The sequence below is a fragment of the Pavona decussata genome, unplaced genomic scaffold (assembly GCF_977016875.1).
Source record: "Pavona decussata unplaced genomic scaffold, jaPavDecu1.1 SCAFFOLD_180, whole genome shotgun sequence".
NCBI classification, from domain to species: Eukaryota; Metazoa; Cnidaria; class Anthozoa; order Scleractinia; family Agariciidae; genus Pavona; species Pavona decussata.
In genome coordinates this window covers 573,350-645,438 of record NW_028145590.1, presented here as the reverse complement: position 1 = coordinate 645,438, position 72,089 = coordinate 573,350, and the positions used below count along the sequence as shown (strand labels likewise).

Below are 72,089 nucleotides of genomic sequence, written 5' to 3'. Positions count from 1 at the left end.
TTAGACTCTATTGATGCCCTGAGCTGCTTACTAAAAATGAAATAAATTGTTTAAATTCCTTAGCTGAATCATGACACACTGTATGTCCTACAGATCATGTTCGTTGTCATTTTGTGCTAATAAAATTTACATGTAGCTATTATTGTCATAACAAAAGACATTGCACCTTTATTAACTTTGCCACATGAAAATGCAGATAGTATTACGTAAAAAATAGTAATGTTTCCTAGCTACAAGTTACAAATACTGGGCAATGAGTAAAAAATAATGACATGCATCATTAAAAATCATATTTTCCAGTCACATCTTGACTAACAAGATTACTCAATATAATGTGGTCCTACACATAACTTTCCAGGCCGTGGATAAAACCCTGAACAGTGTAAGTGCTTCATTGTAGTGCTATTTGTTACACTTTTCGTGCACAACGTGGCTCTAGCCACTGAAGCATGCAGGTGAAATTCTAAAGTGTTACCATTCAAATGAAACCTACTGAGCAGTAGGTTCCTGTGTTGCTGCTTATTATGGTGTACAAGGTGGTTCTTTGAAGCATACAGATGTTTACATGTAGGTGCTTTCAAATGAAAGCTATTTACATTGGGTAGAAGCTCCCTGTAAAACTGTTAACCATTATTCTTGGAATTTATAGGTAGCCTCAGTGACCATATTGAAACTAGCTGGCCTCAGGATAGGAAAGTGAAGATTCCACGTCTATCCAACGCTTATTTTGCATTGTGCAATTTACTCATGTGTACTACAATAATTTGATGTAGCATCCTCCACCCAAAAGTACTCTTCTTGGTAATAACCATGCAACAATGTCAAGTCAAGTTTTGAAAATCATGGGTTACTGGTTGGAGTGACTCAGAGTTACATGGTCATCCTATTAACGCCATCAAATCATTGTTTCAGCCCCCTATTTTCAACCCAATCAAAACCATTTGCAGGCATTTTCTTCTGTAAAAAACCTTGTTAATTCAACCAAGCTGGATAGGACCAAATTTGCATGGCCCAAGAGTGGTTATATAAATTAACCTGGTCCTTCATTCTTCTGTGTACAAAACCCCTCTGTTCAAAGAGGATGGCTATAACCTAGTTGGTTTTCTTTCAGGTCCTCTGTGTTTTTATTGAGCTAGTAATTTCACATGAGAGGAAAACCAGAGAAGGGTTGAAAAAAACCCTCAGAGCAAAGTTACCATCGTAAAGGACAAACTTAATTTGCTAAAAAAATCCCTGATTTTGCACTTTTATTCTTCCAAAAGTTTTTAATGATAACAATTACACTCAAAACAGTGAATGGGAACAAATGCTGAAGCACTGAGTGAGCCCCCATCCCCCCCCCCCCCCCCACTATCAGTTCACCCTACTACTTCTGAATTCTCCTTACATACCAGGTTGAAAAAGCATAAATAAGGTAATGAGAAATTTGGTCTTGACCATACTCACTCAGATCCAGCCGTCATGGGCTTGGTAATGCCTAGAGGTGCTGTTTCTATCAGAAGGTTGACACTCATTACTTTTTAACTGCATGTTTCATCAGGAGATGGAAGCTTAACCACCACTACATATGAGGCCATGATCCACAATCCTGCTCGACAAACAAAGCAAACCTTGGAGAAAAAAATAACAAAATTATAGATGGTGCCTACTTTTGTTACCGTGCATACGTTCTGCGCATCTCGAGATACTCGGGTTTCCAATGGGTGGTTCGGAGATATTTTTGCGTGGTTTAAAACTATGCGGGGAAAGCAGAACTTAACAAGTGCCATTGGTGTCCAAAAAGAAAATTTGGGGTAACCATGCATTTTTCAGAGAAATGAAGGCTTCAATTTGAAGAAAAACGCCATACATTGTTTGTATTTTACTACTTTTTAGAATAATTGTTGCTTAATTATCTCACAAAATATGTGGTTACCCCTACTTTTCTTTACGGATTTCAATAGCCCTTAGCTTGCTAAGATCTTCTTTTCCTGCATAGTAATAAACTACCTCTCTATTAGTAGGCACTGTCCTTAATTCAGAGTAAAGAGTGAGAATATTGAAGGGGAAAGCATACATGTACAAAACGCCTTTCCCCCTCTTGTCGCTCAATTCTCAAAATCATGTTTTGTTTACTATACTGAAAATAGAGACTCAATATGAAAGCACTAAAATAAAAGAAGTTGACCATAAGGTCCCTTTGCTATTCCTTATTAGGTTGTAAGTAGATTAAATCCCTTTGGCATCTATCTATCAGAGAAGGAAACAAGTTAAGCAAAACAAGGGTGAAATAAAAAAGTCTAATCAACACACAAATAAGCTTATTAATTTCCTGTGGCACTGTCAATAAAGATGTCCACAGATTGAATTTCTAACATTTCAACTCCTGGATAAAATCTAAATTTTCACTATTCAAATGACAGCTCCTTGCTGTACTGGTGTTTCTGACTTTTGAGTCAGTACGCATATGGATAATAACATTCTCAAGTGGCACACTATTTAAATGAAAGCTACTGTGCAATCCTTCAAGTGGTAATCTTTATCATGGCGAACACTGCGTTGTAACTTTTGAGTCTATTGATAAAATCCTGCAGCATGACCATTGAAAGCAGCAGTTTTTGGTTGCATGGTTTGTGTTTTTTAATTTTTCAAAGCAAAAATTAAAACAAATTGATCAAATTGTAACTCTGAACTCCTAGCTAGTAGGCAAAGAGTTAAGAAACATCTGGCATAGAACATATTGTCCTAGATGTAGATGAAGTGTGTCTGAATAATAGATTTGGCTTTGAATCACAGGGCATTATGATGGTGATATTTCATTCAAACTGTTAACATTACTTGTCAAGTGATTAAGGCTTAAAAATAAATGATATAAGACTTTATACTAATGTATTTCTGGGAATGTTTCAACGACAATGGTCATCTTGATAAAAAAATATGTTGAAAGAGCAAGCAGAGCAGGCTAGTTCAACACAACAAAGTGTGTTATCAGGGACTCTACATCTAGCTTGCTCTATCTACCACAAGTTAATATTGATCCTCACACAATACAGAACTTGTGTGATGAGAACTTGAAAGCAAGAATACATCAAAACCAAGATTGTTACTGATAAAACCTTGTGAAAATAATACATTATATTGATGCCACATGGCCAAGAAGCTATACAATTACAGGGTACAAATAGATGGAGATTGATCTATGCACTTGTAACTATTACTGCCGTTCAAAGCCTCAGGCCGGCAAAAAGAAAGGAAATCTGGATAAGGGCTCAAACAAATATCACAGAGGGGAATAAATTGAGTTTTGTTTCATAAATATGAAATGAGACAACAAGCTCACAATTTTGATAATGAAGCAAATGGAAATTCACAAGATTACAGGAGACTACATCAACTAATATAGGGTCTTGCAAAGTTGCTAGGGAAAAGCAGATTTCATACAAGCAAATACAATTCAAAAGCTGGAAATTTGTGTTCTTTACACAAAGTGGGTTAATGGCAGGTCCATGGACTATATGCAGATTTATTTGCATTTGGGGTGACACAATGGCTGTCAACAAAATAAGGATAAAATATTCTGGCTATTTAAACATCACATGTTCAATAAACAGAATAAGTTTGCAATGATTGTATGAGTCAGCCAAAAAAACACAGCCAAATTGTGATTAACGGTGCTTTATGCCCGGGAAACCACTACAGCTTTTAAAAAATTAACACAGTCTGCCTTTGAAAGCTTTTATTAACTTACATCTATCAAAAGCAACTCATAATACTAAAAAAATTGTACAATACAAACTACAGGAAGAAATACTTCGTTAAGATTCATGCCATCTAATAATAAATGACAATTTTTTTTTTCCAGAAACCTCAAGATTATAAACCCGACTGTTCGTTCTGAAACGGACGTTCGTGCTATAACGTCCTCAGAATGAAACCATAATACATGTTTTTATTAATGAAAAACAGCCCTTCGACAGAAACATTCTGGAATTAGAAATTCAGAACAAATGGGTTGTGATCGAAGGACAGCCTAGATCTAAACAACATTTGACAATAACTGTGAAAAACAGATCGGGTTTGGATAATAAAAATCCACATATTTCACATCAAACGATGGAGCAAAAATAAAAATTCTACATCTTTAGAGTGAACTCTGCCCCTGGCGAGACAACACCGGAACTGGCCTTCAGAACTAAAGCCTTGAGACGAGAAAGGTTGTCTCTCGCTTTCTCGACACACAACCAAACACAAAGCGGACAACACGTCATGAAAAATACATGCAAATTGCGACAAAAATTGAAGCGGAACGTACAATATTCGCGGCAAAACGAACAAGCTCTCTTTGGCGTTCTCTTCGAAATAGGTGAAACTACTACAATACAACTAAACAGCCAAAACATTGCGAAAAGAAATCTCTTGGGAAGAAGTAATCCAGGCGTTGTAGAAATAAGGTTTGAACAACGACAGACATGCATAAAAAATAGCATTCAAAAGCAAAGCAATGAACCGAGCAGATGGTAGTCGTTCGCAGTAACACGTTTTCCTCAGACGCGGTTCATTTCACTCTAACCACAATTTTACAGCATTTCAGACGGTTACCAATAACAAACGAGCGCTTTTTTGAGCCCAAAACACGACGCAAAATTCAATTAAAACGAAAGGAGAGAATCGAAGTTATGGTAAACACCGCAATCGAAAGAAAGGTTCGATTCGGCGAAACGAATTCAGAAACGATAAATATTTGAACACTGGAGAAGAGTGAAAGCTGTGAGACACACCTTTTCGAATGCACGTATTGGAAAAGCAGAAATGAATTTTATGCCCTCGTCTAAGCGACAAATAGCATTCCCTGAAAGAATGTTTTTCCAATGATTTGTCAAGACCACCTTCCCGCCTAGAATTGGAGCTCGCCCAAAACAGTGACGAAGTAAAATGAATGTCAATGCGCCAACAACCTCAGAATTTAAGTGTTTTCATCAAAATAAAGGTATTAAAGCTAACTGGGCAAGCCCCAAATACTATTTCCATCCATTCGATCGCCAGACATTCTTTAAATAACCTGAGAAAAAGTAATGTTTCTCAATATTTCTATTTCAGTCTCGCCGTATAAAACAAAACACAAGCTCAAACAAAATGGCGGACGAGAGCACATGTTTACGCGATCTACATTGAAAGGTTCGCGTATCAAAACGTACTGGAAAACTTTACATCGCGAAATGTTATCAAAATGTAGAGCAATTTACGGGTTATAGAAGTAAAAGCACATTTTAGAAGCTAGCTTTTCCAAAGTGGGAGTGATTGGCAGATTTTGAAGACATAGCTATGATTGGAACAAGTTCGCTTGTAATACTACAATTTTGAACACATAACTGAATATCCGAGTGAAATCGGTCCGTTCGGGCGATTTACAACGAACGAGTGTGGATTTTCTTTCCTCTGTAGCTGTAGTTTTACTGAGGATAGCACAACTTGATGGGTAAGGTCAAATTACGATTATTCGACGTTCAGAGCTGGCTCGATCGGATCGATCTACTCTCGTAACTCGCATGAGGGCAGCGCGGAGACAAGTGTTTTTGATAAAAAAAAATAACCGTTGCCACAACCAAGAAAGACAAAACTAAGGCACAATTGAATGCAATCTTCACCACTATTGAAGCAAATCTGTTCTGCTGTCAAGGAGAACGGAAAGTAGGCGTAGATCTGAATTATAACCATCCCTTCTGAAAGCAGCCATATTTGTAGCAATAACCGATATCTAGTTTCACTTTAGCACGAAATAGCACGACGCTTGCCGGTAAACAGCAACTCCATAGCTTAAACTGAAGCATAAAGCTAAATTCGTAGCAAGGAAAAGCCATTTAATATCGACATGAAACAGCTCTCAATGTACGTAAGCTAAAGCTTAGTTATAAGCTAATACATACAAACACCGTCGTTATACGACTGAAATAGGTGGCAGTTTATCCCTCAAAATTACTCTTTAGTTTTACTTTATTGATCCACCGTGTTTCAGTGAAACGGTAGTGTAAAAGAGAGGCAAAAACATGACGTATTCAGCTTACCTAACAACGGCCGTTGAGGGTTGGTCGAGCAAGACAACAGTCATCTAACTCGTGCACTCTATACTTCGGTAAAACAAGTACAAATTTCCACGACCAAAATGTCACTGAAGCTCACACCAACAAACTGACGACACCCCAAACTTCTGAAAGGGCGTCTGCTCTTTCAAAAAGTCCAGATATAATACGGTTTGACGAAGTATTTTCACAAAAAATACAACTCACTCAACGCCATTTGCAGTTTACTTGCTGCTTACGAAAGGTAGACGAATTTGATGCTCTCGCGCATGCGTTTTCACCTGTCGTCACGTGACGCTTTTAGTGACGTAACACAGGAAACAACAAAAATGTGGCATGAGGTCCAAAAGGTGGTTCGATTATTTTCCGCTCAAAACACCAGGCTTGAAATCAGGAAATGTTATCTCAAACAAATACCATCGCCGGTCTTTTTAAAAGATAAATACTTTTTAACTTCAATCGATAGCTGATCTGGACATTCAGAGGGTCAAACTTGAGTATCTTCGAAGGTTCATCCAAGGGTTTCACTGATGTGGAAAATTCACGATTACGACATTGTTAATATTCGGTTGAATGGAAGTTTTTAATTGAAAATGTATGTAAGAAGTGGATTTACTCAAAACAATGGATTCCAAGTTTCTCGTATGCAAATTTGGCGCAGGGCAAACAATGTTCTATGAAAATCAATGGTATAATTGTTTCGAAGATTATTGTTTACGCTTTAAAAAGTCAACCATTTGGCGCAGATCAAACTGGTCTGCAAACAAAAGGACTCTGGAAGATGTCGAAATGCATTAAAAATTGAGAGAGTGCTTTCATTGTGGCACTATTTTCGATTTTCTGGTGTATACCAAGGGCGTCTAAAAGATTCATATACTTTGGTGACGACACAGGCCGTCAACAAGCGAGACGACAAAGCAACTTGTTTCAACAACGTGGTCGGCGTTGAATAGGCGAAGGCTTAAAGACCTTAAATCAAGGATGGAGCTATTGTGTTTCCTTTCTTCGCAGTTTTATGCCTTTACTTCAATTGCGAAGGGCTTGTGTTGGGATAATTCTGGCTGCCTAAAGCTGTGTTGACGATTGAGTGTTAAAATTCTCGCCATTGGAATTAAGGGTTGTAAATCGCCCCAGGAGATTTTGAAGGTTTCGATGTCGCTGTTTATAAATGTGTGGCTTTGGAAGATTACGGAAGTTTTATTGCGATTCTTATAGTCTCAGTGGCATGTAAAGGGTGCTGTTATTTCAAGAAAAGGAATTCAAAATATTGTTCTCATGAGGGATACAAAAGAAAGCGAAGGGTCATCGCAAACGACACGACGATTCGAAGGCGCTGTCTGGAATGTTTATACCTTCGTATTGCCAGTTCGCAAAAGGAAAATAAAAGAGAAGAGGGGGTATTGCGAGTGGACGTTTTGCATGTTTGATGGACTCAAATGTTAGAGCCACCCTATACAGCATTTTATCAGCAGGTAACACATACAAGAACGTACCGCTCCGTAGCTTTTCTACGTGTAAGATCTCATCCATGGACTCTTGAACAAAATTACATACCAACCATAATCGTCATCAGTACCACAGTGAAATATTGCTTTAACAGAAGCCTCCGTTTGTAAACCGACTCTAAATTTAAAAAAAATATAAGTAGCTATTACACAAACCGTCGCTCTTTCAATTCTGTTTTCGCTAATTCAATTGAATCTTAAAGAGTTTCTGCGCAATTTATTACATTTTTTTTTGTACAAAAATTGAAAATAAAAACACCTTTTATATGGCACTAAAATGGCTTTTCCTTACTTAAAGAAGCTTTAAAACCCGTTGACTGCATACATCTCTTATTACCGTCATACACAAAATAAAAACACCGTTACAAGGAGTGGAATCCGCGTTGGAGAAAGAGATCAGCATAAAGGGCACTAAAAACTTTCATCATCCTTTCAAGCTGAGACACCAATTTTTAAAGGTATTGCTGCAGAATTTTTTTCTTCAGCCGCGTGTTGCGCAGTCGAAGGGTTTTCCTTCGAGTACTGAACAATTAATTATTATAATGATTTTTCTGTCTCAGTCTGTAGCTGTTCCGCTGGTTAGTATTTTGAGGTTGATGGTTTGTGTATTTCGATTGCATCTATAAACTTTATTATATCTATCTTTCCTCGTTTCTCGTTCATTTTCGTTTCGTTTATTGATGTGATATATATCACATTTCGGTAGTTTTGAATACAGCCAAGCCACAGCATAAAAACAGGAAAAATGCCAATTAATTAGCCAAAGAAAACTTAACCACAAACAACGAGTAATACACTTAACTTTGAGAGAGAAATTTTATGTTCTAAAAGTCAGGGAATAGAGTGACTCTTATCTGCAACGTGAATTGTATTTTAATAGGACGCGGTCTGGAAAACCTTACTTAAATATTTTGCTGTCCTAAAAGTTAGAAAACATTACAGGCGATTTTATTATTATTTTAAAACAGGTTATTGAGTCTTAACACTGTGAAACTAAAAACGAGCAAAGCAGCACTAGAATTTTCATTTACAACATATGTTCTCAGTACTCAGGACAAGCTAGCTAGAATCCAGCTGCTTCGCAAATATGGTGATTTAGGGAGCATGTTGGTTATGAATGACAAAAGCGCCTTCGAAATGTTCGTGGTTGTTAATTTTGTAATAAAAATGCAAATTTAGCTGGTGCAAAAACGATTTTAAAACCTGCTAGATTCTAAAAATAACCGTGACAAGTCCGGCCTTAGTAAACAGTTATGAGAAGTGGACCGTACAGGCTTTCTCACTTTAAACACAGTCGCTCTTACGGCGCGATGTGTCTTCGTGCAATTTAAATTAGGAGTATTCGATAAAGGCCTTGTAGCAGTGCTTTCCTGTGGTGTTGTTGATTAATTATGCTATACAAGGTGGTTCCGAAATCCTTAAATTGTAACGATTAATAAAAGTTCACCAACAGCATGACTCCCATCGGTTTGGTTTCTTTTCAGTATCTGGCAAAATCTGAGAATTATTTTTCTTTTAACTTGTGTGTTATAGGAATTAAAAGTTTAACTGAACTTGAAGTTACTCATCTTTGCCTACGTACGTAATACACAGACAAAGCCTGAATTTTTTCTCGATGGCTTTTTGTATCTATTGATTCATTTTTGTTTACTTTTGTAACTAGCACATCTTTAATTGTAATTTCTCGCGGCTTTGGCCGTACTCTGTAATTCAAAATTATGTACTTCAAGTTGATAATAATAAAAATAATAACTGATGCAAATATGAAACAAATTTTATGAGTTTTTCACTGGCTAACGCACACCCAACATCGTGAATTTTAAGTGAATTTATGCTCTACTATCTTACTGTTTCTGCGGTTTTTTAACAGGCAGATTCCGCTTTGATATGCTTAAAAATACATTCTGTAAATAAATGCGATTTGATATCAAAGTGGTAAAAAGGTTTTCTGGTAAAAAGATGAAAAACAGTATGGCGGTCGATCGATGTCCCCCAGCTGTTCAATTGACGTGGCTTAGCAACGGCGAGCGTATAAATAAACAAACTTAAAGCTTCTTCTTGCTTTCAAAAATAACTTGGCATTAACGATGCACTTTAACCCTCATCATAGATTTGTCTTTGAAAAACAACTTGTCACATACGAGGTGAATCTCGTGAAAGTTTCAATTTTGTTTTTCAAAAGCCTTCAATGTTGGTTTCAGTAACCAAGGGCGCGGGCGCGAGTTCGCCTCTCGTGGGCCAGCCTCGCGCGGTGATCTCGCCAAATTTCCAACAGCATCCTTCAGATTGAGGGCCTTGACTTGTGCCAAGTCTGTCGCGCGGTTTATAAATGGAATATATACGTACTGAGATCGTATCACTAAAGACAGTGGAGAAGTATAAAATCGACTCCGCTACGAGAATCGATGCAAAAGTGTAGCATATATGAGATAACGCAAAAATCTTACAGAAATACGCCTGATTCCCAAATAACAGAGGATTGGTGAAGTTTGCTACACATAACGATCATAAAATTAAACCACATTTTTGGCAGCAAACTTGTTGAACCGGGCTCGCGTGCAGTTGAATTTACTTCTGCTCTTAATAACACAGAGGTATCAATATTAATTTCCTTCCGGAATGAGTCAGCATTGCCCTGAGGCTGCAGGCGTTAGCAACCTACGCAAGCACAAAACAGTGAGTACCGTGAGATTTTTCTGGTGTGGCTGACGTGTGGCTCTATTCCCCCGACCGCTGGTCATGCGAACGGAGGGCTCTGTTCAAACAAGACTGAGATCTGACATTATACGTAGGCTTACATGAAGAATTGACCTAGAACCCCGTCCCCGGCCTTTACTCTACGATGCGACCTCCTCGCGTCAAGGCAACCGCTTTTTCGGAGCTCGAACAAAACCTCAGTCATTTTCTTCTCTGAAATCCCCATCAGCAAATCTTACTACTAGACTCGCGAAAATAAAACTCGGAACAATGTTTTCGCGATGGACAAACACCACGCGTCGCCGGCACACGAAAGCAAGTATGAAATTAATGATATTTGCGCGCGGAAGTTCGTCTTCCGTAACGTACTACGGTCAAACTGAAGATTTTCATGCGCGATTAAGTAGAAAGATTTGGGATTACGTAAACCCAAACGGCAGAAATGGCCACGTGACCATTCTTATCCTATATTAGCCGCTCGCTGTTTTCAGTTTCTCCGGTGAAAGTGAGTAGTTTTGGGTTAGCATCAAAGGCCAGAACAATTCTGCATTATTCTTATCTATCTACTTATAAACGGGGCCAGGGTGTGACAGCCGAGTGGACACACCCGTCCGAAAATTTTGGGTGAAGTTCTTCACCCCCCCCCCCCCCCCCGCCCCCTTAACTTCCCGGATACGTTTCAACTTTTGTAAGCCCAACCCAGTTTTATTTTATTCATAATCGCCTTTTAGCTTCAATGCAAATTCAAGTATAGCAATCTCCCTAGTCTGCACATAGTCACTAAATTTTCGCAGGGAGGCCGATCGCGTACCGCATTTGTTTCTGGTTTTCGGGTCGGAAATATTTTTGAGACGAAAAAAAAAAATACTCTGCCCTCTTGAAATTTGTAAAATCTACTTACTATGCAGTGCGCGCTTTAATTTCATTTTTTGTTCTCTCTTTGCCGTCTGGCAATAAAGACCCGGGATGCTCGAAGCATGATTTTTGCTAGGCAGGTAACCGATTAACTACCATAAGTAAAAACCAGTGATAAACTGTGTTTGCAAGGACCACAGTGACAAAATAAAAGTACCGGATCCTGTAGTGAAGGATCTAATCAGCAAAAAAATAGTAAAGCAAATAATCTAAAAAAAGAGCAAGGCTGATTTCACGGTCAGGGAAGTATATTTTCCAATATTTCGAAAGGCACGGCCTTTCTTCTTCAGGGTATGTTTGAGACTGACCCTGTGGCAAGATACGTTACAATTTAAACAGTTACAATAGATACCTGACTACCATAACACTAAACTAAACTGCATGATTTTAGGCCAGGCTGACACTACGACCGAAGGGCCAATATTTTAACTATTGCCACTAGCCGTCCTCAGAGCCTGAGCTACAATGAGAGAAAATACATCTCTAAAAATTTAAATTCGAACGTAAAACCTTAAAGGTTTACAGTACCATGGCAGTTCAAGATCCAGGATTCATTAGTGCCAATGTGGCCTCGAACAACTCGATCGGTCCTGGGGCCAGTTTCTCGAAAGTCCCGGTAACTTACCGGGCCCGATAAGTATATTTTTAAATGTTTTTTCCCTGATTACATAGTGATTTCAGACATGGTACTTGGTCAATGTTTTCATAGAAGTGAAAGGTTTTAAAATTTAGTATTCAAAGCTAACAGCTACTTGACTTCTGTAAAGAAACATTTGTCACCAAAGACACTTATCGGGCCCGGTAAGTTACCGGGACTTTCGAGAAACGGACCCCTGCTACTGATCATCGACTGTTTGGATCCAAGTCGTCCGAATTGAGTCTCGATATTTTTCAAATTGTAACGTTTGTCAGTTACGTTTTGACGGTGTGTTGTTAGCAGCATCCCTTGCTTATGTTATTCTATTTCCCCTTTATTGAAGGGGCTGGACCAGTGGAAAATTGCAGGGTAAGGCTCCGGTGCAGTGTTTCCGTCCGTTTTATGCGTATTTCGCTTTTCGACGGCGCGAAAGTTGGAACGAAAGTGAAATATGGGAGAAAAGGGTGTATATAAGAGGAGAAATTTTGCACGACATTAAGCGGAGCTCATTATCATCATCATCCTCGTCCTCTTCCTCCGTCTCATTATCATCATCATCATCATCATCATCATCATCATTATCATCATCGTCATCGCAGTTGAACTCTTCTGCGTGGCTGTGACTTACTATGTATGAAATCTTCATGATCTTACCTAAATTCGTAAGTTTCCCCGCTATCAAGACCAAGATAACGATGGTCGTTGGGGTCCTTGTTGTGGCGGCTCTCAGGTTATGCCAGGAACGCTCTCCCAGAGAAACTGAGGGCCATAAACTGTATGCACACATGCAAGAGACGTCTCAAGACCCATTTTTATTAAGCTAGCGCATTATGAACTTTAATCTGCAATATTCGCATGGTATTTAATTTGTTGTTATAAATTTCAAAATGAAATTTTTTAGGTGTACTTTATTGTGCTGTGATTGCACATACTATTATGAGCATTTGATCATTTCCTTCCTTGAATTAATGGAACGCGCGCAAAGTAAGTTAATTATCATCATCCTCCTCATTATGCAAAGTAAGTTGATTATCATCATCATCTTCATCATGGTTGTTATTTAAAGTAGTCTCTCATCAACCAACGTGATAATACGTTAAACATCAGCATCATTTGATATGATCACTTCCTTACTTGAATGAAAAGTGCGCCATATAGCCTTGTTTACACGAACGACGCAAGCATAAGCATAAGCATAAGCACAAGGATGTTTACAAGTGCGATAAGCACAAGCATAAGGTGACATACACAAGCGCAGAAGCATAAAAATGGGGCAGGATGGCGCGGCTAGACTGCCTTTTGGTGCGAGATTTGATTCCAACATGGCGGACTAAAATGTACGCTGACAACTTGTCATTATTTTTCAGTTTCCTTTCCTTGCGCTTGTGCTTGCGTCGTCCCGGTTTACACGTACGACGCAACGACACAAGCACAAGCACAAGCACAAGAGAATGGAAATCGTTTCTTTCTCTTGTGCTTGTGCTTGACTTGCGTCGTTGCGTCCTACGTATAAAATGGGCCGACGCAAGCACAAACATAAGCGCAAGCACAAGGCGCTTATGCTTGCGTCGCACCAGTTTACACGTAGGTTTCTTGTGCTTCTGCTTGTGCTTCTGCGTATGCTTGCGTCGTACGTGTAAAACAGGCTTATAGCCGCAACGACGAAAGCATAAGCACAAGCACAAGAGGATGGAACGATCAGTTCCATCCCCTTGTGCTTGTGCTTGTGCTTGCGTCGTTGCGTCGTACGTGTAAACTGGGACGACGCACGCATAAGCACAAGCGCAAGGAAAGGAAACCGAAAAACAGTGACAAGTTGTCAGCGTACATTCTAGTCCGCTATGTTGGAATCAAATCTCGCGCCAAAAGGCAGTCCGGCCGCGCGAGTGTGTCTCATTATTATGCTTCTGCGCTTGGTTAACAAAACTCGCGCCACTTTCTAAACCAACGGGAATTCAAACCAAAACCATGCAGTCGTGTTTTGGCTGCACGCGTTTTCCCGCGCTTGGCGTCAGTTACATGTATTTGCTTCGAATTCTGGTTGGCTCGTTGTGTTGTTTACACTTGTTGCGATTGGCCAGAGTAGTTACTTTGGTTTCGGTTTTACGACACACAATTGGAAACAGCTCTAAAAGTGACGTTTGATAGGGAAAGCCAGTCTCCATACTTGGTACATGTAGGCTCAAGCACATTTCAAAGCGTACCATTGGCTCCGAGGCTAATTTCGCCGGAGAAGGGGGAAACTCCTCGGGTTTTTTGGTAGGGTAGGGCGCGGCTCGGTTCTCCAAACCATGATCCTGTTTCAGATTAAAAAAGCCAAAATATTTAATTTTCTGGTATTCTTTTTCAGACCTGGCTTCTGAAATTCATTCCCATTTTCAAACTTGGTTTTTACAGAGGCTGCGGAGCGTTTTGAAATGTGGGGAAGGGGGCTCATCTTTCACCCAGCCATGCGCATGCCCCTACTCAAATTGTCCAAAATGCCCTTTGCGTTGTTCGTTGGCACAAGCAAACCACTTTGCAATCTTTACAGTGTCTAGTGTGTCCGTAATCGATTTGCGACAATGCATCAGGAGGCAGTTGTTCAGACGGTCCTGCTTCATGGTGCTTCTTAGGTAGTTCTTGAGTCGTCTGAGGGTAGAAAATGTGCGCTCTGAAGTTGCGGATGCTACCGGTAATGTCAAATACATCCGTAAGAATTTGTGTACCTCTCCTAACAGTGTTTTGGTGACAGGAGTTTTGTTGAAAGCTTCGCACATGGTCCGTATATTTGTAACCTGACGTACTTCGGGTAGCTCAGTTCTCACTGCATCAAACGTTTTACAACATGTTATTTCGCCAAGCGCGATGCTAGTAAAACGATTTATGAAAAGATTACGAGATTGAATATTTTTCCAATTTTTATGCTGCGCTAGCGATATTTTCGGCACCAAAGCATGTTTTTTTTTTTTGGGGGGGGGGGGGGGGGGAGGGGGGCTGTACGCACCACATTTTTGTTGTAGCCCCCCTGCCTCCCGGGCTCCGCCGCCTATGTATTTAGAATAGATACCCGTTTCTGTAAAGTCCATACCCTTTTTCACACTTTCAGGCCAAAATGGTTAAAATCTCCATATTATTTGTTATATAAGCGTATGTTCCAATGCAAATTCTCATTGTACCTGAAGAAGGCTGGTTTGGCCAGCCGAAATATAGTAACCTCTAAAACGTAATTCTACGTTGTATCGGTCTCTGCTCTTTTGTCATATTTGTATTTGTTAAGCCGATCAGATCAACAATTGATCCAACGTATACCAGCAGGATTATCGTCCAGGGTTGTTGGATCGACCACTGTTGTTAGATCACGGTTGTTAGATCGACCACTGTATTCCTCTGCGTCTGATGCGTTAACTACACTGAAGTGGTTAACACTAGAAAAAAGGCGCTTCCAGCGCCGATGCGTACATGTATATAAATGTCTTAATGGTCTCACGCATCACGAATTAACATTAGTCACTCAGCAAGAACAGCATAGTTACAACACAAGAAATAAAGCAAACCTCAAAATTCCATCCATTAAAAGAAACTGGGGTAAACAAAGAACTGGCTATCATGCTGTACGTGATTTTAACTCGCTGGACAAAACTATACGAGCCTCTGATAATGTAAATATTTTGAAGCGTCAGATTTTTAATTCATTGATTTAAGTTTTGTATTACACATAAGATACATTAGTTTTTAGTAGCATCTTTTAGCATTTTTATTCATTGTAAATTTTTAATTTTTAATTTTCGAGGTCCTTTTTGTAAACCACTTTTTAGTGAAAAAGTTTTCTCATTAAAGATTGTCATTATTATTATTATATTGCTTAGACTTTACTTAAAATCTAGACCCTTTTTTAGACAAAAATGACTCAAAAGCCATACCCTTTGGCGCCGAACATACCTATATAGATTATACAAGGGAGTACCCCCCCCCCCCCCCCCGCCCCTGCACTTCTCCATTGTAGCAACAAGGAATTGGAAAATGCCTATTACGGGGCATTAAAAATTAAGTGTAGTACACCATTCAACTTCTTAATTTTGCTTGCAATATTGAAATAATTTCGAAGAAATCTTTGAAGCCCTGTTTTTTGTGTCAGCAGATCAACCGCTACACTGAACTTTCGTCACGGTACGTCAATGTCTGACTTCTATCAAATCTCAGAAGCAAGGAATTATCGCTAAGCTCAATATAATTGCAGCAAATTTAACATATCCTTAGTAAACTATAACAAGATCTGCAGATATTCTTTCTCTTTAGTGAATAAACACATTTGATCTGTTGAAGTTGTTGAAAACAAAGTGCGCAGGTTTAGTTTTCAAAAAGGGACCCTCCCCATGGAACCGGGAAGTACTGCACAAAGGACGTTAAAACGTGGAAAGAGGAAGGAAGTAAGCTAAGAGCCACAGGCGAGTAGCGTAACTGATAACAATAATAATAGTCTTTATTCAATCAAAGGATAAAAATACATATCCTAAGTTACAGTGAAAAAGTAAAAATACACGATAAAATACAACAATAATACAGGATTCAAAAATACTATACTAAATTATATATGTTCTTACCACGTTTTGACGTTCTCTGTGCGTTTTCAGTCAGTGCACTGGCACATCTATAAGGGACCGGTCATAAATTAGAGGGGGGGGGGGGAGGGCTGGTGCATACATGGGAAGGGCCATTGTTTTTCATGCAAGCAAAAAAGGGAGGGTCAAACAATTTGGTGCATGTCATTAAGGGGGGGGGGGGGGGGGCATTATTTTTTATGCAAAGTTGCTGGGGTCAAGGAGTCATTCTAGAATTCCTCTGTAGTCACCGTCATTCTTCTGTAAATATAATATGGAACATCATGACTGTTGAATATAAACATGGGTTTTTAATGACACTTCTTGGTCCTAGGTCTAGATCCTCTCCTGACTTGAACAAACAGTATATTGTCAAAATAGAATGTAAAATATATCTTTTTAACGATTAATAACGGCTGGGTTTTTGAAATGATGTAAACAAATTACTTTACAGCTTGATAATGATGATTGCTCTAGATCGGATTCACTTTCATTTCTAGTACTTTCACTTTGATGGTCTTCTGTGACAGAAAGTTGCCCATTTTCTTCCAAAAGACCTGGAATGTACTCTTTTATGGTAGAAAGTGCTCTCTCAGAAATTTTCCCTTTTTTGCCATTTCTTTGAGGTATCTTATTTGATCACGCGTGAGAGATACAACACCTTCAACATTTACAGTGATTGGCTGTGAGGTATCAGCAGATATTTGCTCAGTAATCTCTTTAAATTTCTTCTCTGCCTTTTGCTCCTTTCTTTTCTTGTTTTTTTTTTTTTCTGTTTTGTTTCTGGGACCTTTTGACATATTTGTTTCTAAACAAAATTCCTTTAAACATATCTGCACACATGTCCTCTTTCTTTTTTAGAAACTCTAAATAATATGTTCTTCACCCTTTCCTCTTGTTCTATCAACTGAGTTATCATTTGCTCATCAAAACTCTTGGCACAATCTTGTCCTTGTTTCACATTTCCATTCTTGGCATACATGTGTAAAGGCTGTTTAGACGTTCTTTAGTATCCATGTGTTCCTGTTGTATATTCTTTTAAAGATCAACCATGGTTTTGATGTTAGACCTTATAATGATTTGATCAGATTTTACAATGACATAATTGTCATCATAAAATTTACCAGCTGCAACTGGATTACTGCTGCTCATGATACTTTTTATTCGAGATTCAAAGTGAAAATGTTTTGCTGAGAATCATACTGCCTTCTACCTTCTTGATAAAACAGTTTGACAAACTCGCGTGCATTCTGTTAGTTTAAGGTCAGCGTCATACAATTAGGGCAATGCTGCAATACAGGTAGCCGTAGTGTGGGAGGAGGGGTGGGGGGGGGGGGGGGCGGTCATGATAAATTATGCAAACTATTTTGGAGGGTCAACATTTTTCCTGCACCTGGAATGGGGAGGGTTTCCCCAAAACTGGTAGGCCAAAATAAAAATGCACCAGCCCTCCCCCCCTCTAATTTATGGCAGGTGCCTAAATGGAAACTACTTGTTTTATGAATTTTTTTGACATCGGTTAAACCGCACCAAATTAGCAATGTTTTTAAATATCATGGCAGTGGTGATTTGCGCAGAGATCGAGATTAACGTCACTTGAAAATATAACTTTATATCATTTGTGCTACTTCGCGATTATTTTAACTTCGGTTCAAACTTCTACACAAACGACAAACTACCCAGAAACCAAATTGGTAGGAGAGGCGCTCAAGTTAAAGAGCCGAGAATAAAAAATTCATCGTCTTTTGTTCACGTTCTCCACACTGAACCTTGAATTTGGTCGTTTCACTTTGTTGTTTTGCAGAAGACGGCAAAGAAATGTACCGAAACATAAAATGTACGTGCAGAGCGATTGTTTTTGCTCATTCAACCCTTTGTTTTGTGGCGTTGTCGTTGCTGTCGCCGTCGTGTTTTTAAGAGGGAGTTTTAGCAGCGACACGGCGACGGCTGCGAAAACGTCGCTTTTAAAATGAATTCGCGTTTTTTGAAACATCCTCGCGATTATATACAAATTCTCTCTAAATATCAAATGTAAGTGAAATTTCCTGGAGTTGAATTCTTGGAGACCGCACCCAAGTTTAGAAAGAGAAAGAAAAATTAGTCGTCGTGTGTTTACGTCGTCCATAAAACATCCCGACGGCAAAGAAATGTACCAAAAAGTGCAATGCACGTGCAGAGTTCGTCGCAGTCGGTTCCCTGAACGCGCGTTCACGTGGAATAATTGTTATGAAGTTACCTATGTTTTTTGTAGTGTTTGAATGAAATTAGTCGGGAGGCTGTGAAAAGATTGTGCCAGTTCTTCAAAATGATACTTTTGACTGCATGGTTATGCTGATGAAAGGTAACTGTTAATGGAATACTCTCATTCTTGCCGTTCTGTGACGTTTGTAGTGTGGACTGTCGGTCAATTTGTTGAGTGCCTTGTCGGTTTGTGTTGAGAGTATAGTGAGGATAGCAACGTGTTTTGACAATTTTTTTCTTTCTCTTTTTAAATTTGGAATCAGGCTATGAGGGTCCTACTGCAGAAGAATTTCTTTTTTCTGTGCCTCGCAAGGGGACATATTTGTGTGGCTTTCGACAACGCGCGAACACTGAATTTGTTATAAACTAAGGACATTTATATTGCTATCAATGAGCGGACGTCTTAAAAAATAACTAGTCCATTTTTGTTTTGGACTGTTTTATATTGCTAAGGAAGGGTGAGCTATTCGCACTTTGACTGGATTGTTCAACTTTCAGTTCATGTTCAACTTCGAGATGAGTTGCTAGTCTGTTTGTGTTTTCGTTTCGTTTTACACATTTATAATTTATTACAATTTAATGGCATAGAATTAAAGGTAAGTGATAAAAGAAAGGCATTGCCATAAGGACGGTCTGTAAAAGAGTCAAGAACCCCATACAAGACAGACCACCTACTAAAAAAATATTAATATCATAAAAACTAAGATTATATAAGACAAACAATTAAAACTGTAAAAATGCATATGGAGATATGTGCGAAAAAAAAAAAAACAATAAAAAATTATCAGTTAAACAAAAAGAAAAACCTCACACATTTCCAGCTAAAAACTCCCTTATTTCCTGACGAACAGGCAATGGTAAAGTGTTCCACACGTCCACGATCCTATTGAAAAAACTAAACTTAAATGTATGAGTTCTAGCGTAAGAAAGATGAGCAGTTTGTACTTTGGCTGTGCCATTTTTTAATTGTCTTTGTTACTATTAAAACAAGATGCCCCTCTAATGGCATTACACGGAATGCTTAATGTAGCCCAAATTATTCCCCATTGTATGTTTCGCAGATATTTAAAAAATATCCTCCCTTGGCCATTGAAATAATTATCTGAATGGTTTTATTCAGATATATTGCGTGATACTTATCGTTGTGTTACTAGGAATCATACCAGAAATAACTATGCAATAACGTCATGACCCCGCTGAACTGGTCTGGCCTACTCTAGCTCTAATCCTTCGCGTTGATCATTCGATCTGTTTTTTAAAGCAGATTTTCTTTGCTGTGAACTCTCCCAATTTCCGCCGTTTCAACTGTCGAGTACTACCTAGAAGTTATTATTTCGATTTACTGCTTGAAAAAGGTTGGTTTTCTCTCTGAAAACGGCAGATCCGGAGTCTTAAATTCAGACATGTGGCCGCCATTGAACGAAAACAACTTTTCCAAATGATGATTTGCTTTGACGTCACACAAGTAGAGATGAGTGGGTCCCCTCCCTCGTGATATACGCGCAGATAATGGAGTTTGATTGGGCCGCTTTTGTTCAAGACAATCAAAACAATAGATCCCTTCTGGGAGAGGGAAGAATTTAATCTAGTTTTAATGAATAAATCAAATGATGATTTGACGTCACACAGAAGTGATGAGTGGGTCCCCTCTCTCGTGATATGTGCCTGAAAAATAGATTTTGATTGGGCCGCTTCTGTTGAAGACAAACAGAACAATATATCCTTACTAGGGGAGGACAGAGTTTAATGCATAAATTAATGTGCACATTTATGACACCGATGAAGAAAAAGATACCCGACCGAAACCTAGACACGTCATGCCCTGCGGGCATTCCGTGTAATGAAGTTCATCAATCCATTTATCACGAGAAAGTGCTCCCTGACGCTCTGCGCACGATTCAAAGGGCGCTAGGAAAGATGGGAAAGATTTCCCATCAGCCCCACTCGTTCGGCGCGTAAAATGGTGTAATCAAGGTATGAAATTGACCGGAATTTGGTATGTAATTGTCGTTTTAATGGGCAGCGAAGGTAAGAATGATGATCCACAAGCTACATTTGCTTATTACCCCTCTGAACTGGTTCATTTTATAGTAAGATCGATTGCATAATGCGTTACTGCAAGTTGCTAACAAAAAAAAAAATACGCTCATTTGCTGACAAATTGACGTTCCAGCTTCTGCAAAATTAATTCTTGCCTTTTGCATTGTCATTGGAAATCTGGAAATCTAGTCGAACTGTATAAAACTATGAGAGCTTCTGAATTTTACGTGGTTTGACACAGTTTGAGGTATTAGGCCTGGTTTCAGTGTTGAAATATATAGAAACTATATAATTATATATACAAGAAGCTACTGTATACTTTTTGGCATCACAGAATTATGCTTCATCAACATTATCATCATCATCATCGTCATCATTTTAAGCTTGTCATGACAGATCAGAGTTATAAATATTTTAAAGCTTCATTCGCCTGAAAAAAAAAAAATTAGCTTTATAATTATTGAAAGCTTTTATAATGATCAGTAAGTGATCATTTAGCTTATAACAAGTCTACTTGACTGCATGCAGTGGCCAAATTTTTTCCAGGCATCCAAAAAATCTTCACTTGTAAGTTTGTGTGCGGTTAATAATTAGAAGGTTATTTGGAGCTTATCAGGCAAAATCTGGCGGTGCTAGATCTCAAAGCGTCTTAACAGGCCTTGTGCATAGGGACTTTTAAGATATTTTGACTACTAGTAGAGATTGAGTACAAGAAGAAATTTTCAAATCCAGTATGCATGGTTCAGATAACCGCTTGTCGCACTGGCCTTGTTTAGAACTAGGGTCTCCTTATCTGCTGATAAACAACAGGATGCAGCGAGAGTTCTGGGGATGTGACTGATTTGAAATTTGAAAGTTGTACTTGTACTCAATCTAATTCTTGTCCTTTTACTCTGATCTGAAGGTCCTTCATGTCAGCTAGAGTGTGCATAGATGACTAAGATAATTTGTCAGGGTAATAGCTTGCATTAATGTAACAAATAGAAATGTTATAATTGTTCTTGTACTCACAGATCCAGCATAAATACCAACATAGGGGGAAATGAGAAACTAAAAGATATGATTTCAAACTGGTCTCAGAAATAGCACAACTATTTCCCAGAAATTTTCTTTTGATAGGTGCGCAGAGATCTTTGTCACCAAGCTCCAATTTCACCATTGCCTAGTGCTGTGACATGTACAGTATGTCAAAAATCAGATTAAATTAAATTAATCACTGTCAAAAATCTTCTGTTAAGTAAGTAGTTCTCCTCAAAATTAAAAAAAATTCTGGGTCAATGAGTGATTGATACTATTCAGACACCCTCCAGCACGTGTGCCAAGCATATGAAAAGTTCTTTTGATTGACTTTCACTTCATTTATTATCATAAATTGTAATTATTGTAAGGTGGCTTTCTTTGCATTGAGAAGCTGGCTGTCTTTTTCTTTTAGCAACTAAAACAGATCAAGAACCTTACAAGGTTACATTTACTGAGGAAGAGCTGAGGGAGAGACTCACTCGACAGGAGTATCACGTTACTCAGGAGAAGGGGACAGAGAGGTTTGTTGTACACTGTAACACAATGAGGGATAATAATAATGCACTAGGAAGTGGAAAGCCCCGCACCCCAATGCCCGGGCAATGCGGGGCATTAGCAGGGGATTTCAGCAGTTTTAGACTCACTTTTGCCACGGTATATGTGGGGTTTTCGACAACATTAGATGCAAGTATAGGCAAGCGGGATCTTAAGTGGGGCTTGGACAGGAATTCGCTGCGATTTTAATGGTTTTGAAACCAAGGAAGCTGGAATTTACTATTGCCATTTTTCAGAGCTTTACATGCTAAACCCTGTGATTAAGTTATTACAGTTACTGCTTTTGGAGAGATTATAGATTTTGGAATGCCAATTCTGTAACTTGAGATAGATTATTGTTCAACTTACAATTTTGGCTGTATGAGAAATGGACAGCATTGTTGATTTTCGTATTTTTCAAAGTTTAGTTTGAGGCAAAAATTTTTTGGCAACATTGTGCATTTGTGATTTTTAAGTACTGTATTGCTGGGGGAAGGGGGGGGGGGGGACAAAAGTTTGCTTTTGATGTACGAAATTGCCCCGCATACACAGGGAACAGAGGAGTTCAGTTAGAGCGAGACAATAAAAATGTCTTACCTCTTTTCTGATTTCGATCGTTTTGTTGCGAGCGCCATTGTTTTGAAATGTAGCAACTGCTGACTAATGCGACCGTAGTCTCCAAAGTAGCTTAAGGTGAGTGATGGTAATAAAGAGAGACATTTTCTTTTTCTTTCCTCGTTCTGATTGACAGTCTAAAACTGCTGAAATATTTCCTCGTTCGTTCTTGCCTCGTTCGGAAAGCTTGGCTTTCCGAAGACAACCCATTGGCCAAAGGCCAACGGAATAGCACATTCACATTAGTCAGCGGTAGCTACATTTCAAAATAATGGCGCTCGCAACAAAACGATCGAAAACAGAACTATAGCATTGGGTTTAAAAGCAATGAACTGTCACTATTAAAAGGTAAAGCGTTTTTTATTGTCTCGCTCTAACTGAACTCCTTTGCTCCCTGTGCGCATAGTGGGGAATTTGCTTCATTTAGAAGGCAGGCTTGGTCTAATGCCCTGCTATTTCCCGGGTATGGGGGTGCAGGGCTCTTCACTGACTAGTGCATAACCTGTTAGGGAGGCAAGGTTGGCGCAGTGGTGAGAGCACTCGCCTCCCACCAATGTGATGTGGGTTGAGTTTGTTGTTGGTTCTCATCCTCGTCCCAGAGGTTTTACTCTGCGTACTCTGGTTTTCCCCTCTCCTCAAAAACCAGCATTTCCAAATTCTAATTTGTTCTGGAATCTGAGGGCCACAGATTTGTCAGACCTAACAGACTGTTAATTGTCACCCTCTCTACTAATTAATACCGAAGTATTTTTGCGTGGTTTATGACTGTGCGGGAAAAGCAGATCTTTGCAAGGGCTATTGAAATCCAAAAATATTTGGGGGTAACCATGCACTTTTTAGAAATTAAGCAATAATTATTCTATAAAGCTGTAAAATACAAAACAATATATGGCGTTTTTTTCCAAATTGAAGCTTTATTATCTCTGAAAAATGCATGGTTACCATGCTTACCACCATTTTGGATGTACCAAGAGCACTTGCTAAGTTCTGCCTTCTCTGCATGGTTTTAAACCGCGCAAAAATATCCCTGTATTAGTAGGCACCTCCCATAAGAATCCCGATTATCTCCAGATGTGCAGAACGTATGCGCAGTAACAAAAGTAGGCACTGTCCTTAAAAGATCCCAAAGGATCCTGCAATATCTCTAAACTAATTATTTTTTTCCTTCTTTTGAAAATCAGAGCGTTTACTGGTGATCTTTGGAATCACAAGAAAGAGGGTGTCTACAAATGTTCAGTTTGCGGTAAGGTTCTCTTCCTGTCTGATACCAAGTTTGACTCGGGTTCAGGATGGCCGTCATTTTGGGACACAAACGATGAAGGAAGTGTCAGGAGGATCACGGACAACTCGCATTTCATGACTAGAACGGAAGTAACTTGTGCTGATGTGAGTTAGTTTCGATTACTTTTTACGGTTTAAAACAGTACTTGATTGAGTGCAGCACTTGAGACAAATTCCTGTTGCCTGCTGGCTTTTGTACACAAAGTTCTCATTAAGTAGTGGTAGCCAGCCAAAAAAAAAAAACTCTAGCTACTTTGGATTTTACTTACTTTTTGGTGAAAAAAGATTGTGTGTTGAATACACTTGTGCCCTAACAGTTACGAGCATTGAAAGTGGCTATAATTCCTACTGCAGGTTAAGGACAGTGCTTACATTTGTTACTGTGGAAACATTCTTCCCATCTTGAGATACTCGGGTTTCCTATGGGTGCAGGTGCCTACTAATACAGGGATATTTTTGCCCAGTTTTAAACTATGCGGACAAAGCAGAACTTAGCCAAGATGTGCAAAACGTATTCACAGTAGCAAAAGTCGGCACTGTCCTTAATATCTTCAATGTTATTACTTGTATGATAATTACCCGGGGGGGGGGGGGGGAGGGGGTTCTCCCAATAAAATTGGATAGGGGTGTGCGGCCGGCTTCCCAAAACCCTTACCCTATTTATGACCAAAATCTGCGATTTTCCCTACCCTATTTATGACCTGACCAAAAATTTAATACCCTATTTATGACCTGATAGTGTCTGGTCAACTTCAGTTTGAAGACCCCTGGAGCCCAGCGCGTGACCGGAGCATGCGACAAGACGTTGCGGCACGTACGCAGTTGCTGTAAACATCATGATGAAGAAGTAGCTTCTTCTAAAAAAAACGAATTCAAGACTAGAGTGCAAAAATCGATACCTTATTACGCGGGATGCCCTGAAGGGGCATACCGTGTCTAAAAACGGGTCGATTTCTTTTTTGTTTTCTTCCTTGTAGCTACAAATGTGTACATTAATTACGCGGGATGCCCTGAGGGGGCATACCGTGTCTAAAAACGGGTCGATTTCTTTTTTTTTTTCTTCCTCGTAGCTACAAATCGGTACATTAATTTATTCATTAAACTCACCCCTCTCCTACTCGGGGTGTATTGTTCTGATTGTCTTCAACAGAAGCAGGCCAATCAAAATCCATTCTTGTCGCTTACATCGTGAGGGACGGGACCCACTCACCCCTACCTGTGTGACGTCAACGCATCATTTGATCTATTTATTAAAAACAGATTAAATTTGGCGCCATATTGTTAACATGTTCTGGACTCAAGTGTGCCGTTTTCAAACGGAAATTTCACCATTTTGAAGTGGCAAATCGAAAGAATAACTTCTAAGAAGCACCCAACATTTAAAACGGTGGAAATTGGTAAATTCCTGGCGAAGGAATCGTGCTTTGTTTGACAGTCTTAGACCACGACGCGAGACTGAAAAGAGGTCATTGAGAAGCTTACGTTATCGCAATGGAATTCCCGCAATTTCCCTTGAGACCCTGAGTAGCGTAACACAAGGGAAACAACGTAACGCGATCGTCGTGACTCAAACTATTCCATTAGCAAGGATTGTTTTATCAATCGGCGAAGCATACAGTTGGAATAAATGAATCAGCCCCAGCATCACGCGTAATGCCAGTATAGCAGGCATCTTGTTTATTCATTAAACTATCCCCTCTCCTACTCGGGATGTATTGTTCTGATTGTCTTCAACAGAAGCAGGCCAATCAAAATCCATTCTTGTCGCTTACATCGTGAGGGACGGGACCCACTCACCCCTACCTGTGTGACGTCAACGCATCATTTGATCTATTTATTAAAAACAGATTAAATTTGGCGCCATATTGTTAACATGTTCTGGACTCAAGTGTGCCGTTTTCAAACGGAAATTTCACCATTTTGAAGTGGCAAATCGAAAGAATAACTTCTAAGAAGCACCCAACATTTAAAACGGTGGAAATTGGTAAATTCCTGGCGAAGGAATCGTGCTTTGTTTGACAGTCTTAGACCACGACGCGAGACTGAAAAGAGGTCATTGAGAAGCTTACGTTATCGCAATGGAATTCCCGCAATTTCCCTTGAGACCCTGAGTAGCGTAACACAAGGGAAACAACGTAACGCGATCGTCGTGACTCAAACTATTCCATTAGCAAGGATTGTTTTATCAATCGGCGAAGCATACAGTTGGAATAAATGAATCAGCCCCAGCATCACGCGTAATGCCAGTATAGCAGGCATCTTGTTTATTCATTAAACTATCCCCTCTCCTACTCGGGATGTATTGTCCTGATTGTCTTCAACAAAAGAAGGCCAATCAAAATCCTTTTTGTCGCTTATATCGCGAGGGAGGGGACCCACTCACCCCTACCTGTGTGACGTCAAAGCATCATTTGATTTATTTCTCAAATCCGGATTAAATTTGGCGCCATATTGTTAACATGTTCTGGACTCAAGTGTGCCGTTTTCAAACGGAAATTTCACCATTTTGAAGCGGTGAATCGAAAGAATAACTTCTAAGAAGCACCCGACATTTAAAACGGTGGAAATTGGTGAGTTCCTGGCGAAGGAATCGTGCTTTGTTTGACAGTCTTAGACGACGACGCGAGACTGAAAAGAGGTCATTGAGAAGCTTGTGTTATCGTAATGGAATTTCAAAAATTTCCAGTGAAAGTCTGGGTCGCGTAATACAAGGGAAACAACGTAACGCGATCGTCGTGACTCAAACTATTCCATTAGCAAGGATAGATTTATCAATCGGCGAAGTATACAGTTGGAATAAATGAATCAGCCCCAGCATCACGCGTAATGCCAGTGTAGCAGGCATCTTGTTTATTACCAAAATGGTGGCAAAATGGCTAAAATCGATAGCCTATTTATGACCAAAGCGGCTGAAAAACCATACCCTTTGGCGCCGCACATACCTATATAGCCCATATAAGGGAGTACCCCCCCCCCCCCCCCCCCCGGATATTTATTGAACTAAATTTTAATCCCAGTATAAAACTATTGTCATGTTTGGTTTTCAGTGTGGAGCTCATTTGGGACATGTATTCGATGATGGACCCAGGCCGACAGGTCTGCGATACTGTATTAACTCAGCTTCGATAAAGTTTGACCCTTCAAAAGGCAAGTTTTGAATACATACATGTGGTGTCTTTTTCTGTGCTTCCTCAATTGCTCTATAATATCTAGAGATTTAGAATTATGTTATGACAAATGGCAAACGGCAGAAATGACGGCACGACTATGTTTATCCTGCATTTGCCGCACCCTGTTTTCAGTTTCTCAGTAAAATTGAGTTACTGTTAGTTTTCTGTAAGCATGAAAGTCCAGAACTGTTTTGCACTATTTACATCTATTTGCTTGCAATTTGCCGTTTGCCGTAAATACGATTGGTGAAACCTACTCTGCACCTTTCCATCATTAATATGTTTGCAAGAAACACTTGAAGGCAATAAGTTAATTGTGCTGTTTGTAGTTGTTGTGACCGAAAAAAAAAATCACCGTGAGCATTAATTTGTTTGGTGAGAGTGGTGTTTTGTTCAAACTAGCTGTGTCAAACATCGCCTTGCATAAGAGTGTGTTTTGAACAGGATCTAAGTAGTCTAGAGAGGACTAACCCAAGGGCCAGGCCTTTCCAAGGGGAGTGGGGAGGGAGAGGGAAGGGTCACTTAGGGGGAGGAGGAGAAGAGGCTTTTCCCCTTCCTATCTTCCCCCCTCCTCCCCCACACACTGAAAAGGCTGATACTCAGGTTATCTGAGAGCCAGTCAGGAATGGCAATTGCAACAATATTACATAATACTATTATTGTAATTAATTAATTTTTATTTTATTTTGTTTTAATGACAATCCAGGTAAAGTATTTTTTATAATAAATTTTAACTTTGTGATCAGGTGCTGTTAAAGGAAAGAAGAGTGAATTGTAGGAGAATATTAAGTTTCAAATCCTGGTGACAGTGACATGGCAACTATCTGTTGGGCTCACTTTTGCTTGAAGAGTGGCCTTAATTTATTGGAATTTATGAATCATGTGTTTTAAATGAGGATACAGCTGAAAATGTTCAGTAGTTTTATCAAGGTTGTGAGAAATAATTTGCTTCAAATAAACTACCCGTGTTGCCAAAATTATGTAATCTTGGCTGCATGGTCAGATTTAGCAATGTCCATCATCTTATCACATGTCAGAATTCATTTCCTTCACTGAAAAAATAAAATGTACACTTGTAGTACACTGTTTTGTGTCGATTAGGAAACTTGTTCTGTCCTTCTGGCCCACAATTCTGGCAGAATGTCTGTAAAATTGGAATGAAAAGTTGTGCCTACTTTGTACTTAACTACGCTACACAGGGTTTGTACTCTTTTGTGCTTTTAAAAATCCACGACTTTCCTTGATCTTTTCAAGTTTTCCATGACAACGTGTTCGCATTTTGCAGTGTCAAAATGCAGTGTTTATTTTGTACTAAGTGAAAATCTGTTTCTTGATTCCTTTTCTTTCTTTTTTTTAATTGTTCATCTTCTTCCTTTTTTATTCCCTAAAAGAATTCTTTCAGTTCTTAGTGATTTTTTGCTCATAAACATAATAATTTTCAATTACTTTCCATGACCCACAATTACATGTAAAATCTATGACCTTCCAGGTTTTCCATAACCCATACGAACCTTGCTACAGGTCTGTAATTATTTGTAAAGCAATAGCCATCATTATGAACCTTAGCAAAAAAGCTTCTCAGCACATATTGGTATTCTCTAATATTCTCTAATAAAATTATTTTAACCTTTACGATGACAGTGAAAATTCTGCACAATTTTTCAATTATTTTATTTTCAATGGTTTCAACATTATTAAATGGGGATATACAAATGTCCAAGTCTACTAGATAATGTAACAGTAAATAGCACCTGACTGACATCAACAAAACACATCTGTGTTTTTTTAATCAAATGCTTAATAGAAGCAGTAAATAATACTGTAAGTATTATTATTTTTAAAGTAAGCATTGCTAATTTACTTATTTTGACCATAATGAGGCCTACGGAACTTTTATGAAAAGTACATACTAGAAACAACACGTATGTTATCTTGTGAACAACGATACTTATACAAAGTGGTCATGCTGTTTGTCTGACTTGCTGCCCGTTCATTCACTTCTCCCATTGTGTGCATGTACATCTCCATGGCATACACTTTAATTCTTTCAATATATCCCTTGTCATTGCTATGGCAACAGATAGTACCCCTTTAATTTTTTATCTTTATGGTGCTGCTGAGCCTTACTTTAAAGTCAAACAGATGCAAGACAAAGGTCTATAGGACAAGTAATTCATGGTAAGGTACCATATAGTCACCCTAACCCTAACCCTCCATATAGTCGCCCTTACCTTACCATGAATTACATGCCATCTAAGGTGTCTTATTTTGTAGAATGATTAAAAATTAATTTTCACAAAAAGCCAAACCGAACTCTGGCCATTTGCAGTCAATCAAAACGCAAAGTAAATTATGCGTGGAATTTAGAAGCACCAGCCATGGGAAAACACGCATCAAATATGATATTGGGTTAGATTATACTTACAGCGGTTACCAACATGCGACCTATCGCCTTCAAAAGACATCTCGATAAAATTGCGTTTTGGTGGACGTCAATCAAACAGATCAAAGAAAAGCCGTTGAAATTGTTTTGAATTCTGAGAACATTTCGAGGCAACAGAACAAAGAAATTGACAGTTTTATCCACTGACGGATAGTAAACTTTACGAAAACATTTGAAATATCGCTACACCTGACAATGCAGTGAAAATCAAAATTTTTAATTCAAAAATAGTTTTTATTTGTGCTAGAGAATCAATTTAAATAAAGTTTACCTTCTCTTAGGGAGGTAAAATTCTTAGTTTCTTGCAGGGTTACCTAGGAATCTTGTCACAATTCAAAATAATTTCAACGGCTTTTCTTTGATTGACGTCCACCAAAACGCAACTTTATCCGACTCTTTTCAATGCTGTAGGTCGCGTGCCATTGGTAACCGCTGTAAGAAATGCTAACCCTTCAACCTGCTTTATTGAGTGAATGGATGCTAAACACAAGAGTTAGTATAAGAGTGTTGGCCAATGGCGACTCCAGCTTCTTAAGAGCTTTTCACGTGCATCGATAACTCAGTATGGCACATCTGTGGAATTACCTGTGACTTATGATGCTTAACCCTTCAAATTCCAATGGTGATCAGCATAAAATTTCTCCTAGTAACATCATTGCTTAAGCTATCAGAAAGGTTATGAGAATAAACAATATGATCACCCAACATGAATCCTCATGATAGTGTAAGGCTTTCTCCCTACTTCTACTAGTACAGTGTAGAAATGAATGGAGACAAAAAGGAGAATCAATTTGTATTTTGATATCGGGTTAACTATTAAAGGGTTAACATCTTTTCTGCCCATGGCATAAAGTGGACCTTTGTGTGATCTAAGATTTGGTAGCTTGTGCCAATAATTTGCATTATTTTCAGATCTTGTGCAACAATGATTAATTTAATTTACAAAAGTCATCAAACAACAAGAGATTGAATAGCTTCTAGCAATCAGATTGGGTCAGTACATTGAAATCTTTATTAGAAAAGATAAATATTAAGGAAAAATTAAGGAAAATTATAACATTTACTTGTAGAAAATAGGTGTTAAAGTTCAAGTGGAACATTCATTAAAAGATGTTAGTTATTAACAAGTTTCTGTGTTGATTGCGTACTCCTTGTCGTGTCTCATCAGCAAGCGCTCAAGCACTAAACAATTCTCCAAGCAAATAGCAAATGCTTAAAATAATAAATATGTTAGTAACATTAGTCAATTTTTGGTCAATTAGCACATGCTTTACCTACTTTTGTTATAATAATTTTGAAATGGTTAAATGTAAAATGAAAAATGTAAATGTAAAATGGCTAAACTGTTAAATGTATAATAAACTGAAATTAAAATAACAAGTGAAGTTTAGAAATAATTTGCATTTAATGCAAATTACTTCTAAATACCACTTGTTATCTTTGATCTAAAGGCGCAATGATTATTTGGCTCCAAATGCATGTATGACAATGCAATATATTGATCATTTTTGCTTTTCTCATAACCAGTACAATCTGACTGTTGTATGCAATGTGCAATTCCAAAACAATATCCATACACCACCCATGGAAGGTTGTTTGTTTTCACCCCCCTCCCCTCAGGAAATTCCAGTTTACCTTCATACTTTAAGACCTCCCTCCCCCTAGGAATTTCCGATGGCCTTCCTTGGGGTGGGTAGGGATTTTTTCTGGGACTGCACAGTAATTATTAATAGTTTACTACTGATGCCTTCAAAAGGGTACAAATGAAAGGAATAAATTATGACTAACATCCCTTCTTCCGGTAGTCAAACAAGAACAAAATTATGAAATGATCGACCATAACAGTATAGACTAGTCTTCACATAAGACAAAAACCACAAAGGTGACAATTGGTATGACCAAGGGTGGTGCCTTTAAACTAAAGATCCTACAGATGCATGACGAGAGTCTAACTTATTTAACAATGTTTGCACTTACAGTACTTGTACATCTGTATGCTTGTGTTGTAATAATATTATTATTGTATACACGGGGATGCAACAATGCAAACATAACACAACCTGGACTAAACACAAACAAACAAAACAAAACAAAAAAGAAAACAAGTAAAAAAAAAAACAAAAACAAAAAAAGAAACAAGAACAAAAAAAACAAAACAAACAAAACGAAACAAAAATAAAAACAGGAAAGATTTCCTTTTCTTGTGCTTTTAAATACTTGTGTGTATCTTGATATATGCTTGTATGTGTCAGACATACATGTATTAAAGCAGCCTAAATTAAGCACTGGGCCACATTTTCTACCAAGGTAAAATTCAGAGAAACTCTACGTGAAGTGTAAAGGCATAAGATCAACCCTACAATGTGAAAGCATGCATATTAATCAATTCAACTAATCATTTTAATTTGAAGGTTTATGTACATCAACACTAACAGTAGCCACAACAAACTGCCGAGTAAACAGCTTCTTTGCAGTGCAACTTCAATTATTTTGTTAAAACTAATTCACAACTTGACGACGTCAAACACACATGCAAATACAGATTCCCAAAGAATCCATTAATAAAGTGTCAACAGAGTATCGTTACCATCTACTATCATAAATTATCTTATTCTTAGCTTAGCAATTAATAATATTAGCCAGTGGAATACTTTCCAGTGCTTTTTGCTGCTCTATAGTATATTCCATTAATAAAATACTCTATACATTATTTATTGTGTTACATTATAAGCAGTGGTGTATTATTTGCAACTTAAGATCTATGCTTAAAATTGTATATTATATATTATGTGCATTGTTTATAATAATTATATTATTTGCGTATGCGAGGGAGACTACAAAGTCGTTTTATCTTACGTTCTTTTCTTTACATAACTTGCTGGATATATTTTAACCCATCTAATTTTCAATCCATCTAACTTTCGGTAAAATAGTTCAGTAACTTGTCAGTTGTTCCAATGAGGTAACAAGGGATTGTTGGAGTTAAGGCAACCCTTGCAATGAACAAAGTAAGGCAATATTGCACCTAAGGTTTCATTTCTTAATCAATCCACATCATCATTGTTAAATAAGTCATCTGGCGGAACCATATCAGTTGCAATTGGAGCACTGACTGCTGGTGTTGTATTGTTTGTTAACCCCGATTCAGCGGGGATGCCAACCATAGTTGGTAGCCCTAAATTAGTTGGATTTGCCTGCAAGAGAAATTGATGTAAGGTCGTGTCACTTTAATGTGCTGATCAATTCAAAACTTGAACAGTCCCCTCCCTTGGGCAACCCCTTTCCTCACCCCCTGGGGCAATTGAAATTTTGGAGATTTGCTTGACTGTTCAAATTTCTGCTTTGCAAACAGCGATATAATAATGAGACCTTCAAATTTAACTATTTTGAAGCCCGTTTTGAGTGAGCCATTTCATCACAAAGGCAAAATACTGTCCTTGAAAAACTCAACTCCAAAAACCAGCAATTGAATTCCACTAGACCAAAATGATGAATACAGTTCAAATTCCCCACTTCCTAGGGAAGGTACCATCAATTGAACAGAAGTATAAAAGTTGTAGTAATACTAGCATGTCATCGATACACTACTCAAATACTCTTTTGGGAGCTGAAAGCAATATCATAACGTTGCTCCAAACCCGGCAGTCTTAAAGTTACCCAAATCAGAGGACCTAGTAGTCTCGTGTCTACAGATGCACATGTATTTAATTTGGTTTGGTCTGCTGGCCCTAATTGTTCAAAGAGTGGATAACGTTATTAAGTAGATAAAATGTATTGGTTAGAGTACATTTTATCTGTTAGGTAATGATTTGTCCACTGGATTAAGTTATCTGCTCTTTGAACTACTGTAGCAGGGCCTGGTCTGCTAGTAGATAACAGTGATGCCAGTAGCACAATTGTTTTTAACTAATTTCAGAGGATTGTAGAGCAAATTGAACTCTGACTTTTACTTTGGTAAAAAAATAAAAAAAAAATAAAAAAAAATTATTAACACCCAAATTAACATAATTTAGGACTATTATGGCTGGCTTACATTTTTCCTTGGTCTCCCTCTGCTTCGTTTTGGGAGTGATGTGTCTGGGGGCGGCTGAAAACAGAGTAGAGAACATGTGAATGGATTTGAGTTTTAAAGGTCTTAGCCAACCAACAAGGCTAACTTAGGTTTGACCCAACCATGCAAAACCCTTAGAATTTTAACGTTTTGTTGAATTGTATTTCATACTCTGATTGACAGCAAAAGCTGTATATGTTGCGTTCCTGACCCGGATTGGCGATGGGATAGGTCAGGATACACCGTTCAACCAGTTGGCCAAGACTCTAAGAATCACTCAATTTATTAAATTATTGCATTAATGTGTTTATGTTGTTCCTGAGATTAAAGGTCGGCGCAGACAAGGAACACATCCCAAGGACTATGGTGCCAGGGACAAGTCCCTTGTAGTGTTTACACAAAGGGACTGATTATTTGCAAGGACCAATCCCATGAACATTTCATGCAAAGCCCCAAGTATCACTTTCATGGCAAAAGTCCACTTTGTTAAATTCAGACTTGTTTAAATAATTATTAGTGTATCACTTTGAGGGAACAAGTCCGCTTCCTTCAATAATTTATTCTGACCAGTGTAGATTAGTGGCACAAAATTAGTCTTCTGAAGTGTATTATGAGTAATTCACAATGGGACAAGTTTGCTGAACTAGCCCCTGCAACAGCTCCTGTCTAGGATTGGTATCCCTGTGTGTTGACCTTTACTATAGAGTCCTTAAGTGATGATGTCACAAAAACTATTTTTTAAAATTTTTGAAATTATGGGATTTGTTAGTATATTTAACAATTAGACGGCAAGCTCAAGGTTTCTATCGGCCAACTATCAAAAGGCGATAGAAATCGAGAGCGAGCCGTCTAATTGTTTTAGCATACCTCAGTGATCCATCTATGAAGCAAAAAAATCTTTTTATTTCATAAATTTTGATATATTTGTGCAATGATGAATGCTAAATCGCGCGCGCTCTGACAAACTGCCGTCTATCGATCGATAGACGGCACCTGTGTAGCCAATCAGATTGCGTGTTATGCGATAGTCGGTCACTGAAGTATGCTAATTGGAAATAGCATGATGAAAAATGCCTACTTGCCAAAAATCAGCATCTTCCATACAAATCCTTCTAATTTTGCCTCAGTTCCAAATGTTAAGAACTGAGGCAAAATTAGAAGGATTTGTATGGAGTCATCTCGAAATAACAGAGCTAACATCTTGCCCGCAAATTGCAATAAGATGCTGATTTTTGGCAAGTAGGCATTTTTCATCATGCTCTTTCCGAATATACTAACAAATCCCATATTTCAAAAATTCAAATATTTGTGACGTCACACTTTAGGACTCTATTAGTCTGATCCACACGCTGACTATAATGTGTTCCCCTAAAATTTATTTTCATTTCAAGCCATTTTATCACACTATCAAAATACACACTCGGAAAACATATTATTTATAATGAAATTCTATTGTGTCCAGTCCTACCCATTTTCTTGGTCTTCCTCGTGGCCTCTTTGGTCCAGTGGGAATTGGCTTGGGCTGATAGTTTCAATAAAATAACAAATGAATTAATTAATATGACAAAACAGGCTCTGCCGCAATAATTATTAAGGTGTCCATGTGAGAGATATTTCTATTATAAACGGGTGTTTGTCTTAGAAAGCTGTCCATCTGAAAAGGCTGTCCATTTAGAGAGGTTCCCCTTATTGTAAAGTGTCTTTCGTAATAGATGTGTCCGTCTTAGAAAGGTACCTTCTTAGAGAGACCTCTTTCTTAATTTTCTATCTTCGAGGTTTTGTATCGTAGTTGTCTGTCTTCGAGAAGAGGCTTTCTTAGCTGTACAGTTAGAGGTGTCCAGCTTAGAGAGCCGTGGATGTTTAGTGCATTTGACTCAGAGAAGTGTCTGCTCTATAGAGGTTTTTTTGAGCTGTTCTTCTTAGAAAGGTTAGCTGTTCATCTTAGAAAGGTGTCTGTATTAGAGTAGTTCACCTTTAAAAGTTGTGTCTTTACAGAGAGGTGACCATATTAGAGATGTTTTTTGTAGGTGTCTGTCGTAGAGCAGTGTCCATCTTAGAGAGGTGTCTGTCTTAGATAGGTGTGCATCTTAAAAAGGTGTCTGTCTTAGAAAGCTGTCCATCTTGGGGAGGTGTCCGTTTTAGAGGCGTGTTTGTGTTAGGTGTCTAAGAAAGGTTTTTTTCATGTGCAGATGTCTTAGAGAGGTGTCTGTCTGAGACAGGTGTCTATCTTAGTATCCATTTTAGGGATGTGTCTGTCCTAGGTGTCTGTCTTTAGAGAGGTGTCAATCTTAGAGGAGTCTGTCTTAGATAGGTGTCTATCTTAGTATCCATTTTAGAGATGCATCTGTCTTAGGTGACTGTCTTTAGAGAGGTGTCCATAGATCTTCAAAGCTATTCAGTTTAGCTGTCAATTTTTGTTGTGTTAAAAAGGTGCCTGTCTTTTAGATGCGTTGGTCTTAGAAAGCTGTCAACCCTTAAAGGGGCGTGCAGCTTGAGACATGTCTACTTTGTGTGTCTTTCTAAGAGATGGGCTAATCTTAGTGAAGTGCCCCATCTCACAGTGAATGACCCCACTAGGTGAGGTGTGTCCTTGAAGAAATGAGGATGGGTAACAAAATGAGATTGAAAACAGGACAAAAATGGCCTGCTGTGACACAACCCGATTACTATTGTGATATATGCTCACTTTTCCAGGGCACTAGAGGCATCCTTGAGAAGCTGGCATCAGATCTCAAATGTTCCAAGTATTTATCCATGTAAAACAGATTTGCTTCTTTGTAGTATTACTGTTGCTACAAAATTTGAAGTCCTTAAAAGTTTAGATTACCGGTTGGAAAAACCAAAAGCTTTTTATTTAAAATGAGCCATATTTTAACGTCCAAAACAACTTGTCCTTCCATTAAATTAGACTTATCATTAGCTTTTGATGAACCAATCTATATGCATTTTTCTGACTTTTTGGCCAAACAAAATTGATTTATGCCCATTTTGCAGAAAACTCTTCCAGTAGACCTGCTTCTTTGAAAAGCTCTGTTTTCACAGGACCCTAACAACCGGCAACTGTATTGTTTACTAGGGCTGGGAACATTGTTCTGTTGTTCGTTCTTTTGTCCTCTCGACCAACCATGTAAGACTTTGCAAACGGTGCAGGCCACCCCAACCCTTCATATGCAGAAACCACACCCTCTGAGTGTAAATTATTTACTTGGACAAAAAGCCGTTGCTCTATTTAATAACTGTATCGTTCTGAATAAGCTGCCATCTTTGTTACAATATGTTTACATTTGTCATCTATTCTCAAGGAAACCGATGTAATAGAACCTTAGATGTCTGGGGTTTTTCCCATTAAGGGTCCATACTGTGTTTACAAAGCATGCATGTGGTCGTTCTCAGTGCAGCTGTCATTGGATTAAAGGATTAATTCACCATGTATTAAACTTTCTTTTTCACTGCTGTGAGAAATAAAAGATTACACAGACACCAAAGACACTAATTTATTATGTCTTGCAACACAATGTGAAGATGCCATGGTCTATCAATCTAAGTCATGAACAATACTTGGGTTGAAATTAAAAAGAAAATTGAAATGTCATTTTGCAAAATGGTGAATGATCACTGAGAACAAAAAAGGTATTAAAACCACTTTGCACTGCGTTTTAAGAGGCATTTCAGAAAATCAAATGAATACTCTACAGCTCTCATTTAAAGGATTTCTTTCACTAGCTCAGAATTTGCGGCCATCTTCTACAGCATAATAAACAGCACTAAGCCATAGGAAAGAATTTAATGTTCTGTAGTTTCTAATGAATGATATAATCTGCAGACTTTAACATTAGAACCACCGTGGGCAGCTTAATAAACCAGACATCCTTGTGTTGCAAAGTCGACACAACCAAAATAGCTATTTTCTTTTTTGAGGTCTTTTCCTATGTCAGATGTCTTGATGTTATTGTAAAGAGATATTAAACTCTGATCACTGTTGAGATCAAAAAGTAACTTGCATAGTTAAAGGCCCATATGACTTGATGAAAATCGAAAATCTCCTTAGCTGACCATATAGGCGTGGATTGGTTCTTTTGTCTCCGTATCTCGACAATGTTTAGTCTTGACAAAAATTACCTTAAAACCTTTTGATTCACTACGTTTCCTCCTTCCTTATCAAATTTCTTTACAATAAAGTAAACTTTATGGATAGAAACCCGAATTATTAGATGAAAAGCTAGAGAACAGAAGAGAGTTTCTTAGACATTTGTGCACTCTTGTAGTAGTTTTGGAAAGTCTCCCAGATTTAATCCCACGACAAGCTTTTGTCCCTGTTGTAAGGGAAGCAAGTTTATTGTTTTGCAAGTAGAAATTTTGACTGCGTTCATCGGGCATAAAAGACTATTATTAGAGGCTTTTATGAACATGTGGTCGGGTCATTTTAAATTGCTTATAAACAATGTGAATTAGACCTTTCTTTCAGCCGATAAGATATTGATTTTTTTCTTTTGATTGCTATTAAGCCCCGCTGAAAAAAATTAAAAAGAAAAATCAGAACCAACAAGAATTGAACAAAGATTTTGCACTTTAAAATGTTTAATTTTTACATAGAGCTGGGCAATAATGTTATCAGTTCTAAATAATCACTGGGATATTAAAGGGAATTTGTTGGAGGCGACTTTGGCATTCCTAGCGGAAGATATATTTTCGCTAAACACGTATTAAATGTGATAATAACTTATAGCATTTGAGTGGCGTCCGAAAGTGTGATATTTCAATTGAAAGGCACGGAAAATTGCGTTATTGCCTTTTTATCCGTTTTTCAAACATTTTGAAAGTCGAATTTTAGAATTTTTAGAATTGTGGAAACGAGTTGGACAAATTGTTACGTTGTATAAATTGTCGATTTATGCAAATTCATTCGCCGGAGTTGAGTTTCTAATATGGAATGATTATGACAACTAGCGCCCACGGCAGAAGTCGACCAAGCCGTACTAGCTGAGAAATAAAAATAACGAACAAACTAAAACAGCTGCAGTATCGAAATCATTGAATGATAAGCTTAAAGGAAGTCTAAAAACTCGGCACCTGCACTATACATAACCTGACTGTGGGTTATTAAGTGATATCTGTGAATTGTTTTTAAAATTTTCTCGCTTATTAGCATTGTAAGTGGGCGAATGTGCTCGCACGATAAGATCTAAAGCTTGAACGCGCTGTCACCAACTGCCTGGTGAAACCACGAAAAAAAACTGAAGGCGGAATATCAGACAATCTACGTGGTTTTATCACGCGATAATAACGATATCCAGCAAAGCTACTACATAGAGACGTATTAAAAAGAAAACTGTGGTGTTCTCTTTGCGTTGTTTTGTTTTGCTAACGTTTCATTTGTTGTGACAAAGAGCACGGGCTATAAGCCACTCTTTGTGGTTTCCGGTTCTTTTGAAGCTTTCAGTTCTGAAAGAACTTTTGTGACAGTATATTTTGTTCAAATTTGAGCGTAAGCAAGTATTGCTCAGTACATGAGTTTTCGTTCAATGGAAGATTTCGCCCAGAATCGCCCGAACGTTTAATAGCCGGAACACGAGATCTTAACAACACAATATTTTGCAATTTTTATCACCATAATCCTTGCATCTTTTTATTGTTCTCAAGAAACAAAACTTACTTCTTCGCATTTTCAACTTAACGCCGCTAAAATAACAGGAACTCGAGGCGATGCAAGAAAAACTGTATTTGCAACGCCACATCGAAAGCACGTGGTCGCTAGCGGATCTATTGACTTTTGCCGCGGTTGCAGATTCTTGCACAAAAGTTACACAGATCTAAAAATATTTCAACGAGTGGGCTGAGCGAGCCTTCAAAATGTTTGACAACATTTTATGTAAAAGTCATTGTTTAAAAGCTCCACAATGGTGACTTCATATTCTCGAGTATAGTGTTTGCACTATTCGCAAGCGATCCCACGTGAAGAATAATCGCTAAAGAAGACGCCTTGTCAGCATTGAGCGAATTTTCATTGGCCACTATTGAAAGACAGGAAGATATAGCCCACAATTTCCGCGTAGGTTTTGCTAGTTCCCCATCGGCATAACCGATCACCTTTTCTTCTTTCAAAGTTTTCCATTTCCTTTCGATTTTCGTCGATAATTTTTGCCCCTCGCTTATTGGGCAATGTTCCAAGATTGGTCTAGTGTACTTTCTCAAAGTAGCTGTGTTTTCAGATTAAAGCTATTACACACACATTGTCCAGACGCGAAACAAAAACGCCTTCACAAAAACCGCGCACGTGGAGTCTTTTGATTACGTTGTCATTCCGCTAACATGGCGCTAATAATTTTTTTCCCGCGAAAACAACAGCCGCACCACGTGCTGCACGTAGGCTAAACACACGCATGCGCTGTTGCAAAACTCACGTGATTCTGGGTGTCTGCACGAAACTATGGCGAGAATTTCACGCTTCGGGAAGCACAGATTCACGAAAAGTTTTGCAAACGGGTTTTAAACGCCGGAAGTCGAATGAAACAGAAGCAAATGGTGGATAACAAACGCGCGAGGTTTTTTTCACAGCAGCTCGTGTGTTTTGAACGTTGCCGGCTTTGCGTGTACGTCGTAGGCGATGTATTATATCTTCCTTAGCCCGCATAACTAGTTATTATGCGGCAAAGTTGTAAACATTGATTGTACAAAGAGATGACCACTTGGTCTTTCTGCATTATTAACCCCCAAACAAAAAGCGTATTGAAGTGAAACTGTAATAGCTTTTTTAGGGTTCGACCACAGAAGGAAAAAATATCGCAATTTCTTTAGTTGATGGCGTAAAGCGCGCAATGGTTGTCGCAAAGCTAGGCTGTAGTTGATGTGTTCGTGATTTATACGTGCAGTGATATCGTCTTGTGTCTAATAGGATAATACAAAGCGTACATGTATTCCGCAGGTCATCCAAGGAACCAAACACATGCATAACACAGATTCTGTAGCAATACAATGACGACAAGCACGCTACTCCCGCGAGAGAGAACTTCGCGCAACTTAGCGCGCGCTATTTACAAACTTTACCACAATGATTTCCCAACTTACCTTAGGATTTTTGTTCTTCGATCCTTTCGGTCTCCCTCGTGGTCTTTTTACCACCGGAGCACTGTCATCCTGGGCCTTCTGCGGCGAGAAAAGTTAACAAACGATGATATTTCGTCGAGCTAAATTTAGCTCTTAAGAAGTGACCTCTGATAGTTGTCACCCCGCGCGAAGACGCAACGGACAAACCAGCGATTTGCATCACTGAAATATACCACTAACAAACGAGCTGTACATTTCTATCAAGGTACCTCTGGAAGGTTTTTTCTCGGGCGCCCTCTCTTTGCCTTCCCAGGCACTTCCGCTGGTGAGGGTTTTTCGTTTTGATCTCGTTCCTCAGCTCCTTCCTGTGTCGTTTCCGTTGCAGTATTTTCCTGGCGTTCTTCAACTCCTGCCAATTGAGGTTCGGTCATTGTACGCGCGCTTCAAAATTATTTCAGTGTAATAACGCGTGATAGCGTGAATGAGAAGTTTAGGCCGTGCGCTTTGAATTTTTACGACCCCGCCTTTCGATTTTGTAATCTCTTTGGAATTTTTTCCGATTTTGTCGATCAGGCGCGAAGCGTGGGTGTGGGACTCCTCTTCCTCGAAACGCCGACTCGAGGAGAGACCTCATTTAATCGCCCCTTGCAAGTTTACGCTGTTGTTGACGACTACACAAATCATTCGCAAATTTACTATCGAGTGCCTGTACGCTAATTGTCTAATACAACTTTAGTGGCAGTGATCTGATTGGCTCACACGTGATCTATTGTCAAGTCGTCCCGCGTAGAGTAGCAGAGACCACCCTGCGTCTTTTGAAGATGCCGATTTGATTGACAGTCGATTGGACCGGCCGGAAATGAAATCAAATAAAAAAAATTCGCTAGGTTGCTATAGGTATTGATTTAAATGCATCTTGTATTCCGGCAGCTCATTTTTGCCGCGAAATGTAAAGGGTATCTATTTTTGCTGGTTTCGTAATTGAGCATTCATTCGTAGCGAAAAGGGATTATGCGGATAATGCTGTTGTGCTGTTTCGTGAATGCAACTTAACGCCGTGTGCAGACGAATATCGGAAAAGACAGCATCTATGGAACTTCCTTTTTGAAGTTCATTATCAGCTAACCTCAAACTGAGGAAAGATCTCGTAACTTCTCGAAACAGACCTCACATTGTTGGTCAGTTATCATAACAAACGCTTATATCCATATCCATGCCAAAGGAATTTAAAACTTGATCCATTTTAACAGGTAATAGTCCTTCGAAAGAAAAACAACCGTTTAAACGATTCATCTATTGATAACAGCTGACAGCAACCGTTTGAAGGTGCAACAATTTCTTCATGAGAATGGATAGGTGTTAAATTAAGTAAACAGGAATTGAAAAAAAATTGTGTGTTTGATCGCGTGCTTGCCTGAAAACGCTTAATTTTTCACTTCAAAGGAGTTTTTAAGCAAACACCTCTCGCACACAGAAGTATACAGCTTTTGTCCATACTAAGCCTGCCTTCACAGGTGACCAAATCCTAAATGTTGATGGCTAAATCGCGATAACTTCATCTTTGCCAGGGTAGAGCAAAGTGCCGGTTTATTGCATTCTTAAGCAACGTCAACTCGCAAAGCTATCGCTCCCCCAAACAACAGAAGAGTAAACATACTTTGTGGAAAATAATGCCGTCGACAAGTTGTAACAGCGGGATTCGGAAGCAAATAGACGAAGCTTTTCTGGAGTAAACAACACAAGCTCATTGAACGTTGTTACTCAGTATACAATTTTAAACAACGCTAATGTGTGACGTACTTAAACGTATATGAGCAGTTTTTGTTTGAAATTGTGCTCATGACGTTTTTGCTTGCGATGCAAAAATACCTAGCGTTCTTTTAATAACTTGCAATATACGTACGTTCGTCAAAACGTTCAGTGCTCATTTAGTCGCGAACAATGTTGGCTTATGGCCAACAACGCACATTGTTGCAGAGGCATTTATGTACAGAAAAAAAACCTGTTACATTGCTACATTGCCAAAAAGCATATGCATAAACAGAAAAATGTTATCATAACCAAGGAACGTGCTTGCAAAAGAACTGCAAACTAATTGGGTAAGATGCAAAATGGCGATCGAATTAATATATGTTTTGTCGAGTAATGGAAGGTGATACGATTCATTTTTGCATGGATAATAGTCGAGTAAGGTTCATTTTATGTCCAAAGCTGGAAAGACCGATTTACATTCAAATGATTCACTCCTATTTTAAATCTCACTAGGTCTTTTGATAAAGTGAAAATGCACGCGTCAGTTCGTATTTTTGGGTTGGAAATTTTTCAAGTGCTACCTGTCATGTTTAGCAGTTATTTGGCCTTCTTGCGAAATTACCTTCGAATTCTTTGCGAGCTTGTCTCGAAACGTTTGGCCCTTGCCCCGTTAAAGACGTCAGTCGATTACGAAAGAACTGAGCAATTTCTTCAGCTGTTGAAAATCGTGACTCAGTATTTTTATGTTCTTCTGAAGTACTGACACTCGTGGTGTTTGCATTTTGAAATCTGCTCGCGGAGTGACGGACACTGTTCACTGGGATATGGGTGTTGACGGGCCTGCAGTAGATTTGTGAGTGTGTAGATTCAGTTTTCTCTCATAATAGTAGACTACACAGCTACAAGACGATTGGTGAACGAATATCTTTTTGAATATTGTAAAACGAGGAACTGAAGAGCTTTTATTAGGGGGGCCCAACGAGAGCATTTAGGCAAAACAATGTTCGGTGCTCTAGATCATTTTGTGCCCTTTAAAGACACGTTTCTGTAAGCGAGTACAGATTGTTCTTTCTGGATGTTTTAGCTGAAAATTTAACTTGCAAAAAGTTTTGGGAAACGGAACTTTAATCCCCGAATTTACCTGAGCTTAATTGTTGGTTTTAAGAAAATGCTAGCCGACCTTTTATCGTATTTTTAACAACATATACGCCTCTTCGAAAACGAAAGTTTTCCAGTCGGTTACGAAATTTTGAGGTGATACTTAGTCGAAGAGAACAGTAGGTTCTCTTGACGACTAAATCCGAATGTCTGTGGCGATTTAGGCCACCCAAATAGTTATCTACCGAAATAAAACGTTGAGTGAGTGACTCTTCAGTATTTCGTCCACAGACAAAGCCTGTTTGACTCACGCCAGTGAAGCAAATAATCTAATTCGTAGAGTGACTTGCTTTATAAAATTCTTTTGTCTTTGAGTTCTCTAAAGTGCTGATAAGATTTCTAATAATCCTGCTTCGAGCAGATTTATAATGGAAGGGCAACATACTGGGTCGATCGCATGCAAGGAGGGAAGAATTAAGCTTTTATCAATCATGGAAGGTTTTATTTGAACCGATGCCCCCCGACACTGTAGATTGTTTTCGTCACTGATCTTAAAACTATAGCTACTTTGTACAGCATAACAAGGAGCTTTACAGAGACTTGCTGTTCAATAGCTTTCATCTGAATGGCCACACATTGAGATTTTCATCAGCATAATAAATAGCACCATAGCAAAATTACATCTTTAGGACTTCAAAAGTTTGAAACTCTGTCAGAGGATGGCACCAGAGGAACGTTATACACCTTCATGCATTTCATTGAATGATTATTGCACTGTAATAATTATTACAGTGAAGAATTGTATTTCGCAGCTTTATAAACAGCAGAACTGTTCAATAACTTCCATTTCAAGGCTCACACTTGGTGCAGGGTTTCATCGGAGGACTCTTAAAAGATTGAACGGCGAGTTGCGTGCATGCTAACTGTACACAGTATAAAAAGCTGCCCGCTCAGTAGTTTATAAATGGCTACTCGGTAAACACATATTTTATCCACCGATTCAAAACCCACAAGTACCTTACACGCTTCAGGAAATGTCTCACCCAAAGCTGAAGAAATCAGTTGAAACCGTTTTTACTAGCTGCGATAGCTGAGTCTAAGTTTTGAAGTAGTGGTTAGATCGGTCAAGTCGTTTGGTTTTAGAAGAGAAAGCTATGAGTTGGCTTTCTTTCTCGTTGCTCGTTTCTTTCCTAACATTTTCACGTCATGACCCAAATTCAATAACTAGAAGAGGTAATTTGTCTCACAGATAAGCATCGCAACCACTTGAGCTGCATTCATAGTACAAAGGAAGCCGTGTAGTTCAGAAACAAAATGGCTGAACAACAACACGGTCGTGTACTCAGTCGGACGACAAGCAAATGGCTTCCCTTCCCAGTTCACTGCGTTTGATAGCTTGCGGAAGATGTACGTGCAAATTTTCAGTTCCTCGGTGGAATTTTCTTTGCTTTATTGCGCACAGTTGGTGTACCTTCAAAGTTTATTTGTTGTAGTACAAGATTTATATAATTCAGTGCGAGGTACTGGCTTCTAATGCGACGAGCGTACTGAGCGTTATGAGACAAACATATAAATGATCCAACTTTTTGACTCAGTTCTTAGTAACATTTACCTGGCTGTCTTTTCGGCACTTAAGTTTGAAAATTTCTCCAAATTCGTTTTCGTACCACAAAATGTGAAAAACTGAAAATTGCTCTAATTGACTTTTATTCAATGGCAGTTACATGTTACAGTGTGGAACGATTTCGCAACCGACAGTTACATGCAAAGGAAATGACTGTTGACAGCTCAAAGTGTTTCATTTGCACTTTAGCATTCCATACAAGAACTTAATATTTAGGCCATTTATGCAGCACGATGTTATAAACACCACAAGAAAAAATGTCTTCGGTTGCTCCCTAATGCTTATATTTTTGGATCAACTTCATTCATGGCTGCCTCGTGCAGCTAAAAAGTGCCTCTTGAAAGACCTGCTAAAAGAGCTTTAGAATTTCACCCAGAGTTTCAAAATTTAGAACCTGGCCACCTTGTACAGCATAAAAAGCAGTGTCAAAGGAAAATACTACTAAATATAGCTTTTATTTGAATGGTCACACTCTAGTGTTTCATCGCCGGATCGAACAGGGAAGTGTCAAATTGAGCACTTGTGGTCTTTATTTTATGTAATATTTGTTAAAACAGTATCGTGTAAAACAGTACAACATGATCATAATTACAATAGTAAATTAACATCCAGTATACTTGAATAGCGTATTAAACAAAACATGGAATTGAACAACAAAAAACTTGACTAGCCGAGTAAGTGGACCTAAGTGGATGGGATGGCAAAGATTAAAACTAAATACTGCCTAGTAAAGCCAAAAGCGGAGTTCAAGCTTGTTCGTCAAATATGCGAAAAGTCGAATTGTGACAAGTACCCCTTCATTGAATAATAGAAACCGTGCGACTTTCAGCTACCTAACTTAGAAGCCAGTTCGTAGATGTATGACCATCGTGCAAAATACCCTACGCTATTTAATTGCGATACATCTTTTTTTTTTTTTGTTACAGAAATGACCTTTTCTGCCTGGCCTCACGCGTGCTTTTGGAAAGAAAGTGGCCTAGATTCATATCGTTAGCGTAACTGCATTAATGCCAAAACTCAAGCCATTCTTAAAGCATATTAGATGAAAGCACGGGAAGCTTAAACCTAAAACTTAGCTTTCGTTAGAATCATTTGAAAGGTTACGGATTTTATTATTTACAACTTGTAACTCTTACAGTTTCAGCTATTCAGTGTGCAGATGAGTACGTTTTCTGATTTTATTTTGCAGTTTTTTTAGTATCCAAGCGTTTAACAGATATAGCCTCTCTTTTTAATCGCGTGACCAAGTTGGCTTTCCTAAGTGACATCTAGTGAATTACTTTTCATTTTCGACATATAAATGGGTTCTCTGTTTTTATGACATTTAGGTGGCTTTCTTGCAAAGGGTTGGCTTCTTAATCCAAAATGAAAACGCCATGCGAAATGCCTGATTTAGAAGAAAAAAAACAAATGCTTTTTCTACTTTCGTTGAGTTGTTTTTGCTTCGTTTTTTTCACTACATAGGTCGAAACAGACCGTGTAGAGAATGGTTAGCTTTGGAAGATTACCTGGCTCGTGTAATCGTTACAAACTCGACAAAGATAAAGCCGACTGAATGCTCTGTTTTAAAGTGTGTAACGAATGCTGTGACATAAATGGTTTCCCGTCTCTTTTGCATTTACGTAGCTTTCTTGCAGTGTATTGGTTTCTTTTTCGAAAAGCATCTTTCAGATTCGTCGCCAATAGCACGATAGTTCTCTGATTAAACAGAGGGACAAGTTCTACGACACATTTGAATTTTTCCTATTTCATACTTTTTAAAAATGTAGTTTAATAAACAAACAAACAGACGGGCAGGCAAAAGTTGTTCATGTTCTTTAGACACACTACAATACACGGTAATGGTGCATTCCCAGCTCTTCCCCTTATATTCAGTTCTGTTGATATTTTAAATTTTTGTTGTTGTTCGTCATTATAAACAGCACTGCATGAAAATACTGTTCAGTAGCTATCATTTGAATGGTCACACTTAAGGATTCTACCATGCAAAGACTCAAACCTTGTATTAGCTGAGAGTAAACTGGTTTTTGGTGATCTCGCAAGTAAAAATGTTAAACTATAAAAAAAGCGTTTGATGCCTCTAAAAAGAGAAAGGAACTTTTACTTCATTCCCAATAACTGTGAGCATTCCTAAAGCAACAGTGAATCTTTAAGAGCCATGTATTTTGCCTGCAGTCGACCTAGATCCCTGATAACCGTGATGAAAGTTTCGTTTCGTTTCGTTTTGTTTTAGACAGAGTTAGTCTAGAAATTCGTAATTCAACAAATCTGCGAACATACAACTTGTCGCATAACAGTGGATTGGCTTGGTTATGTTTCATTTTGTTCCACTAGAAAGGTGTTACCAAGCAAAGAATCTCAGTGAATTGGTTGTAAACGTTTTTGTTTGGAGAAAAACATTTGATCTAGGACGTAGGGGTTGCACTCGGATACCTAGCATGAAGTTTGTTTTATTTTCCTAAAATACAACTTTTTAAAATGTTAAAAGTTTTGCGTTCACGAGAAAACCTTAGGAAGACAGACGAGTGATATGGTATAGCAGAAAAATTAGATTTTTTTCTAGTTCTTAGGTTGGATGTCTTCAATAACATTGGGAAATCAGTTTCTAGTTAAGGATGGTTGACAACATTCTAATTTTGTAAACACTTTTGCAGGATCTGCAGAAATTAAATTTTTTGCAGGATCTGCAGAAATTAAATTTATCGATTCTAAAGGATTTCATTTCATCGGTTTTCGCAGTAGCTATTGACTGAACGAAATCAGGAGAGATTGATCAATCGCGTCTATCTGTGATGCGTAAAAACGAAAATCTTTGTAAAAGATTGATATTCAGGTATTTCAGAGTACAAAAAAAATGTTTTTGTTTTAAATCATCCCGCGATCAAACTTTGACTCATAACAATTGGTTATAACTTTTGAGTCTTCGGGTAAAATTCTTTAACCATTTAAATGAAATCTGCCGAGCAATACTTTTCTGTGTGTGTGTTTTTTTATGCCGTGGAAGATGACTGTTCCTTTTAAAAATTGTCTGAAGTCGTAAAGTGTGACCATTCAAATTAAAGCTATCAAATTTAGCAGTACTCTGATGTGCTACTGTTTAAATCATGCTCTGCAAGGCGATTCTGCCTTTAAAAACCTGAAGTCCTGACCTTTCAAATGAAAGCTATTAAGTTTGTAATGCTTTTCAATGTGTTTCTAACGTTTTGTTTTGTGGATAAAATCCTAAGAAATATCGGGATTCAACAGAAAGCTACTTAGCCATATGCTAGTGGCGTTTATTATGCTCTACAAGGCTCGCACACCTCAATACTTAAGTTTGTGGAGGAAATCCCGAAGTATAAACATTGAAATGAAAGCTTCTTCGCTGAGGAATCCCGAAGTATGAACGTTCAAATGAAAGCTTCTTCGCGAACTTTTCCTGCGATGCATTTTGCTTTGCAGGTTTTTGCAAAATGAAATTACGTAATTAAGTCTTGAGCACGGAAAGCTGGAGGGGGCCTTGTCTTACCAAAGTTGTTTCCACAAAACAGAAAAAAAAAACATCTTAGTAATATATTTTTCGATCGTTCAAAATGCTTCGGTCTTCACGAAACAAGTACAGGTCTTATTACAATTATAACATTCGCTTTGAAGTTTGAAGGATGTAATTAAATAGATCAAGAAATGTCCTATGTTTTAGGTAGCATTTAAGTCAACTAAAATTTTTATTCGTACTACGTTTAATGTATCAGAGATCCCACTCATGGGAAAAAATAGCAATATTTTCCTTCGTTTCTTGATAGCAAATCTTAAAAATTCTAATCCATACAGCTTTACACAGATCCTAAACGGTGTTGTTTTATGGATTAATGATGGCGACAGGCCGGCTGGCGGTCGTTTTCTTGTCCTGTTACTTTGAAGTCCAGAGGTAAAACCTAAAAATAATTGCCTTGTCATGAAAAGCAGAAAAAAAAAAAACATCACTTTCAAGAATAAAAATTTCCATGCTTCAAATAGTTTTGTTTGATTTGCCACAACGAAGGATAGATAAATATTGCGTGCGTGCCTTGATTTTTAATGCCTTAAAAATGGAGCAATATAATTTCATTTCATTTTATTTTAAACCGAATAAAACTAGTTTAAACACCCTTAAAGGGTACTCGGGATTTTAAAAGCAAAATTTCCTAAAAAAAAAGATTTTTAGACAGCGTAATCTTAGGTCTTATTCATTACACATAAGCATAAGCTTTGAATGTGTTTCAAGTAGATAAAATGATACATGGTCGAAAATATTGAACGATTTATTTTGTGGCTCTCAGCTAGAGAATTAAACACTTAAATGCGTGGGAAAAACGTTAAGAAATACTCTAAAAATCCTTATCATTTAATATTTCATTGCTGCAGTTGTTTTCTTTAATCTCTCGCGAGGCTAAAATCTTTCGCGCAAATTATCAAACCTTTCAAATGATTTGCGGATTTGCATGGGTAACCTTAGCTTGCATTTATGCCATTCAACCCCAAATAATTCGCTCGCAGATATCTCTTGTGAAATCTTCAACGTTCGATATAATACCTGCCTGAGAAAAGTATTGAAAATTCCTTAGGCACTTTTGTAAACAATGTCAAATCTCGAAATCTCGTAAAAAATTGAGTTTAATGCCGTGTATTCTTGCAAATTAACGAAGACATATAAAAACTTATTTAATCTTCCTGTATATTTTTTTTGTGGAATTGCTTCCTCTCTCTTCTTGGTCTTCCTTTATTATGAAATCAAGGAAGACATTTTGCACCGAAAACCTGATCGATTTTCTTTCCTTTTTACCGCTCAAGTTGATGTATTTTAACTTCATGTAGTCGATATTTAGCGGTTTAGTTGTTCAGTAATGACGGCCCGCGAATGCCCTTTAATATGCACGGTAAAATTTTCAGGTGGTAAAAAAAGGCAGTTGCTCGCTGTTCGCTCCTTCCATTAAACAAGGTTGATTTTTAACACTCGAATTTAAATTGCTGCTCGAAAATAATCAAGCATGCTGCAAAGAAATTGCTCAGAACTCACTTGGCAAATCGCACTGCATATCGTGCAGTTTTTAAGTGGAAGGGGCAGCTTTTTAAAATGTATTTGCTATACGTAATCGACGATAATAAAAAAGGCGTAGTTTCACGGAAGTTGTGCGATTCTTTTAAAAATTTGCGAATGTGAAAGGGAGTAATATTGAGAAGTTATTTGACCCAGAACAAACAAGGTTTACCTATTTCTAAGCAAAATGTATATCTTGCAACACAGCGACAGTGCAAATATCATAGCCGTTAAATGCCAACTATACAAGAGCAACGACTGAAAGGTTGCTATTTTAACATCGAGGTGAGTGAAGCTGATATTGCCATTGGGAAATAACTCGATATTTCACGGTTGTGGTAGATTTGAGCTCATATGATGTTAGGTGTTGTTGCTTTTTAATATTTTTTTGGCTACATTTTTCACGTTTATTACACATCGTTAATGTTAAAACTTTAAAGATCTGAGGCCATAACAGATGTGCAACTCTTCGCGATAAAAAACAGCGTATGAACTTGAAGCTGGTCTGAATGTTGTTTGGTGTTATGCCCTGTTAGCAAAACATTTATACATTGATATTAAGTTGTATATGGCATTCACATTAAGTTGAAAACAATTTCAATATTATTTTTAACAGTGGTAAATGTTTAACCGCTTGCGACATGAACGAAACGAATATTGCATAATTATTCGTCTCTTCCCAGTTTTCGTCGGTGGAAAGTAAGAGTCTGGCTTAACATCAGTGTTTTTAACTGGTTCAAGGTAAATTTAAGTTTAACTTAGAGTCTAGCTTCGAACCGAACTATACAACTAACCACTGCGAAATGAAAACGATTAACCAGTACTTTAGTGTGGTGCTGTTTGTAATGTTCTGCAAATAAGCTCTAACGTTTGAGTCTGTGGATGAAATCCTTAAGTCTAACGGTCAAGGAAATGAAAGTTTCTGAGCATTTCTTTACTGCGGTGCTGTTTTGTACAAGGTGGTTTTAACCTTTGAGTTGGTGGATGAAATCCTAAAGTGTAACCATTCAAATGAAAGCTACTGAGCAGTACTTTCCTGTGGTGCTGTTTATTATGCTTTACAATGTGGTTCTAACCTTTGAGTCTGTGGATGAAATCCTGAAGTGTGACCATTCAAATGAAAGCTACTGAGCAAGGCTCTCCTGTGGTGCTCTTTATTATGCTGTGCAAGCTGGTTATAACTTAAAGTTGCTTATTCTGCTGTAAAAGGTGGTTCTCACTTTTACGTCTGTGGATACAAACTGAAGCGGTGTAATAGTAGTAGTAGTGAAAGTAATCAACCTTTTTGTCAAATTTCATTCCATAGTCATCATTAAAAACCATTCGGTTTGGTTCTAAATATTTACCCTGCATGTCAGTGCAATGCTTAAATTTGGCTGTTCAATTGCCAGTGAAAGCTATCGAGAGAAAGTGTTCGTCAAATTTATGCTTGAAACACTCATCAGTGCGGAGTCTTTAAAATGTACGTCATGTAATCAACGCGAAATACCCACTTACCTCCCACTGTGTAAGGCAACGTCAGATCCTTGGTCAAAACAGAAATCTTAGCGTTTTGAATCGCTAGATAATCGTGACCAGTGTAATTACAACTCTTAAGAATTCCACTCTAAGCTCCTGCAGCTAAAAGGATTACTCCCTTCCTACCAAGCGGCTAGTTTTCCGATTGTAACTGCCAAGTTGATTCCGTGCTCTCCGCGAGCTAACGACAGCTTAAAAAATTCCGCGTAGCTCTATAAAAAGAGCTTTGCTGTATTTTGTCTTCCGCATTCGTTGTAGTGCCATAGAAATTCTTTTTAATAAACGTCATTTGACATTCTTGCACGATTCATTGTAGAGAGATAATGGGAGGGCAAGGGAGGGGGGGGTGTACTAGCTGAACTCTCGTGAGGGGAGGGCTCGACCGAGGTTCAAACAATTATCCTTGCACATACCAACTTTCACCGAAATGGTAGTCCCCTCCCATACATAAAACAGAACGGTACACACCTTTGTTATGCCTCCAAGGTAAGCCCAAAGCCTCACTTTTTTCTAGTACTAAGGGACGCCTTTGCGTTTTAATTTTCTACCAGAAATTTCTACTTACATTTTCCAACCCTTTCAGAACTTCAGAATTTAATTGCTACCGTTTCAGTTCACAGCCTTTCTTTGTCACCTTTATACAATACTAAACTTTCAAGTTCGCTACGCCATTGCATGCTAGGAGCGTGAAAAAAGGAGCCCCTTTCTCGGGAACTCCCTTAAAGCCATTAAATGGATTACCTCACTCCCCCAGGCATTCGTTACATAATACATTGGAATAAAATGCATCGGATTCCTTGCAAAGAGGGCAGCCAAGGGCGCTAAATCTATTTAAATATTTCTATTGATATCTTCATCTGCATGCCAAATTTTGACTTTAACCCGCTGATTTTGGCTAGACTGACAGATTTCTTAAGCTTACCAACAGTGACGCTGCGATTTTCACTGTTAGTAAAATCCTAAAGCGCTGTCGCCTACAGCGCTCTTCACCGGCCGGCGATGAATTGGACGAGAGCCACACTTAAAACTCTAAAATTACAGGTTATCAAATATAAACATACACTTTTGATCTTCTGCCCGACAGAAGAAAATAATGGTCACGGAATCGAAAAATTTGGGACAGTTCCGATAATTTTTGTTGGAAAATATCCAAGCTTTACGCTTCCACAGAGGCCTACAGCCCCAGAACAGCGCGAGAAAAAAACTCGTATATTTCCGGCTTACCATTGCAGTTTTTATCAGTTCTGTAATATTCTTGTTTCATTCTCGTGCAAGTAGTGCAGTAGACCTGCAACTTTCAAGAGCTCTATTCTCACTAGACCCTGATAACCTGCAGCTACATTGTTTTTTAGGGTTGGGATCATTGTTCTGTTGTTCATTCGTTTGTCTTCTCGACCAACCCTGTAAAACGACATTGCAAACGGTGCAGTCGCCCCAAGTAGTCCTACCGTTTTCAGATAGCACCCAGCTCTTTATGACGTCAAATTTTGTTGGAATTTTGTTAAATTAACACCTCTCAGCTATTTTATGATCACATTATAGATTAAAAGCCATCTTATTTCAACCTAACCCTGATATCTTATCAACATAATTTCACCACTCGAAATACATCCCTACAGAATAAATATAACAAACTTTTGTCCAACAATTACTGGATGCTTCTACTGGAATGAAAAAGCCAACTAGAAAATTATTTAAAAGAGCACTTTACCAGCATTATTTTTCTCAGTCTGTAGTGATCACTCAGGCTAAACCAATCTTTGAAAAATCTATACTACTTTAGCGGTTCCTCTCTTGTGTTATGTTTTCTTTTTATCTTAGTGAAAAAATGTAATCTAATTCAAAAGGATTTATAATTAGTATAGCTGTATCTTGCCCTTCACTGTTTCTTTCGCCATTGTAAAGTTACAAACTGTTGTTATTTTAACGTGAAGTGGAGGAAAACTAAATGTTAATACTTGTATATCATGCAGCTCTGTTGTTTTAGGGCTTGGGCCCATTGTTTTTGTTCTTTGTTCATTAATTCGCTATTGTTTTTTCAGCTAATCCTGTGAGCCGTTCTAAAAGCTACCACGTTTAATTTATTCTTTGCGTGGTAACCCTTAACCCCATCCGAAAACTTAAGGGAAGAACCGTACTTCTAACCAGCTAAGATATGGTTGGTCCCACATTATGATCTCGTCCACAGCCGATATTTAGCAATTATCCAGCGAAATGGGGTTGAATATCGCCTGATACTTAACCGACGAGGCCGTAGGCATAGTAGGCTAAAATCAGGGGATATTCCGTAAGATTGAGCGGGAAAATTGTTTTATTATTCAACACATTGATAACAAAGCACGGCTATATTGCGGAAAAGCTGGAGACGATCTTTATTTTGCCATTTTTCTCCCCGACACACTGACAAAATTACGTATATCGCAGGATATCTGTTGACTACGGACGACAACAACAACAACAACAACAATTTATTTGAAAAACAACAGAATGAATGGTTTGTCCCGCAAACAGTTACAAAACTAATCGAGGCGGGACAAGACGAATACAGGAACACTTTAGAAAACTAACAAGAACTTACAAATACAGACATGCAAAATTTTTAAGTAGTAACAGATTTAAAGTATTTTACACTAGTTTACAAAATAATAATAATAAATGGAACAAGTCGTACATTTTAACGAATATTCAGTGCACCATGACCATATTTGGGCAGTGTAATACCTGTTACAGGACGATACTAAAGCACAAGGAAAGTAGTTCCAAATTTGAATGGTCATACTTTTAAGATTTCATACACAGAATCACCATGTTTCGATGATAACCAGCAACAGCAAACTGCTTCATTGGACAGCGCGTCGTAATAGAAAGTTATTTTGCGCAGTTATGACTATGGGAGAAAAGCAGATCTTAGCAAGGCCTATTGGTATCCAACAAGAAATTGGAGCTAACCACGCATATTTCTAGCCTTCCGTGGAGTTTTCTGCACTAAAAAGCCGATTTCCGTATTTTGGATGCGCTCTCTTTCCAATTTCCGTGCGGTGAAACAGCGAAAAGCGCTCGAAACGTCAGCACTTGAATCTTTCTGTGGTGGCCAATTTGCCTCTAGTTACAAGTTATTAAGTTAAAAGTTAATGTGGGGCATTTTTGTCCAAACTGGAGCTTTATTATCTATCAAAAATGCGTTGCTACCCCAAAATTCTCTTTAGTGTAGTACAGTAGCCCTTGCTAATATGTGCGCGTACTTTTCTCGCATAGTCATAAACTCTACAAAATGTCTTCGTATTAGCAGCTTTTCGTACCCTCCCGGGATGCGCAGGAGGTATGCGCAGTAACAAAGGAGACACCACCCTTCAAGACTGGCGCCTACCCTGGTTCCAAATTATTCGTGGTTTAGTTTCGTTTTCCCTTCACATAATATTAATGAACAGAGCATCGTTAAATAATCAAAAAAATAATGACAATGTTGAATTCAACCGCGAGAGTCGCGAGTCCTTGGCATGATAAGCGGGAAGCTAGAGTTCTTTAACTCTTACGGACACGTGACTGCATGAACACGCCCGATATTCATGGCAAGTCGCAAAGAAAGTTTCCTTTCACTTCTTGCGTCAACAAATCGAAATATCGCTCAGTATAGGAAACAAGTCAAGTAGGTTTAACTAGTGCGAGTATTCCTAAATTTGCTCATGGTGGAAAAATAATCTTTTTCTCGCATTCCATTTGCTGTTCCATGACAAAGTAATTTTATTTTTTTCTCACAGCTCTGAGCATTCAAGAAGTGTGCATGCTTTAGGCTGTTAAATTTGTGTTCTTACTGAACTTCATTTATACTGATGGAGGAGAAAGATATATCATCGCAAAAAGTCCGATGAGGCGACAAAGAGCTATTCTGCTGTTAACAAAATATATGAAATAAATCGCTTTGTTTAAATTAGCTGTGACTGTATTTAGCGCAGAGCACTATTTGGGGCACACTCCAGATCGAACTGGAATCGGAAATGTTGTTTTTTGAGGAGAGGGGAAACCGGAGTACGCGGAGAAAACATCTCGGAACAAGGACGAGAACCAACAACAAGCTCAACCCATATATTACGCTGAGTCCGGAAATCGAACCCGCGCCACATTGGTGGGAGGCGATTGCTCTCTACCACTGCGCCATCACTGCTCCCTGCATTTGCATTTGCGTTGCTCCTGTGAACCAGCCTTAAGGGGGAATTTCACCTAAACGCCATTTTTCCGCCACTTGACATGGCTTTAATGGAAATATCTCGTTCACGTTTCAAGCAATCCAAAAACTCTATCATCTGGTGAATCTGTGTTGTGGGGTGTTTTGTGAATTTTTGGGTATATTTAGAGGAGATAGTTTTTCTAGGATTGGTAAAACTAAGAGAAATAAGAAATATTGAAGATTTAGTGAAGTTTTAAAATTAGAATTTGTAGTTAATAATTAATAGACGGACACCAAGCTAGTCCACTAGAAACCTGGGGTGCTCTTGCGTGGATATCGACTGTCCTTTGGTGTTCCGCAAATATCATTTTCTTTCTTCTATCCCTTCTTAAAACCTCTTCAAATTTCATTCAAATTCAGGTAGAATCCCCCCCTGAGAGATGTGACTTAAATGACTCTAGGGCGGTACAGGATTGTTCACACGAGCGACGCAAACGTAAATACAAGCGTAAGCACAAGCAAACGCGCGTGTGAACTACAATAACGCAAGCACAAGCGCCAACGCAAGAAATGAAATTTTTTTTTTGCTCTTGCATTTGCGCTTGCGTTTGCATTTCACACGTGTGAACCGGGGCAACGCAAAGGCAAACGCAAACGCAAGATAAAAAAAATAATAATAATAAAATAAAATAAAAAAACACCTCGTTTCATGGCGTCCATCTTTATTCTCGTTCCCACAAGCCAGAGTCTTCGTTTCCCAACTGCTGGTCTAAAGTAACGCGGACTCTGGAAACAAGATTGCTGCCATCTTGGTATTCTGAAATGTGCGTGCGTATCTCATTCTGCTTGCGTTTACGTTCGACGTATGAACGTCGCTTACGCCTTCGTTTGCGTCGCACGTGAGAACCAGCCTTACCAGATACTCCAATGTCATGGTGAGACGACTGTCGAGTAGGATAAGTAGAAGTGAGTAGGTTCTGTCTGTCGTTTCCTATAATCATATAGGCAGCCTATATATGGGTATATTGACAACGTTTCAATTGTGACGTCATAGCGGTCACCATGGTAACAGTTCAGTTCCACAAAAATAACCTCTAAATTTTCAGTTATTGCAAATTATGTGAAACACGAAATCGATGAACTACTGCTCTCATTCCGTTTTTTGAAAGCCTTCTACATTATTTAACGTTTTTTACAGTACGAGAAAAAATATGATCCAGAGATAGTGGTTTCATATTTACAGAAAATTGTACCCAGATAACTCGGGAGTATTTGATGTTGCGAATATTAAGAAAATAATAATAATAATAATAATAATAATAATAATAATAACTTTTGCCTACTTTTAACTTGTAAATATCAATTTTGCTTGGAATATTATAATAATAATAATTATTATTATTATTATTATTGTAGGTCGCGTTGTATTTTTGCCGATTGCGTGTGGTACACGCGCAACTTTTCATGGAAATTTGGTTTTATTCAGCTGGTGCGTCAATCTCGTTCGCAGAGGCTGCGTTCCATTTGATCAGCACTAAGGCGTTTGGTCTTCGGTGACCTAGAAGACGTATGCTGCCGGTGAAGGCCTGGCTAAACTAGGAAACATTGTATTGTTGCGGAGGCAAGTGTTTCCCAGTTTAGCCGAGCGGAAAACATATGTTGCGGAAAGAAATTTTGCTGCTCGGAAACAAGAAAATGTTTTTGCCTCTAGTTAAAAAACATAATTGCTTCCCGAACAAAAATTTTGCTTCTGAAACATATGTTTCCCAGTTTAGCCGCGCGGGAAACATGTTTCGGAAACAAGAAAATGTTTTTGCCTCAGGTCAAAAGCACTTCTGCTTCCCGAACACAAATTTTGCTTCCCAAATAATGCATTTTCAGTTTAGCCACCATAAAAACAATGTTGACTAGTTATAGTTTCCAGTGCTGCTCATTAAGTCAGTTTATTATCATGCGCATGCGTGATCCTTTGTTTTCCGAAACAACGTTTCCTCGTTTAGCCACCGGAGCAACAAAACCTTTTGTTTGCTTTCCGCTAATTTAGCCACCCCGGGAAACAACAGGAAACAATGTTTCCGTTACAATGTTTCCTAGTTTAGCCTGGCCTTAAGGCGCACGCAAAGCTGAAATCCCTTTGGAGTCTGGCTCAGGCGTGCGACGCAAGTGCAAGGAATTCTATCCGCGAAAAGCATTCACACGGTTTTTTACAAGATGGCGGACAGGTCACCCGTCACTGATCGCAATTGTCACTGGTCACCGTGCAAACGTGTCTCTCCTGTTCCCAGACTGTCACTCCTTTCCAACTGTGAGGGCGATTGTTAAATCGCTGTCACAGGACTCACTATAGCCTCACTAGTAGACTCAAAGACCTACGGCAGTTGTTCAAACGCCGATTACCGAGACGTTTTTTCATATTTGGCAGTTCACCACACTCAAGCTCATGACGTCACAAGCGTCTGGCCTACCCCGAAGCACTTATAAATTAGCGCTTAGAAGTTTAAAAGTTAACTGAACCCCTCTCCCCCCCCCCCCCCCCCTTCATCCAAATCCCCCTCCCAAAAACAAAAACAACAACAACCGAAATCCGTTTCCCTGGTGTTTTAAAGCTCGATTCAGGTTTTTATTAAATGATCTTCGCAAATTAATGCAAAAAAGGCGTGCCTTTTAGGCTGACGAGATGGTTTACTTCGTCACGTGTCACGCAGCCAGCACTGGCAACGACTGCATCAATGTTTTTCGAGTTTAAGGTGTAACGCAATATCAGATCTTGCGCAGTTTTGGTAACGCAATGCATGATGCACGCGTCTACGTTTGGAGTCATGCTCCACCCAGTCGACACAATGTTCTCCTCATCGCTCAATGTTAACCAATTCTCGTTTCTTTCCACGAGAAACGCCAATCATAGGACGTTACACAGTTGTCAGAGACCGTACTTCTAATTCCGTCAATATCTTTCGTAACAGACTCCATGTGAGTAGGTAGCGCATTATCAGTTCTTGATGTCACACGTCACGCAATACATCGTCATTTTCGGATGATGTGACAAAACCTTGGCCTGTAAAGGAAATCAGAAAATAATTATAAGTGTCGAAAAATGCGTTTTAACTATATAAAATGGTAAAGAATCCATTAAAAAACTATTTAGGCGAGTGTGCCGAGTGATATTTCGTGCTTGTCAACGGCATAATCCGCTTAATACAGGTTCGCCTGTATGTTCATTGTGTCAAAACATTCAGACAACAAATGACAAAAAGTAATTGGAAAAAGTTATATTTTGGTATGAACTATACCATCGTCAGACTAAAAATATGAATACAAGGTACGTCTTAAATAGTCTGTTAAAAACAATTAAGAAGAGAAACAAAAACGTACATTCACGAGAAAAGGAAAAGTTCTCTGCTGCAAGGCAACATTTCGTGCAGCTTAAGGTTACCCTATACCTTCAGAGGTGTCTCGCGTCCAAGCGATGTAGCGCGTCCGGTTTAAACTGTAGATACCTGAACCCCTATATCAAATTAAAGCTTATCAGTAGAGCTGGCTATCAAACTAAACCAAGAATTTTGAAATAAAATGAATTGCCGAGTTTTTAGCGCTGTTTTCCCGAATCAATTTTTTCACTTGGAGGAGCCACTTCAAGGAGCTAAAACTCAAAGGGAATTTGTTCATTTGCCTTCAAATTTGGACAGTAGCTAGTTCACATAAGCAACAAAAAGGTGTCTGCGAATTTTTTCTTTCGCAATATTTTTTCTCCGAGAGCGATTTTTGTACGATCATTCCACATTTTTTTCATCCTATTTCGAAAATGTTCTACAACTTTTCATTGCGATTGAATATGGCGAAACGCAGACACGGTTTTTTTAGCGCTTTGGGTCCGGAAACTGGGGAGCAAATTAAATTCGCGAAAAACAAAATTCGCTTTGACTTGTAGCTTTAACGGACGATCGCATTTAGAGGTCGTGAAAAATTCGACAATTCATTTTATTTCAAACTTCTTGGTATAGTTTGATAGCCAGCTCTATAAGCTTTAATTTGATATAGGGGTTTAGGTATCTAAAGTTTAAACTGGGCGCGCTACATCGCTTGGACGCGAGACACCTCTGAAGGTATACGGTAACCTTAAGGAGGCTCGTAAGGGTGTTTCATTGTTGTAGTGCTTGTGAAATGATGAAAGATTACTAAAAATTGTATGTGATCATGTGGACAGACTATAAACGGCTATGTAACCTAGTTGTTGGGCTACCAACAATACTTTTAAGCTACTTCAGACGTCATCGAGGTTACCATGGCAACGGGTCAGCTCTACAAAAAAGACCTCTAAATTTCAGTTTTTGCAAATTATCTCAAAAACTAAGCCGACCACCTACCTTTTTTATTGCTTCGTTGAAAAGCACCCTACATTCTTTAACGACAAAAGTTATCCAGTTCACCTTGCGTTGCTTCAAAAAAGGCATTTTTTTCACCAATAGAAAATTCTACTGGACAACTCTTTTCCAAACGTTTCTATTTGAAGTGGCATATTGAATGTTGCATGCATGCAAAAAATCAAGATAGGTCACCCAGCAAAATTTCGAGATAAAAACAAATGTTTCCTGTAGCTTTTATTTCCGGTGCGCGCGATTGTACGCTGCATTTCCACTTCCGGTGATCTGCGCGTGCGACGTTTCATAGAGATTTTGATTACTTTAAAAACAATACGACTCTTTTTAGTTTTCCACGTTTCCACCGTACATCCGTTATCGTCAGTGTAACGGTTAAGATAGCAATTGTTGGTTACATAATATCACGATAACAAGTATTCGTCCATAATATTACGATGCATACAATTTTAAAAAGTTTAACGGTAAAATAAAGTACGCGTATACCTGAACGTAAACGACCGAAGGTCGAGAATTCAGGTCGGGCTTTTCCCATTTTGTGTACATAGATTCCTTAAGGTGGGGGTACACATAAATTTGGATGGAATTTTAAGAGGTTTAAGGAAGGGATAGAAGAAAGAAAATGATGTTTGGAGCACTAAAGCCGCCGTTACACGTTGAAACTTTTAGCTGAAACTTGTGTGCAACGGCGCTGCGAAACAAGTTTCAGCAGGCGTTGCGCCGTGTAACATGGTCGGTTTCGTGAAACTTTTTCGAACTTCCGTTGCGAGACAAGTTTCACGAAAAGTAGAACCACTTTCTACTTCTGCAACGGCTTGCAACGGTCGCAGTGGTGAAAAAGCAAGAGTTTCACCGTGTAACACCACTTCGTGAAACTGGTCTCGTTTGCCGTTGCACACAAGTTTCAGCTAAAAGTTTCAACGTGTAACGGCGGCTAAACAGACAGTTGATACCCACGCAAGAGCACCCCAGATTGCTAGTGGACTAACTTAGTATCCGTCTATTAATTATTAACTACAAATTCTAATTTTAAAACTTCACTAAATCTTCAATATTTCTTATTTCTCTTAATTTTACTACTCTTTTGAGAAAAAACTTTCTCCTGCCAAATATACCTAAAAATGACCCAAAAATTTACAAAACACCCCAAAACATTGATTTGTGTAATGAGCATAGGGTTTTTGTATTGCTTGAAACGCGAACGAGATATTTCGGTTAACCGATTTTAAGTGGCGTGAAAACGGCTTTCATGTAGACCCCCGCCTTAAAGGGGCACTGTCACGGCGATTTTGCTGTATTTTCGTCAAAACTGCTCAATTTTTTGACAAAGAACCTTTTTTCCTAACATGAAATTGCTATTAGAACACTAGGAAGAAAATATTAGGGGATTTCTCTGAGAAAAAAACAAACAAACTATTATCAGGTTTTAGCGACTTTTCTACAATACACAGGAAGAACTTGAAAAAAATTGGCAAATCGTTTCAAGTTGTAACCATTTTCATCCAAGTCATCTGCAGCGAAACATAATTAATACCAGTTTCTGTGCACTAGTAGGGTTATTGTTAACAAAACTGAACCATTATCTTAACGATTCCTTTGATTCAAATATATATTTTTGGCTATTCAAAGTGACACAAAAACTAGGTGACACTGCCCCTTAAGATTTTGATTTTGGTTAATTTTGCTTAGTTATGGCGTGGGTGGCTTACGCGCGCGCACGAGGCTTAAAAACACTCTGGGTGGCTTACGCGCGCGCACGCAGCTAAAAACCCTCTCGAGTCTCCTTAAATGCAAATTTTACCGCAAAGGCGTAGCGCTCACTGTCACATGGGCAGGTGGTAGAAGGAAGTTGTAAACTGGAAAAACTTTGCTACAAAAGGAAAGGCAAAACTTGCAAATCAATGGCTCCACAAGCCCAATATGTGAAGTCCGCACTTCGGTTTCATCGCTCCAGCGCTTGTACAGCTCATCGAATTGAGATTCTCAATTTAAAATCCCCAATTTCCTCCTTGTCGCTGGTCGAGTGTTCTATAGCCTATTTCTTTTAATTTCGAACTCCAAAAACGTTTATTTTAATTGAAGGAGGAGAGAAACTAAAGCGAGCGGTGAGAGTACGCCATATTTGCTGAAAGTTCACAGTCCATCGAGCGACCGATGGAACGACGGAACGACGTAGCAAGTGACATTTTCGTTAATTAAAAATGAAGTGAGTTTTTTCAGACATTCATAGGAAGTAATTATTAGACGCTTGATATTCTTCCTCTGCCCATTGACAGAAAGCGGAATTTACTTTATTGTTAACAAAAAATAAAAACGGGAAGCCCAATAAAACATTTATAAACAGGACGTGAAAAGTTTTTAACGCCCACAGTAAAACTTCCTGCCTCTTGAAAAACAATAAATTTTTAATTTCACTTAATCACCAATTACTTCAAATGAAAATATTTTAAACTTCCTGGCGACGGTTGCTATGCCTACGGTGAACAAGAATCTTAGGTCTATCCATGGTGCATAGCACTCTTACGCCAGCTGCTCTGATATCGATGTGTACAATCAAATACACTCTTTTTTCAGAATTTATTTTATTTTATAAGAATATTAAGGCTGAAATTTGCGAAATTTTAAGAATATTTTAAGAATAAACCCGAGGCTGAGATTTTGAAAATAATATAAATTTTTGTGTTGAAAATCTGTAAATACAATACAATACAATTATATTTTTTTAACTAAACCGTATAAGATTCTCCCTTTCTCTAAACGGCAAAACTAGCCAATAAAACTTATAAAACGATAAAAGCCTGCACTAGCCAAATGTTCGATACTAATGAAAGTGCAGAATAACACGATACAGATCTGGACACCAAACACTAGTTGCAATTGATACCCCAATACATTCTAAAACTGAAATGTCATACGCTATAATCTAGGAATATTCACAAGAATATTTTCAGCCTAACATCGGCAGAAAAATAAGAAAATTAAGCCTGGCCGGAAAAACAACATTCTTATATAAAGGAAAGAGTGTACTCCTTCGTTTATGAGATGTAGTTTAATCGTCTCTTTCATGACTTGCCGTGAATGAGTTATGAGTACTGGACGTGCTCGGTCTTTTTCAACGCGATTTTATGAAATACGTCTTCAAAGCCCCTGAGAAAACTACCAACGTTTCTCACCCGAATTTACAGTAGTTTGGTCGCCATTTTAAAATGTTGTACAACGGAGGTCATTTTTTAGCGAGATGTCAAATCGACCGCGTATAATTCCGGCGTTGTTCGCTTTGGTTTAACGGTCATTTCATTTTGAATTAGTGGCAATGTTCAAAGACCTGGCACAAGCGATGTCAGCGCGTGACTCGCGCTCCGCGTTTGCTAGTTCAGCGAAGGCAAGCACGAGGCGTGCGCGGAGCGCGAGTCACGTGCGCCCGTCCCGTCGCACGTGATTCGCGTTCCGCGCTCGCCTGAAAAACTCCAAAAAAAATTACACCTGTTCTGCAAGTTAAGGGAAAACCGAATTAGAGCGAACAAGCCGAGAAAAAGCTTGGGACTGAGATGCGAGACAGAAACACGGCCTTTCCCTCTTCAGGGCGGAAAAACGCAAAAAGCATGCGCGAGCTCTGCGTGAGCGCTGGGCACCAAAAGTTTCAAAAATGGCGGCAATTTTAATTTTCTTATTTTCAACAATTTACTATGCTACCGCAGTTATCCCGGTAAGTAGCGATAATTATTTCCACACAAGAAGATAGCTGCAGATGTAACCTTGCTGTGGTTCGATTTTCTTAGGGTTCATTAGACTTTAAGAAAGATTTTCAAACCTTCATTGCTCTCGCGGCGTGTAAACAAATCGCCTCTACGGGTCTGTTATTGTCATGGACCTTTTTACAAAAAGCGACTATATAAGCAAACCCCTGAATATTTAAGGTCGAGAGCTTAACCCTGGGTAGAAAAATAGTTACTCGTTAATTACTGAGTTTGCCAAAGAATATAATTGTTTGCCAGAGTGGATGTTTAATTTTTTTCACAAGGATCTAATTATCGGTGTCGAGGGAGCAATTTCATGCGATGCGTTACTTTCGATCTCTTAGTATGTTGTACTGCTTTATTTCCTTTAGTTTAGTTTATGTCTCTTCAATATATTGTATATTTCTTTTTGTCTTTCACTCCTTAGCTTTCGCTACTTGCGGTCCAGTATAATAAGCTAAAAGTTGATCATGATAAACACAATAAAAAAGTTTGTTTTTGACACGGTGTGTGTTCATCTATCTAGTAGGCTCAGGTCAATTACACAACTGATGTGTAACAATATTTATCTGCACAGGTCAACTGAAGGCAGGAAAACTATCTTTAGTTACGGAAACTTCCCAAATAATTCGTTTTGTCACTGTGCTTAGCGGGGATTTTGAATTTGTTTCACAAAGCCTTCCGTGGTCGCACTCTTGCCATCATTCACTCGTCGCGCAATTTTATTTTCGAAACGAAAAAGAAAAATGCATCCAGTGAGCAGAGGTTGACCAGCTGCAATTTTTTAAATAGAATTTTATTTCAATTTCAGTTGTGCTGACGCCAAATATGAATTGTCTTGTAATGAGGAACATAGAGAATTAGATAGAGATGAAGCTCGGGTAGCATATAGTTACCAGAAGTGTCCTTTTGCTGTGTTTATAGTCATGTACCGGAACCTGTACCCCAAGTCCAGTTTTCGTTCTTGTCCTTACACGGTGTTGGTAAAATGCCCGGGACAATTTTATAGCATTTTCGATGAAATTGGTCAAAACGTAGGTGATAAAATGTATTTTTACCACAAAAGCCACTGCTCAACAACGCCAACAGAAATCAAACAGCAGCGTTTTCAGTTCACTTGCGCCCGCGAATGGATATGCGCAGAAAAATTGCGCAGAACGTTTTTCCGCTCTGAACTTTCCCTCCGGCAGTTCTCTCAGTCTCCACATGTTTTTTGCTCGCTCCAGTCTCGTGCAGCTCAGTTCCTTCGCACTTTTAGAGCCTGACCGCAGAACTATCCAGCAAGGGACTTGTAGCAGCTTAGTGTTATTCTCTAATTGCAAAATATCGCGATCAAATCGCCGACACATCACTTTCAAATTTTTATCTATGACTTAAATTACATTCGACGCGACTGATACTCATAGAATAGACTAAAATAAACTAGACTAGACTTTAATACAATAGGCTAACATATGATATATAGAATAGAATAGACAAGGCTAGATAAAGTGGGACGTTTTCTACAGAAACTGTGGTGTCTTTTTGGTGAGGGAGTGAAAATGGATGTTTGGTTCTATCAACTGACTTGATAAGACAAATTCGCCACCATAATGAGATATGAAAGCTGACGTTTGGAGCGTTAGCTTTTGTATCTCTTTAGAATTAACTAGACTGCTAGACTGTACGAGGATAGACAAGAATATAAATCTATACAATAAAACAAAAGAATAGAATAATAATAATAATAACAACAACAAAAACAATAATAATAATAATAATAATAATAATAATAATAATAATAATACCGGTAATAACAATAACAATAATAATAATCTTTATTAAATTCTCAGCTTGGATATTACATTTCTAGCGTTCTGATTGGTTCACTAAATCCCGGTTATCAGCTCATATACCGTAGTTTGACCTTATATGGAAAACGATCGCCCCAGGTGTCGCTAAGCTAAAAACTTTTTTCGGCGGGAAGCGAAAGTTTCTTCAGAAAAATGGAGAAAAAAAAAGAAAAGAAAAGAAATACCAGACAATGACAACAACAAAAGCCACAAAGTTCGGCAGGACACTATTTAATGGTACGTATCTCCGAAGTTTCCTTTAAAATCTGAAAAATTGCACGATTTTACGATTTAGATCACATAACAACAACAACAACAACAACAACAACAGTAACAACCGGTTACCTTCAAAACTTTCAGGATGGCTTGCAAATCCTGGCGTTAAGAGGTTAAAACCGATCGAAGAAACATCTTAAGAAGAGCTTTATGCCTGCCTTTCTGTTTGTACGCATTTACGAGGACTCCAGTTACAAAAGTTCATCCATGAAATCCGTTCGAGCGGCGGCCATAATGTTCGTTTCCGTCGCTCGGCACAACTCAGCCGGCAAAACATTTGCACAAATGTGCACAGCTCTTACGTTTCTCGATAAGCTAGAAGTTTAAAAACTTGCACTGAATGCTTGTCTCAGTGAAGTTGCACCTCGTACACTTGGACTCGGCTTGCCTTAAGTGTTTTAAAACGTCGGCAAGGAATTCAGTTCAGCATAAAAAAACCCGTCCTTGATCCCTTCCTTCGCTCGGCACCACACAGCAAAACATTTGCTCAAATGTGCACAACTATTACGCTTCTCGATCAGCTGGAACTTCAAAAGCACTTGAATGCTTGTCTCAGAAAGGTTTTTACTCGTACAGTTGAACGTTTCTTGAATTTGAGATGTCCGGTTGTGTCCGATCTACTTCGCTTTCGATTTTTCATTCAACTCCGTTTGCAAGGAGCTGCGCGTGTCATGTGATCATGAAGTTTCGCGCGCTTTGGTCGGAAGTTACCTCAACACCCGGTCGTTTTAATTCCTCGCGAAGCGAGGGCCGAAGGCCCGAGCGTAGCGAGGTTAATAAATTTGTCGGGCCGAGCCGGCCCAAGCGGAGCTAAGCCGCGCGAATTCGAGCGAAAAATATATTTATATATATATATGTGTCTATATATGTTTATATCTTTGAAGGTGTCCGCACAATGACGTCAGACTGTCTGGCGTCGTCTGGAGCAAAATTTGCATACATCGAAAAAAATATGCGTGCATGATCAAATTTCAATTGCAATGTTCAGCAATATTCACTGGATACAGAACTATCTCTCCAGAATCTTTTCCCTTTCTTTTAGAAATCTTTTTTGTGAAAGAGAGCATTAAAGAAATTACACGTTTTGTGGCCGCGGTAAATAATTTTCCGTGGGAAATAAATTCATCGAACACGACAGCGCTGCACGCCCGTTGTACATTACGTCGCGACAGAAATAGATTTTCAACCGCAAACTAGCCCGTGGAACTACGAAAACACTATGCTCATCAAAAAAAAAAATGTTATGCGCCTTTTAATCTCCTCGTTTGATGCTACAATACGAGTAAAGAGGGCTTTCCACCCAGCCCCAGCTTCGCGAGGTTTTGCGAGTCACGTATTTCTAGTTTAAAAGAAATTTTTACTTAAATTAAAATTCTTTAAACTTTAACATCAATATCCAAACGGGGAGAATTTAATAAAACAATTATTCCATTCGCACTTGTTGGATATGAGATTGGTTATAGCCAACTCGGCGCTTCGCGCCTCGTTGGCTTTTTACCATCTCATATCCAACGCGCGCTCATGGAATAATTGTTAAATATTAATTCATAAGATTAAAAAATAACTACATATCTTATATTACAAAACTTCCAGTTTAAAAATTACAGCACAAAATCATATTAAAAAATATAAAATAACAAAGCTAGGTCATATTTAAAAATTAGGCGATTAAAATAGGAACACTTCACTCGATCCGTGTTCAGTTTAAGTCGGTGACTAGATTTGTGCCTTAGATTGTATTCTGTGACCTTCATTTTAGGCATAAAGTTTTTCAGAGGATGTTTCTCTTGCTGTTTAACCTTGTCGAAAATTTTCCTGTCTTGTTTTTCTAATAGAAAAGATAGATAGAATAGTATACCTTACCTTTGCGTAAAGTCATCAAAAGTTGCATGATATTTTAAACCAAGGTCTTGGCTACTGATCCATTCATGTATCATCGTGGGATGAGAAATGTCAACTTCTAACCACACAGAACTACAAGAAATGAAATTAAGATACCCTTGCTCATTTAAGATGAATCCTAAGTATTACTCCTAAACAATAGGTTTTTGAATTCAATAATACTTCTAAGGCCATCCAAAATGGCTTCTTAACGGGAAAGTATCATGGGGTTTTTGATATCTTTTGTTAAAAATGATGAAATAAGACCTTCAATCAGCTGCCAAATAATTCTAGAATGAGGAGAGGAAAGAAATCAACTCAATTCTTGAAGGGAACAACTTGTGATCTGTTCTAGCGCATTTTGGAAACAAAAATGCGAGAATTTGAAAAAAACATTAGCCTAACATTTTTCAAGTTTCAATCCATACCGGCCTACTCTGTCTCTGACAACAGGCACTAATCGACAGTTTTATTGCACTGTGTTGATAATTTACAACGAACTAGACAATTATTTCGTTGTTTCTGCTGACAGACAAACATTCTGGGGTTTTGACATGACAGCAAATTTGCGTGATACTTCCCCTTTAAGTCCGACTCTGATTGGTAGTAAAATGATTTTTGAAAAAGCTATTTAACTGTTAAACTATTAACCGAGCTTCGTTGGAGAAAATTTATGCGCAAATATCGTTTTTATTGGATAATGCAGTTCTAGGGTTTTGATTGGCTTAGAAGCCATGGTATGTTAGCCATTGTTAAAAACTGGATCATTGTATAATGCAATTCCATGGATTTGATTGGCTTAGTGGCCATGGTATATGAGCCATTATCCTATGCCTAAGAAATAGTGACCTTAAATTGTCTTCTGGTTTTTCTTTCAAAGCGAAATCAGCAAGATCTAGCAATAGTATCCAACGCGTTCTCGTAGAATAACTATTAATTATTCGCCGAAGTGGAGGGGTATAGCAAATATTATCCGGAATTTGAGTAGCCAATCAGAGAGAGCGAAAAACAAAATCCTCTGGTTTCGTATTCAAGAATACAAGAATATACGGCCCTTATTGACAGCACTGCGCCTGCTGGAATTTGCCAGGGATTTTAGGATTGAGGGTTTTCCTCGTTTCCCGCGCGCAAACCTCAAACCTCTTAAAGTCACGTGAATTCGATCCCACCCTCCCGTTTGACGTTTGAGGTTCAGGTTTCAACGTCAAGGACACTGTCTAGAGGTAAGTGAATTAGGGTAGAGTTTTTTCGCTAGTTTTAAAACTATACAGCCACGTTTAAACGTCAAATTTACTTTCCTTAAAGAGTTATCTCGATGGTAAAGAGGTTTGTTTGATGCAGTTGCGAGATCACAAGAATTTTCAACCACATTAGTGCATGCATCTTCACAAACAAACATGGCGTCGTAATGCACATGTTTCGTTGCCAAACTACAATAATTTATAACCCTTAATCTTAGGTATGTACAAACGGCGAACTCCAAACTGTAAACTGCTGGCTGACGTTTACGGTTTGCGGTTTAAGAGGAAACTACTAGACGCGTGGCACAAAGCAACCAATCACAATGAGACAATTGCTATAGTGTGCATAAGTGTCCTACCCATTAGGTTTTAGCAACGCTGGAGAAACACGTAATATTTCCTTGACAACGTCAAGTCCATCGTGGCCGCCATATAATGCAGCTACATCTTCGTGTCTACGAATTAAAAACAGAAATCGAAAAAACCACGTTTCATCGGATACAGTAAGTCTATAATTTTCGGTATTATTATTTAGAGCAGTTTTGAATTAGGAGTCGAAAGCAATTTCGCGTTTGCTTTGATTTGCTTCACTACGCTCTACCGTTGGTTGGCAAAGTTCTCGCCATCGCACACAACTCTCGTCACTCAACAATGCCTAAACCTACATTTTAAAACATGACTTAAAATCCTACGACATTTTTTGTGACCTACACGACAGTCGTAAGCGAGTTGTAGGTTTGATTTACACGAAACAATTCGTGTCGTAGGCCGGTCGTAATGTTGTCGCATGCGACAAAGTAGTACCGTGTGAATCAGCCTCAAAGCAGCAACGACGACCGGCGACGGCAAAGAGAACATCAGAAAAAAAGTTTTAATTAGCAAAAAACTGGCTCTGCACGTGCGCTACACACTTAAATGGATTTCTTTGCCGTCCTCTGCAAAACAACAACGTGAAATGACCACATTTAAGGTTTGCTTCAACATGCGTTCAACACTTTGGTGAGCCAAATGTCGGGGGCGTTTGAACAGGTCGTTCAACATTGTTGAAAGTGTAAAAATGTTGAAAGCTTGTAGAAAGCGTGTTGAATCAAATTTAAATTGGCTTAAACTTTCATTCAACATCGATTCCACATTTTCTTTGCTCTCTCAAATATTGAATGGTGTTGAGGCCGTTTGAACACTCCGTTCAACCTTTGTCCAACATTTTCCCAACATCCGTTGAACTTTGTTGAACGAGTGTTGATCAAATGTTGAAACCGTTTAAACGGGCCTTAATAGGAACCTTTCTCTTTCTGAACTTTAAAGTCGCGATTACGACGTTACCTCCTGGATAGTTCGGCCACATTACACAAACTAAATGAGTAGAAATTATCGCGAATTTATCAGTTCAGAAAACGCGAATGCAATTTTAAAGTTCCATTTTCGTTGGCATCGCCGTCGTCGTCGTCTCTGCTTAAGGTACCTAGTGTTGGCCGGATGTCGAACATTTTAAACTTATCTAGACTAAGCTTGAGGTTTGAATCAAAGTTTACAGAAAGTTCAAACCTACCTGGAGATTTCTGGCTGTAAGTGGGTCATATCTTTTTCTGGAATATAGGGAGGGTTGCTTATGATAGCATCAAACGTTTTGGAGCCAAGTATCGGTAAGACAGATCCTGAAAATATTGATGAGATGGTCCTGAGTGACATTAATGTGACAATTTGCAGTTTACCTAAAATGAGCTTTGGAAGCTTGTTTCAAAGGTGGCCGTACGCTCTAGGGAGAAGCAGATTTCAGCGAAGGCTATTGAAATCCAAAAAGACATTGGGGGTTACCACGCATTTTTTAGAGATAATGAAGCAATGGTTATTCTAAAAGAAAAACTGAAAAACAAAGTAATGTACATATCGCGTTTTTTTTCCAAATTGAAGCTTTATTATCTCTGAAAAATGCATGGTTACCCCAAATTGTCTTTTTGGATACCACGAGCACTTGCTAAGTTCTGCTCTCTCCGCAAAGTTTTAAACTGCGCAAAAATATCCCTGTATTAGTAGGCACCACCCAAAGAAAACCCAAGTATCTCGAGATGCGCAGAACGTATGTGCAGTAACAAAAGCATGCACCGTCCTTAAAATTTGAAAATGTTACGCGGGTTTTCCTTCCTCCGCAAAAAAACACCCCGAAGAAAAAACCCAGGGATTAAGGACGAGCACCAACAACAAAAATATTTTTAAAAAAAAGCAAAGAAAAAAGGTATGTGGATTGCGCAGTGATGAGAGCACAGTAAGCACTCTCCTCCAAGCAGTGTGGCCTTGATTTGATTCCCAGACTCGACGGCATTACAGCATTTTTGGAAGCCACGTAATTCGGGGTTTGATTGCAATATGACGTTATCTCTTGAAATTGATTTAGTCAAATTCGTCCCTAAGTGTGACGGGGGAAAGAAACAGAACTTTCGCAGTTCCTTGCAAACTAACCCCCAACTATTGTAGACACAAAGACCAGACCAGCACACCGGGAACTCCATGCCCTTCTCTTTTCGATTAGTGTGTGGGTTCTTTAACGTCCCACAAGGTTATGAACATGAAAGTGTTGTGAGACGGTTCCTACATGTGCGGTTTATCGTCCTTATCCGAGAAGACTAGAAAGTCTAACCATTTGCAGATATCAGAGCAAAGGCAGCACTTTCTCCTCAGTTATTTAAAGATCCTGAGTGTTGGTCCG

General features: G+C 38.6%; 4 protein-coding genes across 7 annotated transcripts in view; 1 reads left to right on the top strand and 3 right to left on the bottom strand.

Annotated features, from left to right (window-relative positions):
• Nucleotides 1-6,320, bottom strand: part of LOC146463119 (uncharacterized) — a 29,552-nt gene extending 23,232 nt beyond the window's left edge. The window contains exons 1-2 of the mRNA XM_085084825.1: nt 6,042-6,320; nt 1,447-1,610 (exon numbers count right to left, since the gene is read on the bottom strand). Of these exons, the coding sequence (XP_084940951.1) occupies nt 1,447-1,514 (68 nt within the window). The 5' untranslated portion in view covers nt 1,515-1,610; nt 6,042-6,320. The remainder of the gene's footprint in view (nt 1-1,446; nt 1,611-6,041) is intronic.
• A 14,258-nt stretch (nt 6,321-20,578) lies between these two features.
• On the top strand, nt 20,579-28,372 carry LOC146463118 (uncharacterized). Of its 2 annotated transcripts, XM_085084861.1 has the most exons (6): nt 20,612-20,659; nt 21,576-21,626; nt 22,104-22,212; nt 24,022-24,226; nt 27,169-27,268; nt 28,038-28,372. In XM_085084861.1, the coding sequence occupies exons 2-6, from the start codon at nt 21,605-21,607 to the stop codon at nt 28,067-28,069; spliced, it is 468 nt and encodes a 155-aa protein (XP_084940987.1). In that variant the 5' UTR covers nt 20,612-20,659; nt 21,576-21,604; the 3' UTR covers nt 28,070-28,372. The 2 variants fall into 2 exon arrangements, with proteins under 2 accessions (XP_084940986.1, XP_084940987.1); XM_085084860.1 differs by lacking the exon at nt 21,576-21,626 and having other exon boundaries at nt 20,579-20,659.
• Nucleotides 28,373-28,945: 573 nt separating this feature from the next.
• On the bottom strand, nt 28,946-41,508 carry LOC146463117 (uncharacterized). Its single transcript, XM_085084862.1, has 5 exons — nt 41,099-41,508; nt 40,851-40,928; nt 35,254-35,307; nt 33,768-33,821; nt 28,946-32,928 (listed from the first exon to the last, which is right to left on the bottom strand). The coding sequence occupies exons 1-5, from the start codon at nt 41,258-41,260 to the stop codon at nt 32,779-32,781; spliced, it is 498 nt and encodes a 165-aa protein (XP_084940988.1). The 5' UTR covers nt 41,261-41,508; the 3' UTR covers nt 28,946-32,778.
• A 17,117-nt stretch (nt 41,509-58,625) lies between these two features.
• Nucleotides 58,626-72,089, bottom strand: part of LOC146463116 (MTRF1L release factor glutamine methyltransferase-like) — an 18,178-nt gene continuing 4,714 nt past the window's right edge. For all 3 annotated transcript variants that reach the window (XM_085084839.1, XM_085084837.1, XM_085084838.1), the window contains 4 exons: nt 70,935-71,040; nt 69,745-69,840; nt 68,127-68,237; nt 58,626-59,097 (listed from right to left, as the gene is read on the bottom strand). In XM_085084839.1, the coding sequence (XP_084940965.1) occupies nt 59,067-59,097; nt 68,127-68,237; nt 69,745-69,840; nt 70,935-71,040 (344 nt within the window). In that variant the 3' untranslated portion in view covers nt 58,626-59,066. The remainder of the gene's footprint in view (nt 59,098-68,126; nt 68,238-69,744; nt 69,841-70,934; nt 71,041-72,089) is intronic.

Excerpts from the sequence above, each read along its gene's own strand:
- LOC146463118 (XM_085084860.1), top strand. The coding sequence starts at position 20,608 with ATGAAATTGACCGGAATTTGGTATGTAATTGTCGTTTTAATGGGCAGC. Across the intron at positions 20,660-22,103 it reads CGTTTTAATGGGCAGCGAAG|CAACTAAAACAGATCAAGAA; the intron begins GTAAGAATGATG and ends TTTTTCTTTTAG. Across the intron at positions 27,269-28,037 it reads AAAGTTTGACCCTTCAAAAG|GTGCTGTTAAAGGAAAGAAG; the intron begins GCAAGTTTTGAA and ends CTTTGTGATCAG.
- LOC146463117 (XM_085084862.1), bottom strand. The coding sequence starts at position 41,260 with ATGACCGAACCTCAATTGGCAGGAGTTGAAGAACGCCAGGAAAATACT. Across the intron at positions 40,929-41,098 it reads CGAGAAAAAACCTTCCAGAG|AAGGCCCAGGATGACAGTGC; the intron begins GTACCTTGATAG and ends TTCTCGCCGCAG. Across the intron at positions 33,822-35,253 it reads GAGGAAGACCAAGAAAATGG|CCGCCCCCAGACACATCACT; the intron begins GTAGGACTGGAC and ends CTCTGTTTTCAG.